Below are 71,822 nucleotides of genomic sequence, written 5' to 3'. Positions count from 1 at the left end.
TGATAAAATATCTCAAACGACCCATCTTCATGCTGTCCGGTTAAGGATTTTTTTGCCACGTCAATTTCGATGAGGGGAGTTTACAGTGCTTGATTTTCCCTAAAGAAAGCAGGACACAAGAGAAGGCCAAATAATGTTTGGAATTTCGTCATTTGAGCGACTATTCCCCCAGAGTGTTTATCCCACATTCCTCATGCGTTGTGGAATTTATTTCCTCCGTGGTTTCCAAAAGAGCTTCACAGTTGTCCACGACTGATTGTATTGTACCTGTGCGGCCCGTCCACCTTGTAGGACAGAGTGGACGCAAACTTGGAGATGCAGGGGATATTTCGCTTTGCACCTTCTGGAACAAAGCGTTTCGTTTTGGTGAAAAGCGAATGAGTTGGTATATTTCCTGAATTAGACTAAGAGAGTCCCTAACAATACTACACTGTTTAGCAGCGTTTTGCAGACAAAGGTACAAGCAATGGCCGAAGCAGTGTACATGGAGAGCAAACAGTTCTTCCTTCCTGACTTGTGTAGCCACACCATGAAGGCTTCCTATCATATTTGATGCGCCGTCATAACCCTGACCTCTACATTGGTTAAGTGACTAAGAGGACTGAAGGAGGACATCTTTAATGGATTTGGTCAAAGTATCTGAATCTGTTTTGTCAACATTCACCATTCCTATGAGGTCTTTTTTCAATTTTTCCAATTTTTCAGTGCAGGAATTCTTGCGATTAGCGACTTGGAACGCCCTTTACGGACTACGAGTGGTATACGAATGTCGGATATGACGCTTATATTCTAATCTCAGTAAAAGAAGTTGTTCAAGATTGGATTCCATATCGTGGTGTCCGCGGATAGCGCTTCCCTGCCTCAGCAGCATTCGCAAACTTGACAGCTGTTTCAGAAACATTTCTCTGTTAAGAGCTTGAGATTTAGATAATTGGTCCAGAAGTTGTGCCTGGATCGGTCTATTTTCATGGGATTTTAATTTATACACTACTTCCCGATGTCCTTCATTCTGTCCATGTTGCTGAAATCTCTGTCTAGCTTTTTCCAATTCTGGAATCCATCCTTTGTAAATGCACTCTCCAAATTTCTACTCACCGTCAGTTCCTTGTTTCGGTGGCATTTTCGGCAATGAAAACAAAACACACTCTTCTTGGTCAGACAGAGTGAAAGCCATTGGAAGTCGTTGTACCAGTCTTAGTTAAATTTTCTGCGCTCAGTTTTGTTCCCAACCCTTTGTCTCGTCGCCTGCTGGTTGATGTGGGGAATCTTTACTTAAGCAACAGTCCGCAGTGCAATGAGGCGTGTCACTTGTACTTGTCCCACTGGAAGTAGAAAGATATTTGGTTGCTTATTGTCACTTTTGGGGATGCCTCCATAAATTTATGCACGCATAAGAAAATGTATTTATCCTATACCTATTGGCTACCCATTAACAGCTGTAATTGTACACAAGTAATGCCACATATATATGGGGAATGCAGGTTTTCTCGGTTTGGGGTTCATGAATTAAAACGCATTTAACTCGCTACATTATATCAAGCGTTTTCCCATTTACTTAACTGCATGTGTAAAACACTGTAATGTACCTATTTTTCTTTTTTTTATTAATGTATTTATGGACTTAACGCTGGAATAAAATTATTTTATTGTATCTTGCTCACCTTTTCACGATAGACTGGTCCTCTGTAATGCCTTAAACACCTTCGCAGGAGCGGCTTGTTTCATTGCTAGAGGATTCCGCCAGAAAAACTGCTTTGCTTGCATTAGTAGATATTGGACTCTCTCTACCAGTCTCTACCATGTATTTCAACATCCCCTGAAATAAAAAGTAACATATCTCAGAGACATAGGTCAAGATGTCGCTATGCAAAAAAGGGAGTGTGCTAACGCATGTGCTCATAGTTTCATTTGTATCAGAGTGAGTCAGTGCGTGCTTAGGGTTTAACGCCGTACTTAACAATTTTTCATACATATGACGACGAGGGAGTCTTTAGGTGTAAGCATATGTAATGTGCCTCCTTGTTGCAGGACGGATTTCGACCGCTCTTTTATCTGGTGTTGCTTCACCGAAACGACGTACCGTAGGCAAGTAAGCCTCCCCACCCTAGCCTTTATACTGATACGAGTCGACTAGTCGTTGCGCTATCTTCTTAATGCAGAGCGCCAAAGGAAGCTGCAACTCTCTCCTTTAAAGTCTTAGGTGAGACCCAACCCAGGATTGACCCTTGATCTCCCGCCCCCGAAGACGACGCTTTAAATGAGCTATACCGGGCCGGTCATTTGTGTCAGATACACGTACTGTGATTTTGTAAGCAATTAGGCCTACTTGGCTTCTTGAAAAGATGAGTGCTATTCAGTTGTTGTCGTTTCATGCTTGTCCGCTTGTTACCATACCAAACACGTACAATAGGCAGCGGTAACATAGATGGCGCGGTGATCTGGCTAGTCAGATAAATCCGCCTGGCGGAATATTCTTCGGTTAATCACTTCCAAAAGACCACTGGGTTAATTAGTCAGTGCATTTGACCTTCGAATGATTCGTGCACATAATATGAATGTAAAGTACGGACTTTTTTCGGCAAATATATGACATTTTCTGTCTCTAAATTTTATGTTTGAACTGCAAAGACATAAAAGATCAGAGTTTGGCTGCAATTTGGCGTCAAATATTGACTGAAAGGCCGATTGGCCTAGGCTATATGGGGCCTACATTAGATGGAAATCTTTATCGGCTAATTTGGTGACACAGGAAAAGATAAATCACATCAAAACTCCTTTTCTAAAATTTGATATAAAATATCACAACAATGTCTTGGTAAATTAAAAGTTTGAATTCTGAGAGCACTATATATCAAGTGGCCCTAGGCCTTAGCCGTAATATAGCGTACATATGTTAAAGTACGACCATCTTTTAATTTGTCGTAGCTTCTCTATATATAGGCCATTCTCTTTTCGTACATATGTCTTATCCTAGGAAACCATAGACTTATACAGTAGGCCTAGATGTGGTGTCATATAATGGGTATATCATGATTAGCTTTTGCGTCTGGGAAATAGGGCCTGTACGGCCGTGCTGGAGCAAATTTCATGCTGTGTTTGTCACTGCCCAAAGCATTTCATAACATTTGGCTTGACTTCATCAACGGCAAACCTAAGTAGGGGCGAGGGGTTGGGCGGGGGGAGATATCCGCCCCCCCACCATGTCGGACCCGGTGGTGGTGGTGGGCGTGGGGTGGGGTGGTGGTGTGGGGGCTGGGGGGGGGGGGACTGCCCCCTCTGCCCCCCTCCCCCGGTTCCGACACCCATGTAAATGCTATATTTCACTCTATTATTCACAGAATAATAACATAATAGACATGCATTATATATGCAGGAAGAGCGTCATTATATGGAAGCAAACCCACCAATCACATGAAAACAATGTGGAAGCTAACACCACCCCAACAACACACAAAACCAAATACATCAATCAGCGACTGTGTCGAACATTAGGCCGACACTTCTATCAATCCCATTTGCATGGTGTCTTATTGGAATCGTACCATATAAGGACTCCTTAGTACTCCCAGACAACCTTTAGCTTTGGACCGCTTAGGCTTGTTTAGGCTCATCACTGGTGTCCTTGCGCGGAACTACTTTATCAGCATACATCCATTAAATTGTTTCAGATGTGGGTTGGAAGCATGCTGTGGATACTTTAGATTCACAGAGCGCATGAGTATATGAAGTGTTATTTAGAAGCAAAGGCTGAGAGAGCTTTTCTGTGTTTTCTGACGTCACTTCCTGAAATCTCTCCGCCTTCATTGGATTTAAAGGAGACAACAGATAGTCCTGATGGTACATCTTATTTGGATCTATATCTGTACAAAGATGAACAAGGTCTCCTTTCACGCCGCCTTTACGACAAAAGGGATAATTTCAATTTTGATATTGTAAATTATGCTTATTTAGATAGCAATATACCAAAGGGTCCTGCATATGGCGTATACATATCTCGCCTTGTAGCATTTGTCAGATATTGCGTTAATTGTGATGACTTTAATCTGCGTCACAAGTTGCTAGTTCAAAAACTAGTTTGTCAAGGATATTCCATCAAACGCCTTCATTCTAAGTTTCTCAAATTTTACAATGAGTATAACACTCTCGTTGGGAGGTATGGACAGAGCGTTCAGAATCTTGGCCATCTGCATTGTGATCAACCATAGCGATGTTATCCCTATGTACATATCTATCACACACATGGTATTTAACAACATAGATGGCGCTGGTTGCCCATCCGTCTATCTTGTATGTCATGTGTAACATCATAGATGGCGCCTCTTGTAGCATGACCCAGGAGCCTCTCACCAATGCGATCGCTGTGAGTTCAACTCCAGCTCATGCTGGCTTCCTCTCCGGCCGTAAGTGGGAAGGTCTGCCAGCAACCTGCGGATAGTCGTGGGTTTCCCCCGGGGTGTGCCCAGTTTCCACCCACCATAATGCTGGCCGCCGTCGTATAAATAAATATTCTTGAGTACGGCGTAAAACACCAATCAAATAAATAAATAAATCTTGTAACATGAGATCTTTGCATATTAACAGGAAAGACGTAATCGTCCGTTACTTTTGAATCACAATCTGATCGGTTAGGGTCTGTAACGCTCGTCATTTTCAAACTGTATCTAATACCGCTTAACCTGGGGCTAGGGGCCGTAAAGGTAGCCATGCTCATTACATCAGCATGATGCCTTTATGAACAGTTGCAATTAAAGCTCGACTGAGATACTTGCTTAATTGTTATTTGACGTGGAACTCATTCACGGACTACGAATTTGAACTTTGATATGGAATTCATGCCTGGAATATTCATTGTCTGCCCGGCATCATTGAAAACTTATGACCGCTTCTCTCTCGTGTGTTACCGGCTTTATTTCTCATTTGTATAATTTCTTACGTACCTTTGTCTTTGGGAGTTAATGTTAAACGTTGTTTTGGAAATGGATCTTGCGATTATCGACTTGGAACGCCTTTTACGGACTACGAATGGTATATGAATGTCGGACTTGACGCTTATATTCATCACCGTGTCTCAAGTGACCCCGGCGTTGTTCGAGATTTCTGCACAAAATTTGTTAGTGGAGGCAGTGATGAAAACCGAACATTATGGAGCGGAGCATGCGCTGTAAGGAGTCTGGAATCAGACGCCCTCCTGTACAGGCTATACGGACACAGACCCCCATTACAACTTCCGTTTTTCAGTAGGGACGATTGTAGTTCTGTGTATTTTAGGGTGTAAAGTCTTTTTTTGCTGCCAGCCTGCCGTTTTTGGTGTACAGGTGCATGCTTGGTATTAAAATGATGGAAATTGTCTAAGCTTTGGGCAGGTATGAGTTTTAATGGTGAAAGTTTGAAATTCTGGGCGAGAGGACACAAGGAGACCTGCGAGTGACGTCCCCTTGGCGTTGCTAGGCACCCCTCCCAACTGCCGGCATGGAAAGGTCCAGATTTTGACGGTCAACCTATGTCAAGATTTTTACAGCTTCTTTCTCACAGGCTGGGCCAGGTATGCACCAAAGCTTATTGGCCTCGGAATGTTTGGGACTGAGCTACAGCGCTAAACGTTAACATTGTCGCTTATGGAAAACTAATGGGGGTCTGTGGCCATACCAATCTCTGGAACCGGACTTCTAGACACCTGCGCACATATGTACACCTATTTGTACATGAACTCACCGCAGTTTCAAGCTACATGTATATCAAAACTGGAAAATGTCATCAAGATAAGTCTTGTCAATTTGCCCTAGTTAGGGGTTTTATTCTAACATTAGTAATGCTTCCCTTACCCCTCTCGGCCAAATCACCTTACCTAGCCGCTATATACAGCACACCTTAATACTTCTCCCAGAATTCAACTACAAACGTCTATAAAAATGGAACTTCTTTTTGTCTTGGCGCTCAGTGCCTTAGTGTCTTCGGCATGATACTTCAGTGGCGGCTGCACTTTGGCGGCAAAGATTCGAGCTGCTACAAGAAGACACAGTGTATGTACATACATCTAATGGCCCCTCGACGGCATATGACTGCAAAAGTGTTAATATGACGTAAAACTCAGGCGTGAAAAATCACAAACATACGCACATACATACATATACATATACACACGCATAATTAAATATTTTAGGGGCCTCCGTGGCCCAGTTGGTTAGCCCGCTAGCGCAGCGTAAATGACCCAGGAGCCTCTCACCAATGCGGTCGCTGTGAGTTCAAGTCTAGCTCAGGCTGGCTTCCTCTCCGGCCATACGTGGGAAAGTCTGCCAGCAACCTGTGGATGGTCGGGGTTTTCCATGGGCTCTGCCCGGTTTCCACCCACCATAATGCTGGCCGCCGTCGTATAAGTGAAATATTCTTGAGTACGGCGTAAAACACCAATCAAATAAATAAATAAATTAAATATTTTATCCATTTTTATATCCTGACATGTGAATCATGTACCACTTATATAGCATTCTTTTTTTTTTCTTAATCTTCACAAATATGCCCATGCTTGTATATAAGTGAAATATTTTATACAAAGAAACACAATATCTAAACATGGCTTCATCACCACGCGTATACACGCGTAATATATGTGTATATTATATCACAATCGCATGTCGTAGAATCATGTTTAATGATGTGATCTACTCTACATATAGCCTACACATACCCATGTTTATTTCATTCAGTGTTTTCAAAAGACACACATCTTTGCTTTTGGTCTGTCCTTCTGTCATGTACATCCACGATTCCGCCCATATGGTTGACGGCGAGACATCAGACTACCTGAGACCACTTGTGCGTTAAGTTATTACCTGTCTAATCTATGAGGGCGGCAATCCAACCAGTATACTCCGGGAACAGGCAGTAGGGTGGGTTGGGTTTTGGTGGCGTGGGGTGGGATGAGGGAGCAGGTCCCTATCTACTTGCGGGTTACATGGGTAAGTAACGCGCTTTTGTCACTTGCTAAGTAAAGCGCTTTTGTCACTACTGACAGCGTATACAATACACTGACGGTATGGTCCGGCATTCAAAGTAGTCTGAAAGGTTTATACGTTGCGTGGTATGAAAACTGATAGAGAAAAAGAGGCTAAAACTGGCTTACTCGCAAACAGGCCCATTAAAGTTTGCCTGTGAAACAGGAATACAGTTTACCTGATTTTCTACCATGCAGTTTTCACAGAACACCAGATTCCTGCATGGAAATCGGAAAAATTTAGAAATAAGACTGATCCAACTCTAATTCTAAAGTTATTTGACTCACACAATTTTACTTGTAGAATACCAACTGTAATAAAGTTATTTTACTCACACAATTTACATGTAGAATAACAACGGTAATAAAGTTATTTAACTCACACATTTTACATGTAGAATAACAACTGTAATAAAGTTATTTGATTCACACAATTTACTTGTAGAATAACAACTGTAATAGAGTTATATGACACACAATTTACTTGTAGAATAACAACTGTGATAGAGTTATATGACACACAATTTACTTGTAAGATAACAACTGTAAATATTATTAATCTGGGGTAAGATTCATTTTATTTATTTATTTATTTGATTATCTGATTCGTATATGTATGTATGTATCATGCTCTAACAGAGCTTGTATATTTAACAGCAGTGTTTTTATTTATTTGTTTATTTACTTGATTGGTGTTTTACGCCGTACTCAAGACTATTTCAATTATACGATGGCGGCCAGCATTATGGTAGAGGAAACCCGGCACAGCCCGGGGGAATGCCACGACCATCCGCAGGTTGATGACAGACCTTCCCACTTACGGCCGGAGACAGCTGTGTATGCTCATCTCATTTAGTCTGCATGTTGATTTAAACAAGCAAAGCAAACAGGTCACGAAGAGCTGATTATCACACGCTGGTTGAGAGCTACATAATGAAGACGATTAGTGTAATACCTTAAACCTATACTGAATTGATACAATCTGGCGGAACATATTGTATTTATGTACCTCAAGAACAAATCACATAGACTTTGTGAAACGTTTTGTCACATAAACGAAGTCCCTGATGTATACGTTTGTACACACAGGTACGAATGGTCGGCAGATTTGGTCATTCAACGATTTAAACAGAAATTTAGCCCGTTTAGCTATCCAAAGACTCGGGGAAAATAGGCATTTTCAACGAATATTTGGAACATTTATCTGATAGTCTGGAATGTATTCCTTTAGCGATTGTATGTAGAATGTATGCTTTCTTGCCTTATGTCAATGTGATAAGTTTAGTATAGAAAATGGATTACACTGGTGTTGTTCTTGCTGTATTGGTGTGTTAACTCATACTGTATTAAGCCTTTTACATTTTGTGGATACAAAACACAAAATGAATAGGCTAATATAAACAATAACTAATAATAACTTCAGACTGTAGCATCTGATTCACAGCCCTGTCATATTTTCCAATTCAGATAGATAGCCGCTGCAAAGAAATGATCGCCATTTTCCCTTAAGTCGTGCGTTTACTCCCGGTGGAAAATCTCCAGTACGTATGACAATGTAGACTTTGTATACAATAGAGAGTGGCTAACATTTTAACATTCCAGTCGCGGGGACGTTGTAACGTTCTGCATAACACTGGCAGAGGTCGCATATGGTCATTTGATCGTAACGATCGAGGTGCCGAGAAGGTCAATATACGCACGTCCATTTATTGTCAGTGATTTGTCGTTGGCTGGGCGTCTTGACCGGGGCAGTGTATGGACGTGCTTTTGTTGTCAGCGTTTTGTGGTCGACTTAATGTCTTCACAGTGGCAGTATATGGACGTCCATTTGTTGTCAGGGTTTTGTCATCGGCTAGGCGTCTTGAAGGGGCAGAATACGAACGTCAATTTGTGGTCAATGTTTTGTGGTCGGTTGGATGTCTTGATAGGGACAATATACGGACGTCGGTTTGTGTTTAGTGTTTTGTCGTCGGCTAGACGGCTTGACAAGGGCAGCATATGCACGTCCTTTTTTGGTCAGTGTTTTGTGGTCGACTGGATGTCTTGGCAGGGGCAGTGTATGCACGTCCTATTTTTGACAGTTTTTTGTCGTCGGTTGGACGCCTTGACCTGGGCAGTGTATGGAAGTTCTTCTGTGGCAGTGTTTTGTGGTCGGCTGGATGTCTTGACCGGGGCAGTGTATGGACGTTCTTCTGTGGTCGGTGTTTTGCGATCGAATTAACGTCTTGGCAGAGGCAATATATGGACGTCCTTCTGTGGTCAGTGGTTTGTAGTCGGCTTGATATCACGACATGGCAGTGAATGGACGTCCTTTTGTGATCAGAGATTTGTCTTTGGCTGGACGTCCTGACAGGGGCATTATGCGTTCGTCCACTTGTTGTCATGGTCTTGTCGTTGGTTGGACACCTTGACCGGGGCAGTGTATGGACATCCTTTTATGGTCAATGTTTTGTCGTCGGCTGTACGACTTGACAAGGGCAGTGTACGGACGTTCATTTGTGGTTAGTGTTTTATCGTCTCCGGATGTCTTGACAGGGGCAGTATATGGACGTCCCTTTATGGTTAGTGTTTTGTTGTCGGCTGGACGTCTTGTCCGAGACAGTGTATGGACGTGGTTTTATGTTTCAGTGCTTTGTCGTCGGCTGGACGTTTTGACAGGGGCAGTCTGTGGGCGTCTTTTTGTGACCAGTGTTCTGTCGTCGGCTGGACGTCTTGACCGGGGCAGTGTGTGGACGTCCTTCTGTTGTCAGTGTTCTGTTGTCGGCCGGATATCTTGACAGGGGCTGTGTATGGACGTCCTTTAGTGGTCAGGATTTTGTCGTTGGCTGGACGTCTTGACATGGGCTGTGTATGGACGTCCTTTTGTGGTCAGTGTTGTGTGGTCGGCTGGACGTCATGACCGAGACAGGGTGTGAACGTCCTGTTATGGTCAGTCTTTTGTCCTCGGTTAGACCTTCTGTGATCACTGTTTTGCCGTCGGCTGGACGTCTTGACTGGGCCAGTTTATGGACGTCCTTTGTGATCAATGAAACGCGAAATGAATCAGACGTACAAGACCTCAAAATCTATAAGATGTATGTGCAACAAACCCTGAGTGAACACAAAACACATTTGACATACATGTACAAGAAACCCAAGGAGAATACAAGATGAATATTATTGTTTGCTGTTTTACTGTTAATTAATATTGTAACAAAGAAATAAAGTCACATGGTGATTTGTGTTTAAGTGATCATGTAATATCTCTAACAACCTAAGGGCGTTACGTGCTCAGTTACTCAGTTTCCTCCAGTCCAGGCTTCAGCCAATCAATATAATTTTGTACTCAAGTGTTATGAGCTAATCACAAAAAGTCTGAAAAAGTAAATATGATGTATCAATCACTGACAAGTGTGTCCTTCAGAAACTATATATTCCTTCTTAAAATACCTTTTTGATATTGAGGTTTACATTTAGACTTAGATTGACTTACTGTTGTTCACCCTTATAATTACCTTTTAATTTTCTAAAAATCATAAAAACTCCCTTCAAATGATGATAAATTATTGCGGTGTTTTATTACACAGTATCCCTTTCTTCAACAAACAGTTGCTTCAAGTTACGTAAGTTTGTAGGCCGAGGGGTTTAATTATTAAATCATTCACATGCAGTTACTTTATAACATTTTCCAACTTACTTATCTTCTACAAACGACATACACTCTTTAGCAATCCATTAAAGGTAGTGACAATTTTTCAGAGTGAGTTACCTTCCGAACCTTGGCATTAATTGGGTAGTTAAAATCACCAGCCTGCACATTCCCCAAATATCTTTATGTGTCTGAACATTGTGTGTTATTAAACGATTCTGATAGTTGATGAGATTTATTAGTGAGCCTTTGTGATTTGTGAGCCCTGTAGCATATTGGCCCTGAGGCATGGGGCTCTTTGTGAGCCCTGCAGCATATTGGCCCTGAGGCATGGGGCTCTTTGTGAGCCCTGGAGCATATTGGCCCTGAGGCATGGGGCTCTTTGTGAGCCCTAGGGCATATTTTCGTGCCAAAACCATGTTAGCTTACAGATTTCTTAAACATGGGGATAAGTAGACTAATTAGAGCCTTGCGAACACACAAGGGATTGTCTGTGCCATATTCTATAATCTTACGAAAGCCTGGTGGCAAGCTTCATTCCGTCTCGCACAAGAAATTGGCCATGTCAATACGCAGTCGTTTCTCGCTGACTGTCTTTGTAGAGCGTAAAAGTCAAACAGTGATCGACGAACTGGAATAGAATTGTAGACATAATTCTGAAAGAGAATCTTTCAAAAATAATTCAGAAACAAACCACACTTTCCCTTAAAGCGGTCTTCCGTGGGAGCTGATGGTTGATTGGTCCTACGAGACCTTCACGCCGAACACTGCGCTTTGGCCCTGACATCTTTACAGTCTGTCGAGTAGGTTATTTCTTACTGTTTAGATCTGGCATGTCCGAGTAGAAGCCATAAAACCATCTCCTCGAGGATGGCGTGGAAGTCTTGTTTCTCTTTCTGATGGCTACTCGCAGAAGGGGTTCACCGTAGTTGGCCTTCTGTGGTGGGTGAGAAACACGGGGCTATGAATTCTTGTATGTCTTTGTGATGTCGTCTTCCAGTTCTCATTCTTCTACTTTTTCTGATGTACCCACAACTAATTGTGCCTCACTATCAGCCTACATCTTCACTTGGTGCTAAGACAAGGATAAATGAAGCTCTGTTGGAGCTTTGGCCTGCTTTCATGATTCTCACGACAAAAAAAAACAGAGAAAAGCGGCGTCTAAAGTCGTTGCTTTAAACAAAAGTACTGAAGGTTGTGCTGAACGTAAAAGACAGATTACAAATCTCAGATCTGGAGATGGTTTGACTGTTTTTCGTTAACACTAAAAAAATGAAACTATTTCAACAGCAGCGGAAAGAACAACTCATAAGATGTTGACATCTAAAAATCCAAATGTATATCCTAACACGACAATGACTGTCGTGAAGCCATACAGGACGGTAAATGCTGTACACAGTTTTAATCATTGTCCTACTAATGATAATTTAGAACAGGTACGTCTTATTAGACCTAAAATCTTGCCGATTATTTAAGGTCAAGAGACGTTGTTTCAGACGTGACGTTAAACGGTCTGGAATATGGTCATCACATCGAATACACAATGACAATATTAAAGTCTATCGATATTAAGCGATCTGGTTTGATTTACTAACATTATATCGATCTTTGGTGAGGGCTAAACTGGAGGCCACCGTCTGTTTCTTGGTATGTTCTTGTCGTGAACATTACCACTGTAGGCAATTGGCAGCGAAATCGAACGTTTAGCATTGAACACGGACGACATAGGCCTCGTGCCACAGGGTCGAATCTCATCAGATTTCCCCTCCAGGGTGAGTTGACTTACAGCATAAATGAAACTTCTGTTATGTTCATATCACGAAATTGTGTAAAATTTATATGAGAGATATTTATTGATGAGTGCCGTACATGCTGTTATTGAAATCGAAAGTGACTGTGTTCTCGTCAAATCTGTAATTTGGTTTTCTCCGTATTATGCACCAGTCTACTTAAATAACGTTTTAAGGTGTGTGTAATTGGAATCTGTAAACATCTGATCATGGTATATCATGGTATTTTGCTAAGTTAGGTAAAAATGACATAAGTTCTATAAACATGTGTTTCGCCTTCCACCTTCCTTAATTAATACCTCCGCCGGCACTCGGTAATACACTACTGTTCAGCTAGTGTTAGCAGGCGGCTACATGCATGTTTTAAGATTGGAGAACATAAAGTTGTCCGTCATTTCATGTCAACGATAATTTTGTTAATTCTTAATGCTGTTAGAATTGATCAAACTTCAAATGTCATGATTTTTACGAGCCATTTTAATGTGTTTTGATATACATACATCTACTAGGCGCGATATATTTGTCATGCTTTAACTCTTAATATCTTGATGCATGGCTTCTAACTGTGTAACATAAATACTTATCGAGCTATCCTTTCGCTAATTTTGTAGCTTTTACCTCAACATCTCGCGCTCATCATGTGACTTCACAGCTTCATTCCAGCAATAAATCATATCATCATTCACAAGGCACGAGACGCGGCTTAACTAAACTCATCGCTTCCCAGCACATAAGAAGTTGGGCAGTACATGCACGATGGGTCTATCAGTTACGACTCCACAAGGAAATCATGAGTTAAAATATTGGATCCTGCCCATCACAAGAGTTTGAAGCTCAGCCTTGGTGCTTTTAGGACCTCACGGTGGAGAGTTAATGAGCCTTCTTTATACGTAAGTATTTGGTTGGTGTTTAACGCCGCACTCAAGAACGTTTCACTTATACTGGTGCGGCCCTGTATCATGGTGGGAGGAAAAAGGACAAGGCCAGAGAGAAACCCATTACCATCCGCATACCATACGCACGAGCATATTCTGGAGGCCAACAAGCTATATGGGATCACATCTTTTTGCCAGAGTCTCCTGTCTGGCTTCTTACACAACCTATATTAAAATTTGAACCACGTATTCACAAGAAAGCAGATAGGGGGACCAGGAATTAGACAGAAAGGAAACAAAGTACACCCAAGAAGATACAACTCATGTAACATGTGGGCCCGAAATCAGAAAGAAACGAAACTGTCCACACCTAAGGAAATACAAATCAGGTAACCTAACATCTGAATCAGGTGTCAGACAGGGGCCTCCGTGGCTCAGTCGGTTAGCGCGCTAGCGCAGCGTAATGACCCAGGAGTCTCTCACCAATGCGGTCGCTGTGAGTTCAAGTCCAGCTCATGCTGGCTTCCTCTCCGACCGTAAGTGGGAAGGTCTGACAGCAACCTGCGGATGGTCGTGGGTTTCCCCCGGTTCCCACCCACCATAATGCTGGCCGCCGTCGTATAAGTGAAATATTCTTGAGTACGGCGTAAAACACCAATCAAAAAAAAAAAAAAAAAAAAAAAAAAAAAAGGTGTCAGACAGAGAGGAAACGTACCACATCAGAGAAGACGGATACATGTACCATGTAATGTGTGAACGGGGTGTCAGCCAGAGAGGAAACCCAGCACACGTTGAAAGATACACATGTGAAGACCCGGTATTACATGTAGATAGAGGAAAACCAGCTCTCCTGAAAAGTTACACATCAGGTAATGTGTGGACTCGGTATTAGAAAGAGAGGAAAACCAGCCCTCCTGAGAAGTTAAACATCAGGTAATATACGGACAAGGTATCAGACAAAGACGAAATCGACCAAACCTGAGAAGACACCTATCAGGTAATGTGTGGATCCGGCATTAGAGAGATGAAAACCAGCTTTCCCGAGAAGATACACATCAGGTACTGTGAGGGCTCGGTATTGGAAAGAGAGGAAACCCAGCACTTCTGATAACATACCCATGAGATTACATGAATATGTTGAATATGAAAATATGAAGTTTGTATACATACAAAATTCTGTAACAATACTACATACGGTTCATGATTTTGAGTGTGTATTACTATATTTCACTGATACTAACTCAACCACTCAAACGAGAATTACAAAAATAAACAATCATTCATTTTTATTTAGCATATTTCCATCAGAAGTTGGAACACAAAGGACAGAAAATGGCAAAATATCACTGAATCTTACATGTGGATGAGTAAAAATACAACTGACATCAAAATAACAGCAAGCAGATGCAATGGCGCAATGCGCTAATAGATGACTTCATAATCTTGACCGCAGGTTGCCATAGATACAGTACTAGTGATGACGCCGCTTGTTAAAGTAAATCAGACACAATATAATTAAAGGCGTACAGCATAGAGAGTAAACCAGAGCTGGCAAATGGTCACACGTAACCGGCGAAATACAGTCTCTTATCAATTTACCTCAATTAGGGTTTTGTTCTAGCTGTTCTTGTAAATGCATAAATAGTAGCAATTTACAAACCCCCAAGCATCATGGCTTAAGGAGAATTAGGTAAAAAAATGAGGGGTTTGTTAATTGAAATATATATGAGGTCACTGGTCTAGACTCAAAGCCAGACGTTAGCACTTGCAAAGTTCAGAAACCAAAGATGATTTTCCAGCTGATTTTAGATGGACACAATGTTGTTTGTTTTAACATATACATGAACGGGGACTTTGAACCAAAAACACCCTGACAAAGTTACACATGGCAACATATCAAGTGTTTGGATGAGCTACAGATCAAGTTGGAGATGAATGGTGGTCTTTGATGTTAAACTTAAAATGGAACTATCTACCCATTCTGTAGAGCACACATAGTGATACGTGCCATTACAAGCTGGCTGTGAGTGTCTTACAAGCAGATAATATCAGGGTGTATATTATACATGTCAATTTACTCTAAGCACGAGTAGGTCTACAGATCTGGATGAAGTTAATTAAACAAAAGAACGGGACAGCTCATGTTAAAGTTATTAATACATGTATGCAATAAAGAAAACTCAACGCTCAGTACATATAAACAAAACTGATCCGGCTTTTAAAAGAAAAATTGTGGATAAGATTGTTTACAAAATCTGAAAAACAAAACACAAAGAAAAAACGTCTTAACAACAATACATACATTAATTAACGCTCAATATAAGTACACCAAAAATTGATGAAAGAAAAATTATTTTCAGGATTGTTTACATCATAATTTGAAAAAAAGGAAAACCAAAGAAAAACGGTGTAACAACTATACACATATCAGTTCACCGGACTAAGCACATCCGAGCCAAACACAAACTACATTCTAAACGAAGTCCTTACACAACTGACACACGGCATGCATGTAATCAATGTACATGTATTTAGAAAAACGTATAACACACCTAAAACAAATCATTTGCACTGGGCCAAATTATCACAATGTCATCATATACAATCACCAGACACGGTGTAATACTTACAGGATAGGGATCCACCTGAGAAGTGAATACAATGTCCAATAATGCATATTATCTAACATCCCAGCACTTACATGGAAATCTTGTTTAAATAAAGAAGTCTATTTTTATGATATACTTGCTTAGCACCCTTCTTCACATAGCTTACAAACTAAAACAGGTGTTTCGTTTTTAAACACATTTCTGTTATACTTTTAGAACACATTTTGGTCTGTATTCATGAAGGAAATATGTCTAGTAACTCATGTACATCCACCTTGCCAATAGCATATACCTGAGCTATATTTCCAGCTATACCTCAGACATCATATTTTTATGTAATCTTTGCAGGGTATACCTGAGGTGTGCCATATCTATAGGTTTACTTGAGGTACTCATTTGCATAATTGGCAGTACCTCAGATACACCCTCAATACACCTGACATACATCCCCAAGTACATGTATACCTCAGAAACACCATCAGATATGCTACACCTCAAGGGTACACCTTAGATGTACCTCATGTATACCTCCAGCACACCTTATAGGTTATAAATGCGCCATTCGGGCAATTGGGTCCAACCTTTGCTTCCGAAACTGAAGTGTGAACAAGCACTGATAAAACTGGATAAAACTGCCACTAAGACACACTATAAATTTCTGCACTGCTATTTTGCATCTAGTTAAATTACATCAGAATTTTAGTTGTTTTGGATAGAACTAAAAACCTTCTGCACACCCCATGAAGGTTACGAAGGTAAGAAGATGTTATGTCTTCACTTCCAGTAACCACAGCTCAAACAAATGGCGATAATGATACGTTGATTTTCGATATGTTGTAGAGAAAAGTCCAAACTGCATGTAGGCTTACAGGTATGGCATGGTACCACACGAAAATTTAGTAGGGGATGTATTTTTGAGGTTAAATTTAACAAATTTACTACATACACAGTAAGGACAAAAAACAAAAAAAAACAAAACAATTTTTGCCTGATCACCGTTAATTGTGATAAGGTCAAGTTGTGAGTGCCTTAACTGGACTACTTTTTGTGTATTTACCATGGGTTATCCCCAACCATTAAAACCCCAACTCCGCCTACTCTTCCCACTCCCTTGCTTTTTATGCAAAATTTCCCCCTCACACTTATAAGGCTTGTATTTCCAAATTTCATTTACACAGGCGAGTGTAAGATTGCATTTATTTGACCAGAACTGTTTTAGGATGTGTACAGATAGACCTAGCAAGTCATTTTTATCACATATTCTGAAACACCTATATACATGTATGACACTTAGTACAGCAATGCACAATTATGTATTGCAATTTTGTTATATGCAAAGTGACTTTACAACATTACATATGCTAATGCTGTGTTTCAAAATACGTCTGAAAGTTGATCTGCTTCTTATCTTTGATGAAATTTGATTAAATATGCTGTCTGTTAAGCAATAATAATAAAAATTTGTTCAGTTTTTTAAATTCATTTCCAAATGCACAAGTGGGGAAAGGGTTTTAGCATCTAAGAACAAGTGTTGCATTTTAAGGAAATACAGGGTAAATGTTCATTTCTGCAGATTTTCTTTTTGACATAAAGAAATTTAAACCCCGTTCTTCACAAAACATTCTATCCCAGACACTTACGTGTAGAGTATCAAACCAGGTGGGCTACTATACACAGCTCTGAAATCTGACTTTTGCTATTAGCCATGTAAAATTTTGGTTTCAGTGCCAAATTTATATAAACAAATTACTTACAAAATCTGTAAAGACTTCGTCCTAATTATAGGTTACACATGCGCAATTCGGGAAATTGGGTCCAAGATTTGCCTCCGAACTGAAGTCGGAGGACTGATTGGATAAAACTGACACCGAGGCATGTAAGTTGTACACTATAAATTTCTGCTGTGCTATTTTACATCTAACATGTCTAAATAACAGACATGATTGTGGTGAACCAAGAAAATAGCTGAAATTTACTATCATAGCCCAAAAAGGCCGGGGTCCAGGGGCCGCCTAGGCCCCGGAAGCTAGAAAAATCTGCGGAAAACAGGTAAATTAATCGAAACTGAACAAAGAAAAAGCGGAATTCCGCTAAAAAGCGGAAAAAAATCATGTCTGAAATAAAATATATCAGAATTTTATTCGTTCTAGATAGAACTGAAAATCTTTCCCCTAGTGTTATTACTCACCTCTGTAGCGGATACCAAGGTAAGAAAATGTTATGACTTCACTCTCAGCCACTTCAGCTAAAAAAAAATGGTAGCCGAGAATGTTGTAGACAAAAGTGCAAGCTGCATGTGGAGGTATGGCAAGGTACCACGCGAAAGTAAGGGTATATATATTTTCCACGTTGAAGATTTACTACATAGTTATTAAGGAAAGTCAATTATCCTGTCTAACCTAAAAGGGTAAGTGATATATCTCTCATTTAGTACTTTTTTAGGAACTAAAGTTACGTAACACAACAAGAATTACTACATGTACTATGTTAACTATATTATGTATTGTCATGTATAAACTGTGAACTGTTTTGCTCAGTGACACTCCTGATTATGCTGATTTACAAGTCTCCATTACTAAAAATAAAACTACCCAGTCATTATCTACATGTATTTTATCTGGAAGAAAACTGACATTGATGTTCAGGACAAGTCAGACAGACTGTGTATAACTACAGCAAGTTGTAAGCTTGTAACAGATCACTGACCACTTTGCAGAAGAAGCTATACATACTGAATTAGCCCCACTGCTGACATTAACTAAAACATCAATACACAAATTTGTCAGTTTGTTTAAATGCTAATTAAAGTCTATTTCAACAAATTATAATATGATGGAAAAGATGTAATGAATAATGACCCGAGGGTCAGGAAGTGTTTATCATATCATAGAGAACTGGAGGCAGAGTTGCAGAGTCACCCGTTACCAGACGAGCAGACAGAGACACAGATCCAGATTCAGACCAGACTTCAAACTCAACCCATGGCACGAGAGGCTCTGTGACGATAACATCACTGACAGTGCACATTACCTGGTTGTTGTCACAGTCCAGGACTGTCAGTGTGTGGTTATCACAGTCCAGGTACACACCCAGGTGATGAGGTCGTGTGTAACGTCTGTCCTGTCGATAGCCAGGTTTGACCTCACCACCACAGAGACTATCACACCTGACCTTATCACCACTGTACTGCATCCCAATGTACCAGCAGTTACGGCCACGGTCTGTCTCCTCACTCACATCACGCCTCACCTGTGTCACTCCTACACAACAGTCACAGTAACAGCCATGTGAACAGGTGATCTGCACCTCCCAGTAGTACCTGCCCGTCTGGTAACGCCCGTCTGACACAGCTCTCCTCCACCACCACCTCCCCACGGACAAGACCTCAGCCTTTACCACAGAGCCGCTCTCAATGATTCGCAGGTCACTGTCGTCTGTCTCTGTGAATCTCAGCGTCGGCTCTGCAAAAACATAACAGAAGCATCATAAACAACAGCAAACCATAAACACACGCTGTGAGACTGAGGTGTAAATACCTGTACACATACCGTGGTTTTATCTTCTCAACACAATCTCTAGGAATAAACTGACATATACTGCTGACACGAATGTAATTTATACACAGGTTTCAGTCAATTTCAGCTGGTTTGAAAAAGAGGTGATCTCCGACATGATCTGGATCTATCACCAAATGACGGGTACGATATTGACTAAGTGCTGGGTTAAAATACAGATTTTTAGCTCTAAATTGTTTGAATATTATCACCTACAACAAGAACAATACCTTCCTCTATCCGGCATTTGGTTTTAGTTGTCAGTTATGGCACATCTGAACACACAATTCACTATGAAGCTGTAGTAGGCCTGTTGCCATTTGTGGAGTAACAAGCTACCGGTACCGAAGCCGTATGTCTAGTAAGGGAGGTAACTCGCCACACATAACTCACCAAGTGACTTTCTTTGCCGCAGTACTCCAAAGACTACTTAATCCATCAGAATTATTAGTAGTAAAGAACTATTAGATTCAATTTTCTTCAGCAGATTTTTTCAAATGAGAGTTAAATATTTAAATATTAAAAACAAACTTATATCAAGTGAGGAAATACATGAAGATCAACGATTATTAATATATAGGCCTGCATACATCGAATCTCTACCTTTAAATAACAATGAAACAAAAACAGATATGAGGGTTTTTTACCCTTTGAAATATGTGTTTGACTACATTTGAATCTAGCAAATCATTGTGAGTTTTTACTTGGATAACTGTTTCATTAATAATTAAGAGAGTTGACATATATCATGTTATCACTTATGGGTTAAATATCACAGGTCTAGACGCTGAGAGATAGGCTACAGTGTGTTATCTGTTCTGTCCTAACAGTATACCTGCTGATTTGTACACATGAGGTATATATCACCCAGACACTCAGGAGTACAATATGTTATCTGTTCTGTCCAAACAGTACACCTCCTGATTTGTACACATGGGGTAAACATCACTCAGACACTCAGGGGTACAATATGTTATCTGTTCTGTCCAAACAGTACACCTACTGATTTGTACACATGGGGTAAATATCACTCAGACACTCAGGGGTACAATATGTTATCTGGTCTGTCCTGACAGTACACCTACTGATTGGTACACATGAGGTAAATATCACCCAGACACTCAGGGGTACAATATGTTATCTGTTCTGTCCTAACAGTACACCTACTGATTTGTACACGAGGTAAATATCACCCAGACACTCAGGGGTACAATATCTTATCTGTTCTGTCCAAACAGTACACCTACTGATTTGTACACATGGGGTAAATATCACCCAGACACTCAGGGGTACAATATGTTATCTGGTCTGTCCTGACAGTACACCTACTGATTTGTTCACACGGGGTACATATCTCTCAGACCCTCAGGGGTACAATATGTTACCTGTTCTGTGCCAACAGTACACCTACTGATTTGTACACATGAGGTAAATATCACCCAGACACTCAGTGGTACAATATGTTATCTGGTCTGTCCTAACAGTACACCTACCGATTTGTACACATGGGGTAAATATCACTCAGACACTCAGGGGTACAATATGTTATCTGTTCTGTCCTGACAGTACACCTGCTGATTTCTACTCATTAGGTAAATATCACCCAGACACTGATGGGAACACTTTCATCTGTCCTATTCTAACAGCAGACACCTGCTGATATGTACAAATGGGTAAATATCACACCTGGCATTGAGGGGTACACTGCCATCTGTCCTGCTCTGGCAGTAAACTTGTTGATTTCTACCTATGAGGTAAACATCACACAGACATCTAACAGGACTCCTGCTGATTTTTATACATGGTATAAATACCACCCAGACACTAGGCAATACACCTGATGATTTGTACACATAGAATAAACTGAGGGGTACGCTCCCACCTGCCCTGTTCTAACTTCATGTACATCTGCTGATATATAACCCTGCAGTGTACTTTCCTTTGTTTTTTGGGAAAAACATACTGTTGTATACACTACATTTTTATTTATTTATTAGCAAACCATGCTGTATATAGCTTACATTGACTTTAAATTTCTTAGGATTGCCTACTGAATTCCTCTTGACTTCTCAGCCCACTGTACACTTTACAATAATCATACACAATTTTATGTCTGATATTAGTTTCTGTCCTGTGTACACACCTTCCTGTACACCTCACCTTAGTTTGTGTCCTCTCTACACACCTTCCTGTATACCTCAAACACCCTACTGTATACGTCACATTAGTCTGTGTCTTCTGTACACACCCTAATGTACACCTCTCATTAGTTTGTGTCCTCTATACACACCCTACGGTACACCTCACATTAGTTTCTGTCTTTTCTGCGCTCCCTACTGTCTACAGTGTCTTCTGTACACACCCTACTGTATACCTCACATTAGATTGTGTCCTCTGTACACACCCTACTGTATACCTCACATTAGTCTCTGTCTTCTGAGCACACCCTACTGTATACCTCACATTAGTCTCTGTCTTCTGAGCACACCCTACTGTATACCTCACATTAATTCGTGTCTTCTGTGCACACCCTACTGTATACCTCACATCAGTTTCCGTCCTCTGTACACACCCTACTGTATACTTCACATTGGTTTGTGTCCTCTGTACACAACTTACTGTATACCTCACATTAGTCTCTGTCTTCTGAGCACACCCTACTGTATACCTCACATTAGTCTGTGTCTTCTGAACACACCCTACTGTATACCTCACATTAGTCTGTGTCTTCTGAGCACATCCTACTGTATACCTAACATTAGTCTTGGTCTTCTGAGCACACCCTACTGTATACCTCACATTAGTCTGTGTCTTCTGGGCACACCCTACTGTATACCACACATTAGTCTGTCTCCTCTGTATACACCTTATTTTACACCTCACATTAGCTTGTGTCCTCTGTACACACCCTACTGTATACCTCACATTAGTTTGTTTCTTTTTGGGCACACTCTACTATATACCTCACATTAGTTCGTGTCCTCTGTACACACACTTCTGTACACCTCACATTAGTTTGTTTCTTCTGTACACACCCTACTGTACACCTCACATTAGTTTGTGTATTTTGTGCACAACCTACTGTATACCTCACATCAGTTTCCGTCCTCTGTACACACCCTACTGTATACCTCACATTGGTTTGTGTCCTCTGTACACAACTTACTGTATACCTCACATTAGTCTGTCTCCTCTGTACACACCTTACTTTACACCTCACATTAGCTTGTGTCCTCTGTACACACCCTACTGTATACCTCACATTAGTTTGTTTCTTTTTGGGCACACTCTACTATATACCTCACATTAGTTCGTGTCCTCTGTACACACACTTCTGTACACCTCACATTAGTTTGTTTCTTCTGTACACACCCTACTGTACACTTCACATTAGTTTGTGTATTTTGTGCACAACCTACTGTATACCTCACATCAGTTTCCGTCCTCTGTACACACCCTACTGTATACCTCACATTGGTTTGTGTCTTCTGTGCCCACCCTACTGTATAACTAACATTAGTTTGTTTCTTCTGTGCACACCCTACTGTATACCTCACATTAGTCTGTGTCTTCTGAGCACACCCTACTGTACACCTCACATTAGTCTGTGTCCTCTGTATACACCTTACTGTATACCTCACATTGGTTTGTGTCCTCTGTACACAACTTACTGTATACCTCACATTAGTCTGTCTACTCTGTACACACCTTACTTTACACCTCACATTAGCTTGTGTCCTCTGTACACACCCTACTGTATACCTCACATTAGTTTGTTTCTTTTTGGGCACACTCTACTATATACCTCACATTAGTTCGTGTCCTCTGTTCACACATTTCTGTACACCTCACATTAGTTTGTTTCTTCTGTACACACTCTACTGTACACCTCACATTAGTTTGTGTATTTTGTGCACAACCTACTGTATACCTCACATCAGTTTCCGTCCTCTGTACACACCCTACTGTATACCTCACATTGGTTTGTGTCCTCTGTACACAACTTACTGTATACCTCACATTAGTCTCGATCTTTCTGTGCACACCCTACTGTACACCTCACATAAGTTTATATCCTATGTGCACACCCTACTGTATACCTAACATTAGTCTGTGTCTTCTGTGCCCACCCTACTGTATACCTCACATTAGTCTCTGTCTTCTGAGCACACCCTACTGTATACCTCACATTAGTCTGCGTCTTCTGGGCACACCCAAATGTTTGCTTTACATTGTTTTTGTCTTCTGAGCACATCCTAAGGTAATTCCCACATTGTTTTTAGTGCACCTTATATTAGTTTTTCTCTGTTTTGCCAACCCTTTGACATGGCTAACATTAGTTTGTAGCTTTTGTTCACACCCTAATGCATACCTCACATTAGTTTGTATCTGTTGTAGACACTCCACTATACACCTTGCATTACTTTGTGTTTTGCATTACTTTGTGTTTTTTGCATTACTTTGTGTTTTTTGCCCACACTCTACAGTAAACCTGACACCAGTTTGTGTTTTGTTCACGCCCTTGCGAACACCTCATAGTATTTGTGCTTTTTGTAAACTCTTCCCATTTTCGTTTCTCTTGGAATACTGTTCATTTTCTGGGCACACCCAGCTGTATTACAGCTCGTATTGTTTTGTTTCCTTCTTAACACAGTCTTCTGCATGTTTTCTAAACACAACTGTGTGCCTTCATTTTATGTTTGTGTTTTTGATGCACACACTAGTGTAAACCCCACAGTCGTTTATGCTCTCTGAGCACACCCAAATGTACACCATTTAAACATATAAGAACCTACTTTTAACACGTAGGGGTGACATTTGTTCACCGACTGCTGCTTCTAAGTCCTGACTATCTTGCACTGACTCCTTTACAGTCACGTGTCTGGGGACAACATGGTCCTGTTGTACAGAATCTAGAAGCTTCTGTCTGCTGACTTCATGTTTCTCCAGATCTGCTCTTATCTCATTCAATCGATCATCAATTCTGTGAGAAGGGGGGAGAAAAGAAAGAGACAAAGTCGTGTAATAATCCTATGTACCACGCAGTTATGAGAATGCCATAATATACAGTGTACTATTCCTAGCAGGTTAAATCTGATTTGTCCGAACATACGTATGTTTGAACACTAGATATATTTTACGCTTGAGTCATGTTCTGGAGGCCTACAGTGCTGGTGCTCAGCGTTACAGAAACACATCTGCTGACAATAGTCACATGCACATGTGTAACAAACCTTGATAGGTATAACATATTCATACATACATTTTGGTGAAGTCTGTGGAACCCTGTCAACAAACAGAATTGAAAACCCATATAAAATCAAGTAAAGATGATAACCGAAACTAAGATTCTGTACCTACCCTGTTTCTTCTAAAATTTGGGACACCTGGTCTGCCCATTGTAGCCAATTAACATGTAATTATAGCAGGAATATTGAGTTTCTTTTTTGTCACATGGTTGGACCATCTAATGAACAATCTATTCATATCTTCTTTCTTTCAAACACTAGTAATATCTGTCCCAAATTTTAGAAAAATTAGGGTATACATTGTACTTTCACCACAATATGTAACAAGAACACAGTTGTAACTGAAATGGTTTACCTCCCCTATAGTACACAGGGGCCCTTGGCTTTTCCCTCAAAAAATTAGACCACTCCCTAGTCAATCACATAGTCAAAATCAGCTCTAAATTCCGGTGTAATAAATTCTTTGGGGCTTGTTGCTGTGTAATTTTTCCCCAAAGATTTCGAGATCACCCAATCTTAGTTGAAAATGATTTGTTCCACAGATTAAAAGTAAAACAGTAACCAACTTAAAGATAGTGGTTGCATAAATCTTAGCATGTGGTAAGGTTTCTGAATCCTACGCTACTGTCATCGAAGCAATCTTTAGTCAATGTCACGAGTATTGTGGCAGAAAGTTTCATTATAGTGGAAGGCACTAGAGTTATCTCCCCTTCCCCTAACAGCTGTGGGAAGAAGGTAAACAATCGTATTAACCGTGGACTATAAATAAGAAGACCAGGGTAGAAATCTTCTAAAGAGAGGGATATAAACCAGTGATGTCAGGAAAATGAAGAAATGGCTAAATTCTTGTCTTCCTGTTAGGAGTCCCTTTCTACGACTGTTATATGGTTATTTTACGGCGCGTTTATGAAAATGTTAGGCTAAAGTAGACTACTGGTGCATACAAAAGGACGATGTTTACAATCCGAAACAAACAAATACCACAAACACAGTAAACGCTATCAAATTCTGTGTGTTACAAGCTTGTGAAAGTAGCCATTGTGTTTATCACCTATGGGCCTGGACTTTCTGTTCCAGGTAAATCAACTTTGGACCGAAAAACCCAAAACAGCAAACAGCTGTTATCATCCAAATGATTGAAAATTGGGACAACATAATGAGCCACAACATGATGGTTTGTTTGGTTGGTGTTTTACGTCGTGCTCAAAAATATTTCTCTTTTTAGACCGTGCTTAGCCCTTTGGTTGGAGGAAACCGGCCAGTGCCTGGGGACATCAACAGAGATATAGTTGTCGATATCTGGTTTGTACATTGGCTAATTTATTGTTTCAAACACAGATAATGCCTTTATTACTGTTTGTATTCACATGTCGTTTTCGAAAAACATCAAACAATACACTCTTTTTTAACATTACATAGACAAGATCCTGGAGTTGTTTATTGGTCTAATCGCTGAGCGGTTATGTTTATGGGTAGAAAAACGGAGAGCAACCGGAGAGAACCACTGAACAAAGTAAAGCAGTTAAACTCTGGAACTAAACCTTCAGTAGATCTGGCAGCATGAGATGGATTTGAACACCTGATCACTGTTCATAAGGGGCATTGTATGAGGCCGGTCACAGGTTCAATAATGTGACAATGGTAAATGAGACACCTCTGTGTACTTACACTACATACGCCTACATATCACATCTGTTTACAAATGAGCGGTCAAAATAAAGATATTTACAGCCCATAGAGGTAAGAAAACTTTGCATGTTCTCTGAAGCTGACAAATTATTGGCAGTTTGTTCTGTGTGGTTACTTGAGGTATTTAACTGGAGTTGAGGCAGCTGAACCAATGTTAGAGATTGTGTACATTTGACTTACCTGTAAAAACTCGACGTCCATTGACGTCAACAAATCTTTGGAAGCCTGTACCATACTCTCCATTTCCTGAGCCTGTATTTGGAAATGTTTGAGTATGGCGCTACACTCCACTCTCCACTGTGAATAGCGCGTTTTCATAGCCTCTAATGAGTGCAGCCGCCAGGCTTGTAAAGCTTCCAAGGCTGCGCAATAAGCCTTTTCTACCTCCTGAGTGTGAAGATCCTGGTTTTCCTGCCAAACAGAAAAATCGTTTATTACCTCATCCACAGATTTTGAGTTATGTGTTCAAGATATTACATATGCATTTATAACAGGGTAAAATATACACGCTACACAACTGTATCTACAATGTACCTCCGGGCTGGCGGGGATTCCCCTTTAGTCCAGTGATGTGCAAGTATATGTCGACTCAAAACGGACAGGTAGGTGGTTCAACCCCCAAAAGGGTCGTGCCATCACAACTGATTCTCCGAGCAAGGTGAGATGGTGAAGCCTTAGATGCTTCGGATAGCACCTCAGATACCTGAGGCTGGTTCAAACTAAAACACTGTCGCCAAATCAGATCAAATGGTGTACTTACATGTCTATATACTATAGATATTATCATAACAGCGTATGATCGGTGATGATGTATCAACTGGAGTTGTCTGAGGTGGGCATATTGCGCGTGTGTCACAGAGAAGAAAGTCATATTAATGGTAGGACAGTCTGATTAGATAAACCAGAAATACATGTAGGTAAATAGACTTGTCCTTCATGCAAACGAATCCCGGCATCAGCCCGTGCATAACACTATTTAAATTCTTATAAAAAGTCGTATAATATGTGACAGAATAGAGCTTTATTGAAGATGATTGACAGGTGTATGTGACCTGGATTTGTGAATGATAGCGATATTCTACATAGTCAAAATGAGTTACCAGGGTATGCAGTACAACACAGACTGAACAGGTGTCATGGAAAATACCCACCTGTATCTTATTGTGCAGCCTCATAACTCCTGACAGTGATTCTTTAGTTTCTTGTAGAACTTTCTCCAGTTCACTAGTCTTGGTTAAAACATCTGGCTGCAATGCATTCAAAAACCAGGCTTTCAAACGACTCACTACGGTACAAGAAAAAATGTGGCCTTTTTCACTATAGATCATAAACGTTGGGTCAATATATAGTTCAAAAACTATTAATTTTAATTAGCGACTTATATACTAGCATGGTATACAATTTAGATACTAATTTAAGTTATTCGCCTTGAACAGTCCTTGCCTCTTTCCGACATCACTGAAATCTGTTTCCTACTTCGCATTATTCCAAAGTAATTATGTACTTATACAGTTTCTTATTTTTTTTTTTGTGGTTCGTATTAATCGTTGTTTACGGAATTGGTCTTGCTATTATTGACTCAGAACATCCATTTTGGTTGATGACTGATATACGAATTTCTTTTCGCCTTACCTTGTCATTCTCAGCTGCAGATTTTATATCTTGCACAGCGTGTTTCGGATGGTCAACCACACACCCCAGACAGATCACCATCCGGCACGTTACACAGTACAAGCAGAATGGCTGACCATGTCTAGAACATGTGGCTTGTTGAGTAGATTGGTGGTCTCTGCTGACTTGACCCTGTGAGGTGTCCTGGGAGAGGTACTCCACGGAGGAAATCAGTCGGTGACGTTTCAGAGGCCCCCGCATTGGATGGTAATTTGCAAGACATTCCTGACAGTAGAGCACACCACAGTTGGTACAAAACTTGACAGCTTTAGCGTGATTTTCCACCTCACACATAGAACAATATGGGGTGTCATCCTCAACCTTTACAACAGACGAGAACCTCTCCACAATTTTTGCCAGATGAAAGTTGGGTGGCAGACCAGCCACACCTTCTCTCCCTAGACTGGTCGGTGCCCGACACACAGGGCATGAGATCAGTTGATGAACGTCCTCATTCCCCGTGCTGCCAGAGGTCTCATCTGCCCGTACAGGTTTAGACTTGTCAGCATACAAACCAATGCATTCCCTACAAAAGCTGTGCTGACAGGGTAGCGTTACTGGTTTCCGGAACGTTTCCATACATATAGAGCATGTGGAAACATCATCACGATTCTGCTTGCTTTCGGCCATTATTCTCTTGTCTTTTTCTCCTGAAATGAAAATGGCAAATCGCTCAGATTAGCACTGTGAGTGTGTTCCTATACAAAAATATTAAGGTCTTCCAACATCATATTGGGTACCGGTACAATACTTTTTCTCGCTATTCTCCAATTCTCATTTAAGAAGCATTAGAGTACCTATACATGTACGAGGAGAGTATGCGCACCTCGTTTCCTGAGAATAAATCCATTCCGCTCAGTTAGAAATATAGCGATTCTTCCTTTTATTGCGCACGAGAGATTGGCAAAGGTCTGCTCAAGCCAATTTGGGCAGACATGTTTGATAGTGATGTTCGATAGATATATAGCTCCCATCCATAATCAGCAGATTTGTGTGTAAAAAGAGATTGTCGCGATTTAAAAGTCGATTTATATACAGCCAGTACGAAAACACCTTCAGCAGCAGTGTCGGGACTTGACTCAGTATGGTCATTTGGCCAAGATTGTGGACTGCAGTGGTTATGAAGGTAACTTGAGCCTATGTACTGTATGATAACCGGACCAAACCTCTGGATTATCTCGATCTGCTGAATTTTTGACACATGATAAATACCACATTACTTACAATGACGAGTAAGGGTGTTTTATCATGTTATTGTCAAGAACCACAGAAGTTCAGACCACAACAGAGCTGTCCTACGATCAACACAGATCAAATAAAATGTTTAAACCCTTAATATTGACTTCGCTCCAACGTAGAAGCGCGAAATACATGTCCGATTAGATACAGTGTTATGACGGAGAAAGTTTAGAGACAACTAAAAACCTTGGATTGGAGATATGTAACCCCACTTAGACAGTAGAAGTTGGTCAGTGTCTGCACACGCAGACAGATCGAGCTAATGTATAAGTAGACCTATATGCAGTATGCGGCTGTCCTGACTGACTCAGCTGTGTCAAGTTACACACCCCATTATTGGTGATCAGTGGGGCGAGGTTGTAATAGCTTGCTGAGTGGGAAGTTACTAATACACGTAGCCTTTCAGTTCTGTATCACTGAAAATCCTATGTACAATTCAGTACATTATTTTAAGATTCGATTCACTTATACACTGTAACACATTCCTTAGGTTTCAGCCCACCTCGAAGTCAGGAGACCTGATATCAAACCCGAGTCGGATCATACAAAAAATTGTATCTGTTTCTGCGTCGCTTGGAATATAAGAACATGTATATCCTAACTATGAAGTTTTGACTATTACACTTGAATATTTGGAGCAGAGAGGAGAACAGTGTAAGTAAACAAACAGCTATCCATACATGTCGGTTGTTCTGGCTATTTACACCTATGTGGGCCCAACGCCAGACAACAGGTCACCGGCAACCAACGGCCTTCAGGAAAAACCCTACGTAACGCCTTTCAAGACCAAAGCTTCAAAACACATTAATGACGTACTATCGCCCTGCCTAGTCGGTGACAAGATCGACATAATTAAACAGTATGAACCTAAACCCAAATCAGTAGTTTTTTTCTTAAGAAGAAATTATTCTGACTTTGTATTGACGGTATCAGAGGTTCACACACAGGCTGAGAGTAGAGTCCGTATGGTACCACCCCAAATCCTACGTCTACTTTGTGTCCATTTAAAGGCGACCAGACCAACTAAATACTAAGAGTCGGTACACGATCAAGTAAAGACAACTCCCTCATCTGATAGAAACATCAGGACATAAAAATAGACGTAATCCGTCTTACAGCACTTACCTGTCGACACAATTCCCACCGTGCTTCACAAATTGATAAAACTGCACAGAGTGAAACAGAAAATACTTAGATCTTAGAAATACACGTCACCTGAGCATCTGGCTACTGAGTCATTGCGCCGTGCTGACGTGCTAATATTTTCGGCTACAGATTCCCGAGCAAGTGATATAGGCTATCATATAACAGACGGACTGACGTACATTGATTAGGAGAACGCTTATACCCTTAGAAGACAATTTTTTTACTATCACAATTTTTATATTTGGACCAGACAGGCGAACGTTGTCAGTAAATAAACAGCGATCCACATAGGCATAATATTCCCACATTGTGTGCCATAGACGGCACGTCACTGCCAGTGATCGACCTTCAGCATAACTGCCTAATACCTTTCAATGTTAAAGCTTCAGAGCCTCTCATTATTAAGGTCTCATCAACCTGTACATATCGTGACAAGATCGACACAGGTAAACAATATGAACCTGAATCCAGTCGTTTTTCGCCAGAAGGAAATATACTGACTGTGTATCGGCAATGTTAGACGTTCACACACAGGCCGAGGTTAGAGTCTCTACAAAGACACGCCTCCCTAGTGGTATGTCTCCCTTGTGTCGATATGAGGGCAACGCAGGCTACGCAGTGTTTGACAGTCGGTAACACGACCAAGTAAAAACAACTCCGTAAATGGACAGAAACATTTCCACCCAAAATACACGTACCCCTTCTTACAGAACTTACCTGTCGACACAAAGACCGCCGTTCTTCACCATGTAATAAAACTTCGCAGTTCTGAGAGATGCACGTGATTTGTGAAGGGGAGGTAAATCCCTCAGTATGTTTGTACACATTTATACTCTGTGACATCTCAACGACGGTTTCCACAGCTCGCCATTATACTTAGGCCTATATGTGAATTTCACAATTCAGCAAACAGTTTCCCATAAAATTATTTCAGCAAATGGGCTTAAATCATTTGTATTATTTATTACGTTTATTTCCAAACAGAACACATTGAAAGTCTAGTTGAAAAATGTCGGAGGGGTTTCTGAAAACAATATAATGAGATTAGGCTATAACTACAACACTTTGACATCGAATTCAAACGGCATTACCCCCGTGGGATCTCCTGGGTGAAAAGAATAAAAGCACAGTGTGACTAACCTAGAACTCTCCCATGTGGCCCCGATAAATGTTATAGACCCAGATCTCCTCGGTTTGTGTGAGAGGCCAATGATGAGTGCCTGTTTGGCCTCAGTTTGGACCCTTGATCGAAAATACGGTGATTCCGGTGACTGTGGGCAAGTTGGTGTTGCGGGATTCGCAATCCCAACACCCCACTTCGGCTCTTACTTAAGTTAGAAACCGGTTAGAAACTATTTGCGTATACACACATTCCATGCCTTCGACATTATGAGTAATTGAGTTTATTTCCTTACTCGACTGGTGTTTACGCCAAACTCAAGAATGTGCGCATAATTTCAAAAATGCTATCTTTAGACATGACTGTCATTTACAGTGTACGGTTTGAGCTACCTCTGATAGGATAGCTCACAAATTACCGATCATAACAATTTGCCTCTAGTGATATTTATTTATTTGTTTGATTGGTGTTTTACCCCGTACTCAAGAATATTTCACTTATACGACGGCGGCCAGCATTATGGTGGGAGGAAACCTGGCAACGCCCTGGGAAAACCCACGAAAATCCGCATGTTGCTGTCAGACCTACTCACGTACGGCCTAGGAGGAAGCCAGCAAGAATTGGACTTGAACTCACATCGACCGCATTGGCGGGCGGCTCCTCAGTCATTGCGCCATGCTGACGTGATAATACCCTCGGCCACAGATACCCCTACGAGCCAGTGATATAGGCTCTCATATAACAGACAGACTGAGGTATATGGATTAGGAGAGCACTAATACCCTTATAACATGATTTTTTTTTACTATCACAATTTTTATATTTGGACCAGAGAGGCGAAAGTTGTAAGTAAATAAACAGCGATCCTGTACATACCTAATCCGACTAGTTGCTGTACATGACAAAAGTTTGGGCAATGACCAATGTAGACAAAAAACTGGTTTGCGTCCGATGCGCAGGAGAAGGCCATGAGGGCTGACTGTACGTAGACAATGAAATGTTTAAATTACGACAATGCCCACATGGCGTCTTCTAGGGACTGTTCTTTCTTTATAAAACAGAAACATGTCATTACCTTAAAAGCTAAAAACAAAATAACTTTTCAAGAAGCACGTTGCCTCATCTCTTCATCGAGAAACAAAAGCTAATTTAAAGCGCATAACCCCACTGGGGTCTCTGGGTGAACAGAATAAAAGTACATCCTTCAAGGCAACCTTGTCGTTATAGGTGACTAACCTAGAGCTCTCCCATGTGGCCCCGATAAATATTATAGACCCAGATCTGCTCGTTTTGTGTGAGAGGCCATAAAGGAATACCTTTTTGCCCTGAGTTGTGACCCCTAATTGAAGAGACCAGTATTACCAGTGACTGAGGGCAGGTGGTGTACATTTGCGTCTTAGCGTTGTACAACAGACAGCCTTACGGGGACCTATATACATTGTAGGTAAGGCTGAAGAAAATATGTGCAAATCCGTATATAATTTTAATTCTATTACTAAATAAATAATTCTATTCAATTCTATTACTTTTAGCACTATTTGCGTATACCCACATTCCTCAGCTTTGACGTTATGAGCAATATATTTTATTTATTTATTTATTTGATTGGTCGTTATTTACAGAGTACGGTTTGAGCTGCATCTGATCGGGTGGCTCATAAATCAACGGTGATAACAAATTAGGTCTAGTAATATTTATTTATTTTTTTATATTTGGACCATGACAGTCAAACGTTGTAAAAGGTAAATAAACAGCGATCCATAGAGGCATGGTATTCGACCTTTGTGTGCCATAGGCGGCGCGTCGCCGCCAGTAATCGACCTTCAGCATAGCGGCATAATGCTTTTCAATGTTAAATCTTCAGAACCTCACATTAATAACGTCTCATCACCCTGTACAGATCGTGACTGGATCGACACAGTTAAACAGTATGAACCTAAATCCAGTCGTTTTCCGTCAGAAGGAAATATTCTGACTGTGTATCGGACACGTTCACACGCAGGCCGAGGTTAGAGCTGTACAAAGATTAGCCCCCCCACCCCAGTGGGCGTTTTTGCTTTTTCTGACATTTCCTGCCTCATCACTGTGGTCCATGTGACCTTGGATTTGCACACCATTCCTGAACGAAACTTACTTATGATGACAGCGAACATAGAGAGCGGCGCATGCGTTATTATGTATACTGAGTGCCAGTTGAACAAAGTAATAGATTGGCAAATTTTTTGTTTTTGCGCCTATTGATTTAAAATTCTGCTGTAAAACACACTCCAAAGCATGGTCGGAATCTGAGTTTGATTGATATTTATTCAGGGGTCTCGAGAAATCAGGACAAAAAACTCAATTACAAATCAGCATACAGACTGAAGATCAACCATGATCATCCATGATCCAGCAAAATGGCGATTATAGACAGTGCTCAAACGTCAGGTCAATTATAAAAGGACAGACAATTTAATGAACGTATCTACCATCTCAAAAATATATAAAAACCTAAAATATAAATAAAAATATAGGATGGCAAGAAAACAAACTTGGTACTGGTACTTGGTAATGTTGTCTTAGTTGATGGCAGACTACCATGGCTAATTTCTCCATAGGCTTTGCGGAATATGGAATGTCTGAGAATGCAGCGTTGTGTAAAGGTAATAAGCAATGGTTGGATTTCCATTTCGTGGATTTAACTCAAAAGATGTCAGAACAAAGCTGTGATCGACGTCTCCAGGAATCAACGTTACGCTTGAACGGTTAAAATTCTGGTATATCGTTTTCGTACAAGCTCATTTTAAACAATCTGGCAATCTGTATGAATTACTGCTTAATCCCAATAAAGCCAATCTGGTTTCCAAAGGGTGTCCCATCCCGTCTGTAGGAGAAAAACTTGTCCAGGGGACATTTTGTGCAGAGAGTATTAGGCATGTCGATATTGGATGCTGGGACTCCTCTCTGCAGTTGAAGCTTATTCCTCCAGGCGACGTCCACAAAGAGCTTAGGATAATCAGGCTTGTGTACAGTGCAGCTGGAGTCAAATTCTTCGAGTTGTTGGGCCTTACCTACACCGAATTCGTAGCAGCACGTACCGATGGAAGGGCCGATAGCTACCAACACATCTTTCGGATTCGTGCAGAATTTGCTCTTCATGGCATTCACAGTTGCCATGGCAATGCCTTCTGACATCACAGTTCCACGCCAGCCAGCATGCACCGCGCCGCAGCATTTGTTGACCGGGTCTGCGAAAAGCACGAGCGTGCAGTCAGCCGACGGCGCAGCAACAACAACGCCTGACATGATGGAATGACGGCGTCGTTTCCCTCTTATTTCTTTTCTCCGACCGCCCAAACCTGGATGCCGTGGGTAGCTGCTGCTACGCGGAGGTTGCCGCCGTCAAAGCCCGCAACTTTCGCCAGGAGTCGGATGTTTTCCTTGACCAGAGCTTACGGATCCGGTTCTTTCGTGGCGTATGTTAGATTTAGAAATATCGTTCCTGGGTAAGAGCTCAAACCGCCGAACACCTCCGCCGGAATATTCGGTGACCGGAGAAAGCCGATTTGACCAATGGTCGCAAGGCTTCGAAAGAAATGCCTAACCTGGTTTCCGATCGAACTGACAGAATCTGCATTGATCTTCACCGTCCGCTTTGGCACGGTGGTGTGGATTTGATCTATGTTGTAACACGGGTGAAGTAGACTTCTGGACTCTCTTCCACCACTCGGCACAATCGCGATCCGTCACAATGCGAAGACGCTTCACTTGACAAATCATCTAGTCGCGCCTTCGCCATCAAGACCGCCTTGACATACACGTGGCTGACACTCTCTGTCGGGATTCCAGAAAGAAGTGCCGGCAAGTCCAAACCGGTGTTGGCGTCATGGAGTAGAGCAGCTAAAAGCTTGGCTCCTTGAATTGCCGTGCCCACCTTGGGTAACGAATTCTGAAGGTCCTCTTTGGAAGGCGCGCACCCGAACAAGTCCAGAAAGACAACATGCTCTTTTCACTCATCCTCCTCAGAAGCTGGAATATAAGACTTACTTATTTATTAATTCATTCCATTACTGCTTAACCCCATACTAAAGAATTTTTTACATTGTTATGTGAACAACTGCCGTCAGTTTATAAATTTAGCTTGCCACTGTTTACATATGCTGAGTTCAGGGCCTGCTGTCTGCCTCTATCTTAGAATGATCCAGAGTACGCTCAGTTCGGGGCCTGTTTGTTTACAACAAGTGTTCAAGAATTTTCTTTTTCTAGACAATTCCACCAGTCTATATAAGACCTATGAAAGCAGGTCAAAGGAGAGAAAGGAGAATTATTGAGAGTTTTGGATGCTTTCGCTGTGTATTACTTTAGTAGGCCTTTTGTGCTGAATTTTGGTGTCTTTATAGCCTCTGGCTTTGTTATGTCATATCTCCACCCAGCACTTGTTCAGTCTGAACTTGTATATTTAATTTGTGCTCTTGTGTACACAGCGCTGTACACATTTTTTTTGAGCATTGTGGAGTATATGCGTCCGTTTGGACTTGACACCGTTGTACATGTAAGTACTTTAGTATTTGTATAGATACTGCTATCCTTTCTTGTTAAACTTAAGTACTTTAGTATTTGTAAAACTCTTGTTATCTGTTCTTGTTAAACCTAATAAATTGTAAAATCTGCTGGTTTTTGGTTACTTTTTTGTGCGGCTAAACTGTCGTGTATTTCGAACAAGCCATCTCTTTATAGTACAGACAGTTTGGGTCGTAACATACATATACGGCGCCTGTCAGCTTTATGGGTGGAGGAGTGGGCCGTGCAACGTTACCATTTGCACGCGATTTACTCGGTCCTCGTGCCGAGGGGCAAGAGGACTAGGAGGTCCACGTTCGCGTGCGATTTGCTCCGCGGGCCGCGAGGCGAGATGTCCTCAACCGCCTTCCATATGCTGCTGTTGTTTTACTTTGCAAGCTGTAGCGTTTTGTGTATAATAAGCCTTCAATTATATTACCTTGATCTGCATAGTAATGAATATTGGCATTCGGTAAGCCATTACGATTCAGTTGTATTCTAGGTAGTTCTGATGTTTATTTACGTGTGTCTGTGTCCCGTTGTATCTTAGGTAAGTCAGATCACCCTGGCATGTTTGCTTACGTGTGTCTGTGTCCCGTTGTATCCTACGTTAATCGGAAGTCGCTGGTACGTTTGTTTACTTGTGTCTGTGTCCCGTTGTATCTTACGTAAATTGGACAGCCCTGGTATGTTTGCTTACGTGTGTCTGTGTCTCGTTGTATCCTACGTTCATCGGAAATCGCTGGTACGTTTGTTTACTTGTGTCTGTGTCCCGTTGTATCTTACATAAATCCTACGTGAATCGGACAACCTTGGTATGTTTGCTTACGTGTATCAGTGTCCCCTTGTATCCTACGTGAATCGGACCACCCTGGTATGTTTGTTTACGTGCACAGTGTTCCCTTGTGTCCTACGTGCATCGGACCACCTTGGTACGTTTTTTTACGTGTATCAGTGATCCCTTGTGTCCTACGTGAATCGGACCACCTTGGTATGTTTGTTTACGTGTATCAGTGTTCCCTTGTGTCCTACGTGAATCGGACCATCCTGGTTTACTCGTATCTGTGCCCCGTTGTATCCTACGTGAATCGGACCACCCTGGTATGTTTGTTTACATGTATCAGTGTCCCCTTGTATCCTACGTGAATCGGACCAACCTGGTATGTTTCTTTACATGTATCATTGGTACGTTTGTTTACGTGTATCAGTGTTCCCTTGTGTCCTACGTGAATCGGACCATCCTGGTATGTTTGTTTACTCGTATCTGTGCCCCGTTGTATCCTACGTGAATCGGACCACCCTGGTATGTTTGTTTACGTGTATGAGTGTCCCCTTGTATCCTACGTGAATCGGACCACCCTGGTATGTTTGTTTACGTGTACCAGTGTCCCCTTGTATCCTACGTGAATCGGACCATCCTGGTATGTTTGTTTACGTGTATCAGTGTTCCCTTGTGTCCTACGTGAATCGGACCATCTTGGTATGTTTGTTTACATGTATCAGTGTCGCCTTGTATCCTACGTGAATCGGACCACCCTGGCATGTTTGTTTACGAGTATCTGATTAAATGTTGTCTAGCGCTGGTTTGTTACCAAGGCGGTCATATGTGAGTGTACATGATCACTGAGAGCCGGGGGAAATCCACCGCCCTTCATCGCAAATTTCCTGAGTTATTCCTTCGGACAAACCTCGTTGTGAGAGATCAGGGCTGGAGTACAACGCTTTAAGCCAGCCTTCTTGATCACACTCACATTGCATTTTCAAGCATACCTTCCCGTTTATCATCGCCACGATACGGCAGAAAAATTCCATCATTCCATTTTATGAAGCCATATTTCTTCACAAATAATGAACTGTGGTGTATCAAACACTGCATATGTTCATATTATAACTCATATCTTAACGATATCATAACGAGTTACTTTTATGGAAACGTAAAAGGTAAAGTTATTGCAGTACATTGATTACCGATCAATAACAATCAATCAACATGGTAGGAATGAGTGATTTTACGCTAAAAAATTAATCTGTTAAAGACAGAAAGTATGCTGTCTGAGTGATGCTAGATTTATTTATTTATTTGATTGGTGTTTTACGCCGTACTCAAGACTCTTTCACTTATACGAGGGCAACCGGCAGTATGGTGGGAGGAAACCGGACAGAACCCGGAGGAGACCCACGGCCATGACAGGTAGCTGGCAAATCTTCCCACGTACGGCCGGAGAGGAGAGTGATGCTAGAATGTATTCTGTTATATTATAGTATTTGTTGGTTATTTTAGTAAGCCATGATGAGTTTTAGGTGTTGAACACTGACAACGACATATAACTTCATAAGAAACTATTGAATTATAAATATGTTACTGTAGCTCTCCTAGTTTAAAGATGAGACAGAATGGCAGGTTTTATTTGATTTATTTATTTGATTGGTGCTTTACGCCGCACTCAAGAATATGTCGCTTATAGGCCGGCGACCAGCATTATGCGTTAGCTCGCGTTGAGCATAAACATATATGCAGTAAATAGCAGCTGCATGTGGTGAATAACTATACCATAAAAGGCGGCGCAAAACAGACGTTTTTATTGACCAATAAACAATTGCTTTCTTTCTGTGATGTTTAGCCAAGTGTCCCTGGTAGAACATCTATACCCTCTGTAAGAACGACTGTTGCAAATCCACATTGACGTGTGATGTATAGGCCTATCAGTTGTACACAAAGTGTACATGCCAGTGGGGATATGTTGCACAACGTACACAAGTTGTGTACTGCTAGTACACAAAATTATGTGGATGTATATGTTTGTGACAAAAGATGGTGTGTATTGTATACACAGAAGGTATTAATCAGGGCTTACCCGCCCAATTTCGCTAGGTTTGAACTTTGATATTGAATTCATGCCTGGAATATTCATTGTCTGCCCGGCATCATTGAAAACTGATGACAGCTTCTCTCTTGTGTGTTACCGGCTTTATTTCTTATTTATATAATTTCTTTCATACCTTTGTCTTTGGGAGTTAGTGTTAAACGTTGTTGTGGAAATGGATCTTGCGATTATCGACTTGGAACGCCCTTTACGGACTACGAATAGTATAGGAATGTCGGACTTGACGCATAAATATTTACTCTATAACTTCGTCTATAAAACAGGAGAGCTGCAGTATTGTGTCTGGCACAAATACGCAAACAATGGACCTTTGTCATTCTTCTACATTACGTCGTATTAGTGAATCATGTCTAACTGTGTACAGGTGAAATTTTCACTGTATTCATGTTTACGCAGAACACAGGCCTAATGAAAAGCTTCCTGTCACAGGCTCATGACCCACACACATAGGCCTTTGTACATGCTGGTTACATTAGGTAACGCCCTTGCGCTCACCAGTAAAACTCATTTATTAAATAGGGTACTAAAGAGGCTAAAGAAGAACAAGATGTTATACTTACTATACAACATTACTGGCCTATTATTGGCTCTATACATGCGAGAACAGCGTGGTACAAGTCCAGAAGTCGACGTCTCTTTCTTTCTGTTTCGGCCTCTGAGAAATCTGTGGCGTGGACAAACCGTGTACACCTATTCACACATATATAGGCCTACACCCGAGTTTACCGACTGCACATTTCTAATGGGAAATATTAACTCGCTAAACCCAAGCGGTGTAAGCTTTTGTTTTGTTCTGTAATACATCATAGTTTCTGTATAGTTGTACACATAAACCAATTTTTCACACGCAGTGCATAGCAATAGCAGAAAATGACACAGCCTGGAATCAGTTTGTCTATGTGTTAAATGTGTAGCGATGTTGAACGCATATGTTAGTTTTTTAATTCTGCAAACGCTGACGTATTCCAAAAACAAACAAACAAATAAACTAATTTGTTGATGAAATACACCATTGTGAGCACAACGATCGGTGGTGTGTTACATTTATTTCTTTTTATTTGGTTGAATACCCGAATAGTGATTTTAACCCATGGGCAGATCAATTTTTTTAAAAGACGAAACAGAAGGGCAGGAGAGTCTTAAAGTTTATGTTGTTTTCTTCATCACACGGTAGCTGACATGACGTCTGTCTTGTTGAAAAGGTATTTTCGTAACGAACAGCCGAATATGTGAGTCTCTCTGGCTTCTCTGGCCGAGTGGTTAGTGTTCTAGCGCAGAACAATGGCCCAAGAGCCTCTTACCAATGCGGTCGGTGTGAGTTCAAGTCCATTTCATACTGACTCCGGCCGTACGTGGGAAGGTCTGCCAGCAACCTGCAGATGGTCATTGGCTTCTCCCGAGCTCTGCCTGGTTTCCTCCCACCAACATGCTGGCTGCCTTCGCATGAGTGAAATAGTCTTGAGTACGACATAAAACACCGGTCAAATAAATGGATAAATAAAATATCAACAAAGAATGGTAGCACCGGAAATATTACAATTCCCACCAGTTAGGTTTAAACGCTGTTGGTCGATTTTGCAGGAAACAACTTAACTGACTGTAAGTAAACGACCGCACCTCACGGAATACCTGACGAGAGGCGCAACCAAGCCTGGGGAAGATAGATCAAGTGGTAGCAATTAAAAGAAATGACCACATCTAAATAGAGTGCACATCATGTGGTGCTTATCGTGCTTATTCCAAATATAGATATGATTTGTTTACGGTGAATGAAATATGGCGCATCGCCGGCCGCATTTAACAGAAGCACAAAACAATCTTGTATTGTGTGAGGTATGCCAAAACTAACTATTAAATTGGATGTACGACTTTTATCCAACCGATACCGTCTGCTAATAAATGTTCGAGGTTAATCATTGTCGACGGGAGGAAGGGTACTTCCACAAAGTACCTACATTAAACGTGGATGTTACGTGTTATAAGGTGGAGATGTAGATATATGTAAGTATAACTTGTTTTACGGTCATATGACGACGAGGTGTCATTAAGTGTGTGTATGTGTACTGTGTCTTCTTGTGGCAGGGCCTGGAAGACACAAAGACAATACACTCCACACAGTCGCATACTGACACCGGGGCAATCAATCCTGTTTCTTAGCTCTAACCTGTCAGTGCTGAGCGCCATGCGAGGCAGCAACAAGTACAATTTTTTTATATGATCCGACCCAGGTTTTATCCCAGGTCTCCTGACAAGGCGATGATGCCCTCATGTGCCCCTGGTTATCAGAATCAGTGATGCGCCAAGAGCTAAATCACCCCAACCCTTCTCCCTAGAGCTTTTTGCTTTAGTTTATGTTTTCCTTCAAGTTTTGTTTTCTCGCTTATGCTCTCCATGTTGCAGTTTACCTTGAATAGGACGTGCCGCGTTACACCCGTACACTGATAAAGTGAAAAAAAAAACACACATTGAGAGTTGTCGCCCTTAGTCTGCCTGCGCTCGCTGGCGTAATGTTCTTGTGCTTGCCGGTAGAGTCCGGTGAACAATACTAACCTTTCATTAATCTGGATCCGAATGAATTACAAAAAAATAAAAATGACCATATTCAACAGGCTACACGTACAACACTATATCATGTATGCTACAGCCACCACTAACGGTAAAAGTCACAATTTAATTTTCAGCCTCTTTCAGTGGCCCTTCTGAAGTATAGAATTATTGGCCATTCCTGGCCTGGTGTCAGTATAATGTGGCCAAGTGAGGTGTAAATACTGCATTAATAGTACACAATGTTCTCTGTTTACACAGTAAATGCTTTATTTACAGTGTACCGTGTTTGCTGACGTTTATACGCTGTATAATTTCCATACAGAACATAGTGTTTAGTGTTATTTACATGGTGAATACGTAGTGCATAATACACATGGTTTGCTGATTACATGGTAACTACTTAGTACACATTACACAGTGTGTCTTGATGTTTACAAGATGAATAAGTTGTACACAGAGCAAACTGCTATCTTATGTTTACATTGTAAACATTTTAAATAGAATAAACAGTGTTTCTCTATGTTTTCAAAGTGAACACTTTGTATACAGAGGGCTACGCATTATATCCAGTAGTTTTTTTCGCGCCTCTTTTGGATCTTATGGGCAAAATCTTCTAATTCGTCGTTCGTTCCCCTGACGCCTACAAATCTGGTAGATACCTGAGGAGATCTTTCGAGGACCAGACCCTAAAAGAGATGAATACAGTATGTATTTATTCTTTTATTTATTTATTTAATTATTTATTTCATTTTTGCCTTACGTCGTCGAGGATTTTGTTGGAAGACCTTCCCATGCACGACCAGAGAAAAAGCCAGCTTGAGCTGGACTTGAACCCATACGGTTGCCCTGGTGAGATGCTTCTGTGTCGTTGTGCTACACTGACACGCTAACCCCGCTAGCTCGGCCGTAATGTACATTATACAATGTATTGTGAGTGTAACGATAGATAAGCACAACGTCTCAACAGTGCTATTCCTACGGGAAAGCAATGAAAGCAGGTATAAGCACAACGTCTCAACAGTGCTATTCCTACGGGAAAGCAATGAAAGCAGGTATTTATGGAGAAATAGTAAATTTTACATTGCCATGTCGAGATGCTATCCTCACTACTTAGCCAGATGATGAAAGTAGGCATGGATGAAGAAATAACGAACCTAATATTACCTTGCAACGATGGTAATCCTACCACCAGGCATTGAAAGCAGACATGGATGAAGAAATAACGAACCTAATATTACCTTGCAACGATGGTAATCATACCACCAGGCATTGAAAGCAGACATGGATGAAGAAATAACGAATCTAAGATTGCCTTGCAACTATGCTAATCCTACCCCCAGGCATTCAAAACAGGCAAGTTTGAAGAAATAACAAATTGTAGTCATGTTATTCAAAACATTATGAATATTAATAAATAAATTATCATTGCTTAACCCTTGCTTAAATCATGGCGAAACATCCATCAGTGAAAACAAACATGGTTGGAAAATTAGAAAAGAAGAAGTCTCACATATCGTGGTGGCGACATGATTCTACTTAGAGTCCGTAAAACAAATATGAAGGAAATGTAGAAGCTTTCCCTTAAACCACGATCTAGAACAGATATGAATGAAGACAGAACAAATTTAACAGCGCATCACAGAACGCTTTCTCTCAGTCACCAGGCACTGGAGAAGACGTGGATGAGTTCTTGATAAGGTTTCCCATTTAACGCGACTCATATAAATGAAGAAATAACAAAGGTGACAGAGCCTCACAGCAACGCCTCACCCCCCCCCCCCCCCCCCACCCCCCCTACAAAACAGGATGAGCCTTCGGATGAAGAAATCAGACAGTGTCGCGGACGATATCTGTCCCACCGAGTCTTTAAAACAGATAGGCCTATGGACGAAGAAAGCTGACAGAGTGCCGTCACATTCCCAAAAGCACAATAACAGATGTGGATGAAGAAAGCTGACGGAGGTTTGCGGCTATGCTTTCTATACCTCCACGCCCAAGAACAATTGTGGATGAAGAAATCTGAGGCGGCCATGCTTGCTATACCACAAGGCACAAAAACAGATATAGGCAGAGAAATCTGATTCGAATCCGACATTCAAAGTCTACGTTCAAATCCGACATTCAAACTCTACGTTGAAACCATTCGAGCTTAACTTTCACACTCGCCATTTCGACCTGGCACTAGGATCCGACATTCAAATCAGACATTTTAACCTCAGATTTTAACATCTCATTGGTGGAGAACAAGTGTCTTTCGATGAACTTCGTGTAACACTACACAACAGCTTATTGACACCAATTGAAGCCAGTGAATCTAACCTTTGCATAAATGAAATCAATTTTTTGTGAAAAAAAAAAGGTATGATAAAAGAAGAAATGAATGACAACCTAAAATCTTACCCGGAACTGATTCTTCATTAAATGCATCACTTCCTCCGTTCGCCCTTGGATTCAGTTGGCATTTTACGATCGCTCCACGTGCAATTATGACATCTGCTATCAAAATTAAGCAGAGCCTTGCTTTTCGTGCAGACTTCGAAGTTTATATGCTTTACCACCATACCATCAGTTTATTTCCTGAAATATCTGACAATTTCAAAAAATTTGGACTTTTACACCTACAGCTGGATGTAGTTGAAACAAAATAGACAGGCTGTATATCTGAGGGTGGGTGCTTTTATAACGTTCGCAGAAGCCGGTATTTGTGACCTAATTCCATCCATCCGTGAAATTTCCGTGTACAGTAAACTAGTCCTGGGAAAAAAATCAGTTATTTCTGTTTACTAAATTAAATTTATTTATTTATTTCTAAAACAATATGTATGGTTTCTTGATGCTCACGCCCTGAAAACACACATGGAGAGAGCAATTACAAATTTAACAAAGCATGCTGGCTATATGATTTCTTCATGAGCACATCCACACACACGCGCGCGCACACACAAAAGTCTGCCAGCAACTTGTGGATGGTCGTGGGTTTCCCCCTGGGGTCTGCCCGGTTTCCTCCCACCATGATGCTGGCCGCCGTCATACAAGTGAAATATTCTTAAGTATGGTGTAAAACACCAATCAAATAAATAAATAAATAAATAAATAAATACGTACATACATACATGCACCCATGCATACACGCACGCACGCATACATACATACGTTCTCTTCATCTTCGTCTGTACTTTTAGTGTGTACAGTTCCGGTAATACTCAGTGAATGTGGCTTCCTGGCAGACGTATGTGGAGCGCTAGCTCCAGATCACCACCGATCCATAGGCATATGCAGCTGGCATACAAATATCTTACGGTTTAACCCTTTTCCTTCCCTATCCTTCAGAATGCGCGAAAGCGGCTTTGCCATAAACCGCCCGCTCCATTAATCAATGAAAGTAACTTTTTTTATTTTTCCTACATATATTTTTAGTAAATAAAAAAGCATTGCTTATTTTTACGATTACTTCCATTGTAATGCAGCAATTCGCTAGTAAACACCGTTTACAATTTGGAACCAACCTTTTGCAAGAGAGCCTAGGACGTAAGACCTCAACCCAGCCATACCCCGCTTGTCACCCTTTTCCATCCACATCCCCATGTATCCATACATAGGCCCATCCACATATCTATCCACCCAGGCTCCCATTCAGTAGTTCGTCCATCCGTTTATACATACATAGATCCTGTCATATTTCTATCCACTCGTCTTTCTTTCAGCGTGGGCCATCCATTCATCTGTCCATCCATGAATAGATCCAGTCACATTTCTATCCTCTCACCCTTGCATTCACCTGTCTATCCGTTGCACACGGTCTATACAGTGCACAAGAAAATATACAGGTTTATCCACTCATACTTCCATTCAGCAATCCAATCATTTTTGGATTCCCCCATCCATCTCCATCCTTTGAACCAGGCATAAAACCGTCCATTCTGTATATATCCGCCCACCCCTTTAAGCGTCCGTCAGTCCGCCTATGCATGTGTCCATTCATTCATCCTTCATCCATCCGTCCGCCATTCCTTCCGTCCGTCCGTCCTCATGGCTCACATACAGGAGGGAACAGCATGGTTTTTCCGTGGTTCAATCTTTTGACCCAGATAACATTTCCGTCGAACTCCCTCTAACCGTGTATACATTTTTCCTGAAAATAATAATAATAAAAAAACAACAACAAAGGTGCAGGTGACTGCAAAAACCATTAATCCATAGAAACAGTTACTCTAACGACAGCTAATTTATTAAGTCATGTTTTGAGCAATTAATCTTTGTGCAGATTTAAGAAACACCACGCCATCGTTTCCCAACCCCATTGGGTATATTGATATTCCAGAAAGATGTAGAGAGATAAAACTCGTCGTTAACCATGCGATACTGATTTGGCCCGGGTCAAAAACACACACAAATACACAAAAAAACACACAGAAATATATGTCTGTAAATCCCTGTCCGCGTGGAAAAAGTTAAGTGTGTAATTTATTAGACGCTTGGGGACTGAGTTGTTTGTCTTCGTTCTGCTAAACGTGTCAGTTACATAGGAAAAAAAAACATGGGGACGCAAAACATTTGCTGTTGTGCGAATAGGCTGTAACATACATTCCTAAGGGAAGTAGAAATACATTAAACATATAATCCCCAGTTGTAAACGCACGCATTTCTCTGGTAATTTGCTCTTACTTCTGCCTTAAATTGATAGAGGCCGTGTGATTTTATTTGTTTCGTTCATTTATTTATTTAAATAAACACTTTGGTGGCATGGAGTCGTCCTGCCATAAGAAGACGCAATATATGTACAAACATCTAATGAGTCTCCGTCGTCATATGACTGGAAAATTGTTAACTACGACGTTAAACCTCAAGTATTCATTCATTCATTTTTGAGTACGATCAAATCAAATCAAATCAAATCACACCGATCAAAAAAAAATAAAATAAAATAAAATGAATTTATTTGGTTTTTCGTCGCTGTATTCAGGAAATTGTCAATCATACAGTTGAAGACAGAAAACTACAGTGTCCGAAGTAAACCACGAACGTCTGGCAAGATACTGACGAACTTTAACTCGTGCGACCTGCAGGTATGTACCACAGTGTTAATTGCAGTTAATGTAGGATACATTATTTTTTGTAATATAGGATTTATAAAACATGACTATGAAACGATGATTGTGAAAACTATAGCTATTTGAGCTAATAATACAAAAAAATAAATGAAAATTTAATTTTTTTTTGAGCTTTACGTCCTGTTTGCTATATTGTCATTGCAATAACCGTTCGTTCATATTTTCCGCCAGTGTTCGGGAATATCTGAAAGTGACGTCAGGTGACGTCGTTAACAGCGAATCTCCTGGGCCACTAGAAACAGTATCAAGCTTGATCTTGTGGGTAGACATAGGACCTAAAGTTCTCCTTGTAACCATATGCGGTGAACTAAAAAGAGGCCGTATTTCACCAGATGAATGTGACCAATAGCCAGCTATCACACTGTTGTCGATTCTATCGTTTTGCTCTTTATACTGTAGTCTTTTTTTAGTAATGCTGTCGTATAATGGGCTTTAATTGCCATAAACATTACTGTATACATTTTTCCTCAATCTGCTGAAGTCATAGTGCTGGGGGGCGTGTAACTTGCTACTATTTAAGCATTTACATGAACAGTTTCAATAAAACTCTGACTGAAGTAAATTGACAAGATGCCGTGTTTCACCAGTTGTATGTGACAATTTTCCAGCTATCACACTGTTGTCGCTTTTGTGGCCTTACTGTCTATGCTGTAGGTCTTAATTATATTGGACATAAAGTTTTTCTTGCAACGAAATGAGGTAAATTGACAAGAGGTCGTGTTTCACCAGTTACATGTGACCATTTGCCAGCTATCACACTACTGTCGCTTCTCCGATTTTGCCCCATGCTGTGTTTTTTTTATATTGCAGTGCTGCCATAGTGCATGGAGATTAGGTTTAAGGTTCTTCTCGTCCCTAAATGAGCTAAATTTTCAAGAGGCCGTCTTTCGTGTGTGACTATTTGCCCACTATCACACTCTTGTGGGTTTTGCTCTATGTTATAGCGTTTTTATATTGCAGTGGTATCATAGTGGGGCTTATAGTTATAACCATTTATTTCATTCATTCTGACATAACCGGACAACAACGAGTAAAAAATGTCACCAGTGTCAGTTGATGTTACCGTCTCAAGGCAGACAAACGCCGATTTTATAGCTTTTCGAGGTTAAAACCTTGTCGTGGTCCACCAGTTGACCCATTGTAATACATCATGTTGGTGGCCTAGCGGCATAGAAAGAATTGGCTGATAAACTATCCAATCAATTCTCGTTGTAGACCTGCCTTGAGACGTGTACGCAGTCATTAGCGAAGCGAGAAATGGCAGGGTCAAACTAGCGAGACGGTGGCACTGACAAAGTAGCTTAGCAGAAACCACCATCCATCATAACGGGACTGCCCTCAGACGAGTTAGCTCCCTTCGTTATACTCTTTTTTTTTTATAACGTGAGTACTCTTGGAAAGGGGATAAAAGTCATTTTTGTCAAGCTGGCGTTAAAAGAGACCAATCCATGTTTTCTTAATTATAGCAAGTTTTTTTTGCATTAAAATAGCACATTTTATTTCCACTGTTTGAGGTATATTGTTAGATGTTCTTGACCGACTGATCTCTTGTAGCATATGCGTAATGGGCAGAAGACAGAAAAGGGGAGGTAGTTCATCTCTTGAATAGATTGTAAAATATAATTAAGACGTACAGCATAGAGAGAAAAAATCAGAGCACAGACGACAGTATTATATAAGTGGCAAATGATCACACGTAACCGGTGAAATACGACCTCTTGTCAATTTACCTCAGTTAGGGTTTATTCTAACGCATCATGTGAATATATATATAAAGTAGCCAATTACACGTCCCCGAGCACCATGGCTTAAGCAGAATTAGATTTTTAAAAATGCAGTGATGTTGACTGCATTTTACTGGACATAACTGGTCTAAAATTACTCAGAATGTGGTGTTGTCATCGCATTTAATATACAATAATGATAAAGAACCTCTTCTTCGATGTATGCATATGCGAAACATCGATATGTTCCTTTTATGAAACTGGTTGAAGAAATCCACGAAATTTTGTCTACATGAAAAGTTTATATACATGTTATTTCTGCTAAAAACAACCTTCTCCTTTTAGTTATGTGCCTTTTTATAACACGCACAATTAGTGAAAACCTTAAAGAAGAACTCCAGAAGAGTTAGTTATAATTTGCTGAAAGTTACTAAATAAGGATTCCTTTGATATCATAACTTTAGGCGACAATAACATTGAAATTTTTACAAAGAATTCTTTTCGGGTTAACTTCATCACGTGCATTTGAACATTTCATGTCTAGCACTAAGATATCTAGTCAATATATATTATATACGCCTCTGCCAGATTGCCGTTTCCTTATGCCTACTACATACATATGTATAATTTTGTCTCCGGGCTATAACTCTGCCTTACAGTTTCAATTTTTGGTGGATACATACATACACGGATGACGATGTGTCGCGCCTCACATTTGTCCATTACCGCAGTTGCCACGGTTACCAGATTGCCATTTCCCTATTACACTATATAAATAGATATGATTTCGTGTCCGGGCTATAACTCCAACAGTTTTCCACATAGATTTCTAATTTTTGGTGGATACATAGATACACAGATGAAGGTGTGTCGCGTTTCACAATTGTCCATTTTCGCGGTTGTCATGGTTACCAGATTGCCATTTTCCTATGTATCCTATGTAAATAGATATGATTTGGTATCCGGTCTATAACTCCAAAAGCTTTCCACATAAAGACATTTAAATAGATATGTTTCGTGAGGTCTAACTCCAACGTCTGCGTTGAGTTTTAATTTTTGGTGGATACATCAATACACAGATTACGATGCGTTATGACTCACATTTGTCCATTTCTGCTGTTATCATGACGATTTCGTGTCCGGGCTACAACCCCAATTATTTTCGGCATGAATTTTGGATTTGAGTTGGACACCTTTGCCTACTTGCGATAAAAATTCCACTCAGGGGTTATACTCACCACAATGCTGCTGATATTCTTCTATACATTTCAAACAAATACAATTGTTATGGCGTATAATGTGTTCACCTGAACTTTTGTTCATTCATATAGCGACGATTAGGTTTGTGTATATATATTGTGTGTTTTTCGTGTCAGGGCGAATCCATGCCGCCTAAGTACTGCCGCCATTGAAGTATCATGCCAAAGACACCGGACATAACACCCCACCCAATCACATTATACTGCCAGAATGTCCTGTTTCCTCCCTCTAACCTCTCAGTGCTAAGCGCCAAGCAATTCACCAACAAGTACCATTCGTAAAATGGTACTCAACCCCGGGACATTTAGTCAATAATTTATGGCTATTTGTATTGAGTGCATTATAAATTTTGTGTGGGCTCGAAAAATTATACTTATTTTAAAACATGAAATTGGAAAGGCAGTCAGTGGAGTTTTGTTTCCAAAATCAAATTGAAAATGTCAGTAAGTCGTACTGAAGATTACTCCACCACATGTAAAGAGGCTGGTGAATTGGAATGAATGAATGGATTTGAGGAACGAAGGTACAATTTGAACGATTGAGCCGCGCGGATTTGTCTGTGTAAGCCAGACCGTGGAAATAGATGAAGCGAGGTAATATACAAGATAAGCACTTAGAACGTCTCGCCTAACATGGACGAGAGTAGCTAAAACACAACTCTGGAGAGGCTACTTATACAGATCGAGGTTTCTCGAGGGGGACATTTAGTCAACGAATTATGGCCATTTGTATTGACGTGTTGATGTTATAAATTTACTCTCATACCCGATAACGCTTTTCAATCTTCCTTACCGGAGTTCTCCTTTAATCGTTAACAGGCAGTATCCCCACGCACGGCTTCTAAACTATCAAGTGCTCTCGTCCTTTAATGACATTCCTTGCAACTTAAGTGATAAAGTAACCGATTAATGTTCTTCCACTGACAACAGTTTAATTGACAAATAACCCCGTGGCCTCTTATGCTGGATTGAGTTTAGAGAAACGACCACGTTATAACTACCCTATCACGGTATGCTGAATAACAGCGATTATTTCCTGGCTCAGTTTCTCTACAAATTGTTCAAGGATTCAACCCTTTTGTGCCTGGATGCCAAAAGACAAAAGAAACGCCTTTATTCTTGAAGTAACGGTAGCTCTCCAGCCAGCAAACGTCCAGCTTAAGGTATATCTTCTGGGAGACTAGTTTCACTTAGCTGATTGTCTGTTTTCTTTACTCTCATGGAACTTTAGACTGGAAGCAACAGCGTATGAAGTGAGGACAAATCCGTTATCAGCTAACCGCAGGCAACTTTTGCTCCTTGTCAAATCAATGGTAAGTGTAAAACGTTGTTACGTAGCCATAGGTTTGGTTAACGGCGTGTTGGGTATCACATTTATCTGTTGTGTCCAGACAAGAGAATTACCTTTACGAGGACACTTTGTAAAGGACAAACCTTGGAGCCCAGCTTGTCTCAGTTTTTGTGTCTTTACGGCAGAATTGGTATACTCAACTTTGACCTATAGGGTCTACAAATGCACACATTTTGACCGACAGGAGGCGTAAAAGGCAAATCTGTTTTTTTTATTAGTTTGACTGGCATATTCTTAGTTACGGAGTCTCGTGGCCAGAAAACATTGGTTTGTTTGAAAACTGAACTGTTCTTGTATAGGAACAGAAGTGAAATCGTGTTTAAAAGATTTATTTTACTTAAGTTTAACGTCCTGCTCAAGATTATTTCACTTGTTCAAGAGCGGCCAACATTGTATGGTAGATGGAAAGTGGACTAAGCCTGGGGAAACCCACGACCATCCACAGGTTTCCGGAAGGCTTTCCCTTGTACTTTTCATTCCAGACAGTAGTGTGTCTTCAGATATACTTACAAAGGCTTATAACAGGAATTAGCATTTTATTGGATGGCTCGGCTGCATGCATTGAGTGGAAATTAGCATTGTTAAAGTACGGGTCTATAGATATCCCTCTATCTGGTCTGCCTAAGGGTATATTGTGCCGCGCTACTATAATTTTGTATTAATGTATAACACTGGAGATTGTCGATGAACTTGGCTGTTATATTCCCAGTCTCTGACACCCCGAGGTTCAACCCTGTCCTAAGGCCTGTATATCAAAGGTGAGATACCCCCTGAAGAGGGTCAGTGGTGATGAAATTACAATGGTCAATGGGCACTGTAATGCACTCATCGAAGAGATTTATCTGTACAAGGACATGGTGAGGTGTATAGGTCCAGTCGGCAATTCTCGGTTGTCATCGGATAATAGGCGGAACACCCCGAAGTCTGGTAACCGGTAGAGATTGGATACAGGCTCTAGATTTGTCAAGGGAACTGTATTGGAAGGTTATAGGAAAGGGCTACTAACCAAAACGATGTAGCTTTTAGAAAAATGACGGTGCTTTAAATCTACTTTTCAGCCGTGTGTCTGGTGATAAAGACATCATTTTTCCTGAGGAAATACGTTGTAAACAAATACATCATTCAGTGAGCTGAATGTTGTGATCGGGAAACCAAAATCCTTTTCATCACAGCAGATTTTTTTGGACTGCCGTAATTCTTCAAACTTTTCCCATGTTTTTCCGGTGTTGCATTCTGAGGGCGTTATTAATACTGTTTGGGCTCGTAAAATTATACTTATTTTAAAACATAAAATTGGAAAGGCCGTCATTGGAGTTTTGTTTCCAAAATCAAATTGAAAAGGTCAGTAAGTCGTACTGAACATTTCTGAACAAGAGGCTGGTGAATTGGAATGAATGAATGGATTTGAGGAATGAGGGTACAATTTGAACGATTGAGCCGCATGGATTTGTGTGTGTAAGCCAGACCGTGGAAATAGATGAAGCGAGGTAATATACAAGATAAGCACTTAGAACGTCTCGCCTAACATGGACGTGGGAAGCTAAAACACCACTCTGCAGAGGCTACTTATACAGATCGAGGTTTCTCGAGGGGGACATTTAGTCAACGAATTATGGCCATTTGTATTGACGTGTTGATGTTATAAATTTACTCTCATACCCGATAACGCTTTTCAATCTTCCTTACCGGAGTTCTCCTTTAATCGTTAACAGGCAGTATCTCCACGCACGGCTTCTAAACTATCAAGTGCTCTCGTCCTTTAATGACATTCCTTGCAACTTAAGTGATAAAGTAACCGATTAATGTTCTTCCACTGACAAGAGTTTAATTGACAAATAACCCCGTGGCCTCTTATGCTGGATTTTGTTCAGACAAACGACCACCTGATAACTACCCTTTCGAGGTATGTTGAATAACAGCGATTATTCCCTGGCTCAGTTTCTCTACGAATTGTTCAAGGATTCAACCCTTTTGTGCCTGGATGCCAAAAGACAAAAGAAACGCCTTTATTCTTGAAGTAACGGTAGCTCTCCAGCCAGCAAACATCCAGCTTAAGGTATATCTTGTGGGAGACTAGTTTCACTTAGCTGATTGTCTGTTTTCTTTACTCTCATGGAACTTTAGATTGGAAGCAACAGCGTATGAAGTGAAGACAAAACCGTTATCAGCTAACCGCAGGCAACTTTTGCTCCTTGTCAAATCAATGGTAAGTGTAAAACGTTGTTACGCAGCCATAGGTTTGGTTAACGGCGTGTTGGGTATCACATTTATCTGTTGTGTCCAGACAAGAGAATTACCTTTACGAGGACACTTTGTAAAGGACAAACCTTGGAGCCCAGCATGTCTCAGTTTTTGTGTCTTTACAGCAGAATTGGTATACTCAACTTTGACCTATAGGGTCTACAAATGCACACATTGTGACCGACAGGAGGCGTAAAAGGCAAATCTGTTTTTTTTATTAGTTTGACTGGCATATTCTTAGTTACGGAGTCTCGTGGCCAAAGAACATTGGTTTGATTGAAAACTGAACTATTCTTGTATAGGAACAGAAGTGAAATCGTGTTTAAAAGATTTATTTTACTTAAGTTTAACGTCCTGCTCAAGATTATTTCACTTGTTCAAGAGCGGCCAACATTGTATGGTAGATGGAAAGTGGACTAAGCCTGGGGAAACCCACGACCATCCACAGGTTTCCGGAAGGCTTTCCCTTGTACTTTTCATTCCAGACAGTAGTGTGTCTTCAGATATACTTACAAAGGCTTATAACAGGAATTAGCATTTTATTGGATGGCTCGGCTGCATGCATTGAGTGGAAATTAGCATTGTTAAAGTACGGGTCTATAGATATCCCTCTATCTGGTCTGCCTAAGGGTATATTGTGCCGCGCTACTATAATTTTGTATTAATGTATAACACTGGAGATTGTCGATGAACTTGGCTGTTATATTCCCAGTCTCTGACACCCCGAGGTTCAACCCTGTCCTAAGGCCTGTATATCAAAGGTGAGATACCCCCTGAAGAGGGTCAGTGGTGATGAAATTACAATGGTCAATGGGCACTGTAATGCACTCATCGAAGAGATTTATCTGTACAAGGACATGGTGAGGTGTATAGGTCCAGTCGGCAATTCTCGGTTGTCATCGGATAATAGGCGGAACACCCCGAAGTCTGGTAACCGGTAGAGATTGGATACAGGCTCTAGATTTGTCAAGGGAACTGTATTGGAAGGTTATAGGAAAGGGCTACTAACCAAAACGTTGTAGCTTTTAGAAAAATGACGGCGCTTTAAATCTACTTTTCAGCCGTGTGTCTGGTGATAAAGACATCATTTTTCCTGAGGAAATACGTTGTAAAGAAATACATCAGGCAGAGAGCTGAATGTTGGGATCAGGAAACCAAAAAGCTTTTTATCACAGCAGATTTTTTTGGACTGCCGTAATTCTTCAAACTTTTCCCATGTTTTCACGGTGTTGCATTCTGAGGGCATTATTAATTCTGTGTGGGCTCGAAAAATTATACTTATTTTAAAACATGAAATTGGAAAGGCAGTCAGTGGAGTTTTGTTTCCAAAATCAAATTGAAAATGTCAGTAAGTCGTACTGAAGATTTCTCCACCACATGTAAAGAGGCTGGTGAATTGGAATGAATGAATGGATTTAAGGAACAACGGTACAATTTGAACGATTGAGCCGCACGGATTTGTCTGTGTAAGCCAGACCGTGGAAATAGATGAAGCGAGGTAATATACAAGATAAGCACTTAGAACGTCTCGCCAAACATGGACGAGGGTAGCTAAAACACCATTCTGCAGAGGCTACTTATACAGATCGAGGTTTCTCGAGGGGGACATTTAGTCAACGAGTTATGGCCATTTGTATTGACGTGTTGATGTTATAAATTTACTCTCATACCCGATAACGCTTTTCAATCTTTCTTTACCGGAGCTCTCCTTTAATCGTTAACAGGCAGTATCCCCACGCACGGCTTCTAAACTATCAAGTGCTCTCGTCCTTTAATGACAATCCTTGCAACTTAAGTGATAAAGTAACCGATTAATGTTCTTCCACTGACAAGAGTTTAATTGACAAATAACCCCGTGGCCTCTTATGTTGGATTGAGTTTAGAGAAACGTTATAACTACCCTATCGCGGTATGCTGAATAACAGCGATTATTCCCTGGCTGAGTTTCTCTACAAATTGTTCAAGGATTCAACCCCTATGTGCCTGGATGCCAAAAGACAAAAGAAACGCCTTTATTCTTGAAGTAACGGTAGTTTTCCAGCCAGCAATCATCCAGCTTAAGGTATATCTTCTGGGAGACTAGTTTCACTTAGCTGATTGTCTGTTTTCTTTACTCTCATGGAACTTTAGACTGGAAGCAACAGCGTATGAAGTGAGGACAAAACCGTTATCAGCTAACTGCAGGCAACTTTTGCTCCTTGTCAAATCAATGGTAAGTGTAAAACGTTGTTACGCAGCCATAGGTTTGGTTAACGGCGTGTTGGGTATCACATTTATCTGTTGTGTCCAGACAAGAGAATTACCTTTACGAGAACACTTTGTAAAGGACAAACCTTGGAGCCCAGCTTGTCTCAGTTTTTGTGTCTTTATGGCAGAATTGGTATACTCAACTTTGACCTATAGGGTCTACAAATGCACACATTGTGACGGACAGGAGGCGTAAAAGGGAAGTCTGTTTTTTTATTAGTTTGACTGGCATATTCTTAGTTACGGAGTCTCGTGGCCAGAGAACATTGGTTTGTTTGAAAATTGAACTGTTCTTTTATAGGAACAGAAGTGAAATCGTGTTTAAAAGATTTATTTTACTTAAGTTTAACGTCCTGCTCAAGATTATTTCACTTGTGCAAGAGCAGCCAACATTGTATGGTAGATGGAAAGTGGACTAAGCCTGGGGAAACCCACGACCATCCACAGGTTTCCGGAAGACTTTCCCTTGTACTTTTCATTCCAGACAGTAGTGTGTCTTCAGATATACTTACAAAGGCTTATAACAGGAATTAGCATTTTATTGGCTTGCTCGGCTGCATGCATTGAGTGGAAAATAACATTGTTAAAGTACGGGTGTATAGAGCTCCCTGTGTCTAGTCTGCCTAAGGGTATATTGTGCCGCGCTACTATAATTTTGTATTAATGTATAACACTGGAGATTGTAGATGAACTTGGCTGTTATATTCCCAGTCTCTGACATACTGAGGTTCAACCCTGTCCAAAGGCCTGTATATCAAAGGTGAGATACCCCCTGAAGAGGGTCAGTGGTGATGAATTACAATGGTCAATGGCCACTGTAACACACTCATCGAAGAGATTTATCTGTACAAGGACATGGTGAGGTGTATAGGTCCAGTCGGCAATTCTCGGTTGTCATCGGATAATAGGCAGAACACCCCGAAGTCTGGTAACCGGTAGAGATTGGATACAGGCTCTAGATTTGTCAAGGGAACTGTATTGGAAGGTTATAGGAAAGGGCTACTAACCAAGCGATGTAGCTTTTAGAAAAATGACGGTGCTTTAAATCTACTTTTGAGCGGTGTGTCTGGTGATAAAGACATCATTTTTCCTGAGGAAATACGTTGTAAAGAAATACATCAGGCAGTGAGCTGAATGTTGGGATCGGGGAACCAAAATGCTTTTTATCACAGCAGATTTTTTTAACTGCCGTGATTCTTCAAACTTTTCCCATGTTTTTCCGGTGTTGCATTCTGAGGGCATTATTAATACTGTGTGGGCTCGTACAATTATACTTATTTTAAAACATAAAATTGGAAAGGCAGCCAGTGGAGTTTTGATTCCAAAATCAAACTGAAAAGGTCAGTAAGTCGTACTGAAGATTTCTCCACCACATGTAAAGAGGCTGATGAATTGGAATGAATGAATGGATTTGAGGAACGAAGGTACAATTTGAACGATTGAGCCGCACGGATTTGTCTGTGTAAGCCAGACCTTGGAAATAGATGAAGCGAGGTAATATACAAGATAAGCACTTAGAACGTCTCGCCAAACATGGACGAGAGTAGCTAAAACACCATTCTGCAGAGGCTACTTATACAGATCGAGGTTTCTCGAGGGGACATTTAGTCAACGAGTTATGGCCATTTGTATTGACGTGTTGATGTTATAAGTTTACTCTCATACCCGATAACGCTTTTCAATCTTCCTTTATCGGAGCTCTCCTTTAATCGTTAACAGGCAGTATCCCCACGCACGGCTTCTAAACTATCAAGTACTCTCGTCCTTTAATGACATTCCTTGCAACTTAAGTGATAAAGTAACCGATTAATGTTCTTCCACTGACAAGAGTTTAATTGACAAATAACCCCGTGGCCTCTTATGCTGGATTTTGTTCAGACAAACGACCACCTGATAACTACCCTTTCGAGGTATGTTGAATAACAGCGATTATTTCCTGGCTCAGTTTCTCTACGAATTGTTCAAGGATTCACCCCCTATGTGCCTGGATGCCAAAAGACAAAACAACGCCTTTATTCTTGAAGTAACGGTAGTTCTCCAGCCAGCAAACATCCAGCTTAAGGCATTTCTTGTGGGAGACTAGTTTCACTTAGCTGATTGTCTATTTTGTTTACTCTCATGGAACTTTAGACTGGAAGCAACAGCGTATGAAGTGAAGACAAAACCGTTATCAGCTAACCGCAGGCAACTTTTGCTCCTTGTCAAATCAATGGTAAGTGTAAAACGTTGTTACGCAGCCATAGGTTTGGTTAACGGCGTGTTGGGTATCACATTTATCTGTTGTGTCCAGACAAGAGAATTACTTTTACAAGAACGCTTTGTAAAGGACAAACCTTGGAGCCCAGCTTGTCTCAGTTTTTGTGTCTTTATGGCAGAATTGGTATACTCAACTTTGACCTATAAGGTCTACAAATGCACACATTGTGACCGACAGGAGGCGTAAAAGGCAAATCTATTTTTTTATTTGTTTGACTGGCATATTCTTAGTTACGGAGTCTCGTGGCCAGAGAACATTGGTTTGTTTGAAAATTGAACAGAAGTGAAATCGTGTTTAAAAGATTTATTTTACTTAAGTTTAACGCCGTGCTCAAGATTATTTCACTTGTACGAGAGCGGCCAGCATTGTATGGTAGATGGAAAGTGGACTAAGCCTGAGGAAACCCACGACCATCCACAGGTTTCCGGAAGACCTTCCCTTGTACTTTTCACTACAGACAGTAGTGTGTCTTCAGATATACTTACAAAGGCTTATAACAGGAATTAGCATTTTATTGGCTTGCTCGGCTGCATGCATTGAGTGGAAAATAACATTGTTAAAGTACGGGTTTATAGATATCCCTCTATCTGGTCTGCCTAAGGGTATATTGTGCCGCGCTACTATAATTTTGTATTAATGTATAACACTGGAGATTGTCGATGAACTTGGCTGTTATATTCCCAGTCTCTGACACACTGAGGTTCAACCCTGTCCTAAGGCCTGTATATCAAAGGTGAGATACCCCCTGAAGAGGGTCAGTGGTGATGAATTACAATGGTCAATGGGCACTGTAATGAACTCATCGAAGAGATTTATCTGTACAAGGACATGGTGAGGTGTATAGGTCCAGTCGGCAATTCTCGGTTGTCATCGGATAATAGGCGGAACACCCCGAAGTCTGGTAACCGGTAGAGATTGGATACAGGCTCTAGATTTGTCAAGGGAACTGTATTGGAAGGTTATAGGAAAGGGCTACTAACCAAAACAATGTAGCTTTTAGAAAAATGACGGTGCTTTAAATTTACTTTTGAGCGGTGTGTCTGGTGATAAAGACATCATTTTTCCTGAGGAAATACGTTTTAAAGAAATACATCAGGCAGTGAGCTGAATGTTGGGATCGGGGAACCAAAATGCTTTTTATCACAGCAGATTTTTTTAACTGCCGTGATTCTTCAAACTTTTCCCATGTTTTTCCGGTGTTGCATTCTGAGGGCATTATTAATACTGTGTGGGCTCGTAAAATTATACTTATTTTAAAACATAAAATTGAAAAGGCAGTCAGTGGAGTTTTGTTTCCAAAATCAAATTGAAAAGGTTAGTAAGTCGTACTGAACATTACTCCACCACATGTAAAGAGGCTGATGAATTGGAATGAATGAATGGATTTGAGGAATTAGGGTAGAGTTTGAACGATTGAGCCGCATGGATTTGTCTGTGTAAGCCAGACCTTGGAAACAGATGAAGCGAGGTAATATACAAGATAAGCACTTAGAACGTCTCGCCGAACATGAACGAGGGTAGCTAAAACACCACTCTGGAGAGGCCATTTATACAAATAGGGGGTTCTTTTACAGTGATCGATCTCAAAAACCTTTCCTAGATGCGAGTTGGAAGAAAATGGTATTAGCTAAGAGAAGACGATGCTTGCCAGACGTAACATTTATTTGACCGATAGAGTGTCAGCTAGGTCTAAATTCACGCAAAACTCTCACTTTTTACCAATTACTTCACACAGACTTGGACATTAGCGTGATCAGTTCCATCAATCAATCAACGTACAGCATGATCTTATCTGTGGGACAGTTCGGCAAGTTAAATACCAGGAATTTGCACGTTTTGTTTACGGCAACTGAAGCTGTTTTTGACTTAATGATGGCTCGGGTCAAGTCAAACGAAAGACTTCAAAATGGTGTTTGTTAATTCCTGCCGGGCTTGTTAATTACTGTCGCTCAGCACCGAGAGGTTAAAACAAGGGAACAGGACTGGTTGGCCCGGTGTCAGTGTAACTCGGTGTGGTGATACTTCAGCGGCGGCAGCACTTTGGCGTATGAACTCGCCCTGCCAAAAGAAAACACAGTCTAAGTGCACACACCCAATGCCTCCTCGTCGTCATAAGTGAAAAATGAGTAAGCACGACGTAAAACCCCAAGCATACCGACATACTTAAGGATGGCGTACGTGCTACAATACATGGATACATTCCTTGAGCAACAAGTCATAAACAATTGACATAGTAACGTTACATTTCGCAGACATTTCAATATGGCACTTAACTACCTTCCTTTATAACGGTTGTTTATTTATTGATTTGATTTTTGTTTAGCACCATAATGAATTTTGTTTTTGATTTCTACAACGGCGGTTAATTTTGTGGGTGGAGTAAACCGGAAGTATTTTTGCCCTTGTCGGCTAGTTGCTGAAAAACTTTGTCACGTGTAACGCACAAAGATTCTCATGAACTGACTGGCGGAAAAGTTTTCTTTAGCAAACCTCAGACTACAAAACATTCTTGCATATTCGCTCTTCTGTTTTTAAGTCTCTCTCTCTAGATATGTATATATCAGTTTCTAATTGTACATCAAACTTGTGATTTTTGGTTTTAAACTTTGATAAAAGTTTACATATTTATCATCAAACTTTTGAAAACTAGAATTAAACTTAAAACTTAAACTTAAGCAACTTGTAAATATATCCCCTTGAATGGAGAGGGCATTTCAGCCTGTACGTTAACTTTGGACAAACAGGGCTTGTTGACGTTATTTAAACAAGGTAGGCCTCTCACCAATGTTGTTGCTGTGAGTTCAAGTCCAGCTCAGGCTGGCTTCCTCTCCGGGTGTACGTGGGAAGGTCTGCCAGCAGTTGGTTTTCCTCGGGCTCTGCCCGGTTTCCTCACATGCTTGTCATTTCTCTCTTCTCCCATGCATCTTGCTTGTCATTTTTATCTAATGGTTCCACAAGTCGAAAGAAACATTAGTAGCCCTCATCTAACATGGCCCATCTGTGTCAATGATCGCAAGGCCAGTTCCCAAAACGACGTTTAACACAAACTATCAAAAAACTAAGAAAGTATATAAAGTACGAAAATAGGACAGAATCATACAAAGAGATGCAGTCAAGAATTTTTAATAATGTTGGAAAACGTAAGGTATGCTCTAGGCGAATGAATTTAATCAAAATTTAAACGGTGAACCCTGCTAGTACATCTGTCGTCAATAATCAAAATATGTACCTCAGATGATTGCCCGTGTGCTATATAGCATTGGTAAACACGGTCTTTTCAGTTGACAAGGGGCACTATTTAGACACAGAACGAATAAAGTAGTGTTGATGGACAATGGCGCAGACTTCAACACCCAAGGTGTCAAGACTCAATACTGGCCAATGTATGAAGTATAAAATTATTATAAAATAATGGATACATATGGATTGCATTCCTGGTTTCATTAATCATTTTTTGAGTTCCATGTATTTTAACTCTAATTTCTGGACCTGGAACATTTTGGGCATCACACTGGATGTGTGATTGGGCCTTGAAGTTTAATGCCAGGTGTGTTTTGGTGTTTTTTTATACTGTATTCCTGCATAAACCAGGATTCTACAGGTGGACTAAGTATCCCGGGATCCCTTCGTTCATTTATTGGATTTCTATATTAAATGCGATCACAACAGAACATTTAGAGCTATTCTAGATGAAATTATATGTAATAAAGTCAATACATTTTTTTTACCTAATTCTGCTTAAGCCATAGTGCTAATGTTTAAGCATTTACATGAACAGTTAGAATAAATCCCATCACTGGTTATGTGTGACCATTTGCCAGCTATCACGCTGTCGTCGCTTCTCTGGTTTTGCTCTTTATGCTGTATGTCTTTAGTTATATTCTATTCCACCTCATGTCCCGCAGATCTGGTCATGCTCTACGTTGATTGGTCCAATTTATAAAAAAAATTTATCGTTGTCTGTGTACAACAATTTGTCGGGCAGACATTTGGGTATATGGTGTGCTTATTAAATCGATTTATCTGAAATTACATCAGTCGGAACAAAATACACAATTTGTAGTTAGTGTTTTCTTTGGTGACATCGACTGGATTTTAGCGTGATTTATAGTTAGGAACAGGTTGTTACATTGATCGTTGAAACATGGAGTTATATGGCACATGTGAGTAGAAAGTGGTGTGTAAGCCGTCCTAGTCCGTGTTCGACCAGACGCGCTGGGTTCTAAGTGCTTATTTTATATATTACCTTGCTTCACCTTGTATTTAAGTCCCTCCTAAACAGACAGGTCTTCCGTGAATGGGCGTATTACCTGGAACCTTGCCAGTTTTCATCAATCAAGTCTTCGCGAAGGGAAGGGTAACATTACAACCATTGCCGTATTCACAAGAAGGCAAAAATGGGTAGCTATTCCACCCTCCCATGCGAGAGTGTCCCCAGTATATAATAATATAATAATCCAAAAATTAGTTTTATGTTATCAAAATAAGAAAAGACGGTACGATACGTAGAGTTTTGCTGTCATGTACATATAGTTACTTTAGACATACAACTCGTTTAATTTGTCTGTCTTGGCGGAATACCAAGGCGCTTAAGCCATGGTACTAGGGGGCTTGTACTTTGCTCCTATTTAAGCTTGTCAATGAAAAGCTTTTAAGCTAAACTCCTTTGTAGTAACAATACTGAACACATGGTGAGACTCTTGCTGCTTTGCAATTTTTGAACGATCACGTTCTTTGGTGGGCATTTTAAATTTGATATAAAACCTTAAAAATCTTCTTCTCCAAAAGCGCATCAGGCTGCAGTTAAATACACAGTTGCTACATGAGTAAGGATACTTAAATCATGAAACATTTTGGTTTCCGTATGCAAATTTGGCTTCCATAGCCATTTTTATATCTTATATACCAGTATCTATTGCACATATTGCACACTCCATTTACTAAACCTGGGTCCTTCATTACAAATGAGCAGGGCCCGGCCTCTCAAAACTGGTTTCAGATTTAATATCAGATTGAACTTTAAGCCATGTCTTCAAATTTGCACTTAGCCAAAAGAAAAAGGAGAAGAAGAATAAGAAGAAGAAAAAGAAAACAAAAAACAAACTATGTTCCAGCATATTAAATATGAACTAAATCTGCTGTTGTTATACTTTGACTTATGAGAACTGCATTGATTGCTGAGTTTGGCTAAAATTTGAAATGTAAAATATGACTTAATACCAGCAGTATCTAACACACCTTCGAATAACTGGGCCCTGAAAAACATGGGTTAAAATCTGGAAGAATCTATTGTTTGTGTCGGCTACTAAAACTATCAGCAGCAGATCAAAGGTACCGGCATAGCGCCGACATAAGAAGGCCATGTATCCCTTCTTTTTACGGGTTATTAGCAGTAAACCCAATGCACTATCTACCTTTCAGTCTCAGGTTCAGATCCAGTTTATCTCTTTTCCTTCTTAACATCCATTTACACCGGATTTTCGAAAATAGAAATACGCTAAAGCGTAGAACCCCGGCAATACTGTGGTCTAACAGCTTTAATTTGATTCATAATTATTATTATTATTATTTGACGTCGGTCAGTGACGTCAGCAAAGTTACTCCGCACAAATTCATTTCGATGATCTCAGTACTTCGACTTTAATAAGGTCATCCTCAGGAGAATGTCTTCGGAATTGCTTTTCTTATTTATTGTGCTAAGTTGTTCAATAGATCGACCAGCTTAGGTCAGTGACGTCAGCAAAACACAACACAGACTGAACGTGTGAATGAAGACAGAACAAGGAGCTTAAGGGCATTTGTTTAAAAGCAATCATCTGAAAACATTTCATACGCGTCCTTGAATTTTTTCCCCTTTTTTCAAATGGATATCTGGCTCACAATCGGTTGAAATCAGTCTCATTCACCCCACCAGTTTCAGACTGGACAAACTCCAATTTTCTGACTATACCCCTTAAATACGGGCAAATCTTGGATATACCAGACCCGATGCCTCGGCTGTATTTAACAAAAATGTATCAGACTGGAATGACAAAGGCTGAGACGAACTCTAATTTTATGGCTCTATAGGCCTTGAATGAGGATATATCTTGGATACTCCACATCCCATGTACTATGGCTATCTGTTTAACAAAAAGCATATGGTTGACCGCGCGGTGTTTGTAAGTCGGTGTTTGTAGTGAGTTGGACCGGAAACACCGTATAAAGTGTCTCAAAGACATACAAAAGGAAGGAATGGGGGGATCCTTGTTCAGGGACTGTGAAGATTATTTCCGGATTTAAAAGACTCGTATCTTGCTTGGATTCGGTGATTAGTTAGTCTAGACTTTGAAGTGCTTCAGGTACGAGAATCAAAGCCTAAATCCCCGGTGTCCTCCCACCATAATGCTGGCCGCCGTGGTTTAAGTGATATATTCTTGAGTAAAGAGTGAAACACCAATCAAAGAAATAAATAAATAAAAAAAACTCACTATTGTATAGAAATTTTTCAGAAGTTTTAATTTAAAGGCCTAGACCACTGTAAAATGAGGTATGCATCAGATGAAAGGCCATTAAAAACTGTCCTGGAAAATAGCTGGATTTATTTTTTTACAATTTTTTTAACCTAGTAAAAATTCATTTTTATTTAAATAAGAAAATATATTTAAAATTTTTATTTATTCAAAATATTTTATTCTATGGTTGTCAGTGGAACCAGTGACGTTACATATGGTGTTTGCTACTTAACACACATTAGAGTGCTACGTTTCGTCATTCATAAGGCATATACATGTACATATTGTTACGACCCAAACTTTGTTATAAAGAGATGGCTTGTTCGAAATACACGACAGTTTAGCCGCACAAAAAAAGTAACCAAAACCAGCAGATTTTATTTTACAACAATTTATTAGCTTAACAAGAACAGATAATAAGACTTATACAAATAGCAGTATCTATACAAATACTAAAGTACTTACGGTGTCAAGTCCAAACAGACGCATATATTCCACAATATATATACCACACAGGCATAAATGCTCAGAGGCAAATTCACAAGAGGGAAAATCCACAGTATAACTGAGTGTATGACGAAATATACACAAAATTCCACAGACAGGGTCCGTGTACTAATAAGCACTGTGTGTACAAGAGCACAAATTAAACATACAAGTTCAGACTGAACAAGTGCTCGGTGGAGATAGGATCTAACAAAGCCAGAGGCTATAGAGACACCAAAATTCAGCACAAATGGCCTACTAAAGTAATACACAGCAAAAGCATCCAAGCTCTCAATAATTCTCCTTTCTCCGTTCTCTGTTCTCTCTGTTTGACCTGCTTTCATAGGTCTTATATAGCCTGGCGGAATTGTCTAGAATAAGAAAATTCCTGAACACTTGATGTAAACAAACAGGCCCCGAACTGAGCATATTCTGGAATATTCTAAGGCAGAGGCAGACAGCAGGCGCTGAACTCAGCGTATGTAAACAGTGGCAAGCTAAATTTAGAAACTGACGGCAGTCGTGCACATAACAATATAGATCCATGAATGCATTCGCTTATTTCATCTCGAAACGAATTATTTCAGGCAAAAAGTATGGATGTGACGTAACGAATACCTTCAGGGTCACAACAGTCCACCGTAGAATCCGATCTTTTAAAACAAATTTTACTCGGTTAAAACAAAATACCAAAAAAAAAAATATAAATTCAACTATTTTCCTGGACAGTTTTAAGTGGTCTTTCATCTTGATGTATACTTTATTTTAGAGTGGTCTTTGCCTTTAACGTTTTTTCTGAGGTTTTTGTATGTATAAGAAAACATACAAGCGACATGCAGACTTCATTATACCCCGCTGTCTAGTAAAAACTCTGCATATACATATTAAATAGGGACAACCTTTTAGAGAACATTGAGGGCATCACGCACCATATAGGCTGGTACGTTTTCCTCCCCGAGCAATACGACATTCTGTTTTTTGTACGCAAATGAAAAAAAAATGGTTTGAACTGGCTTTTCTTTTGTTAATGTACTAACTTCTGAACAGGAATGGACTTAAAATCAGAAACAAAGATTTTGTTTTCGGTTTTATTAAAATCAACGAGGAAGGTAGTCGGTGAAAATGTCTGCCTGAAGATTGAAACATCTATATCAACGTTTATGCTTGTCGTTGATTGGTCTATAATTTATGACCCGTGCGGAGTGAGTGAGAAAACACAGCAGCATGAAATTGGCAGATTTTTCACTTTATTTCCGTTAGAATATAGACCTTGACAGTGTCATATGTCTTGTGTTTCATGAGTAACCAGATACCAATGAATCTTGTTTCTAACCACATCAAATCTCAAAAATGCAAGTTTGTTTCAATAAATTTTTTACACAACTGACGGCTTCCACTCAACATCAGTAACCCACAGGACGATTTATCTTCTTTCTCCGAGGCTAAGCAGTGATAGTTCAACGTCAATGACAACCTTAGTTTCACTGTTTATTCTTTTCTGAAAGATGTGGTGCGCTTTTTATTTGTCTCAGACAAAAACTAAAAATCTTTTTTTCTTGTCCAGGAATCACGTTTAGATCAAATTACAAAAGGGAATACCTTCTCATCCACGATTGCCTGTATGTTAAATACAATTCGCTATTTTTGGTCTCCAAGCCGTGTTTTCCCAATATTTATTTCCTTAAAATAGATTATGAAAAATTTACAGTATACTTGGAGAACTTTTCAAAATGATGATGAATGATCCTGCGCAGACAGTTTATTGTTCCTGTTGTTAACTGTTCGTAAATTTTCCGCTCATTATAGGTATTCTGTTTCATCTGACCTTCAATTAGGGAGTTATTGCTGTCTTCTTCTTGTTGCTTCTTGGAAATAAAATCGAATGATAAATCAGAATGCTTTTCGCTGGCAAAACTGGCCAAACCACGATACATTTGGTAAGCATATAGATATGGTATATTTAAAGACGTACAGCATAGAGAGTAAGACCAGAGCATCGACGACAGTGTGATAGCTGGCAAATGGTCACACGTAACCTGTGAAATACGGTCTCTGCGTGCCTCACATGCGCGAACCTCTTAACCGGTACCAGATTTGCAGACAGAGAAGGGGTGGACGACTCGCTTGTTGCCGTCTGTACAGGCTAACGTTCGCTGAAGAACACTTGTCTCGCTCCAGTGAGGCGTGTGAATATGTACGGGAAGTAAGCAACTAAGAGTTTGGTTCTTTACTCTGGACTCTCCGTTTCCTCCCATTCATAAAGCTCCCTTTCTTTTTGGGACCTCAAAAATGGCACTAAACTATACTTTTCCTTAAGTTCTTTCACGGTCTAGTTGTGACCTCAATGGTGATAGATATCGAAACAACTCAATACAGGGGTTGCCAAGCTAGTCCCGGATTTCCAGCAAGTTCGACGATGACGTCATTTCCGAATATTGACGGAAAATATGCATAAGGGTTATCAGGAGATATAAAATATGGGATTTTTTTTCATTTCATTTTTTTCTGCATCCTTTAAAGGAGGAGTCTCACAAGTTGCTCGAAATGATCTTATCTAATGTCCTATCAAAATGGAGTAGTTAAGAATGGTTATTTTCCTCTGCTGACTTAATTTACAGGTCTCATTGCAAATCATTGCGAAGCCGCATGTCGCTACAATAAGTGCTAGCCTGCCATCAGAGGAGTTTATGGAACTGTCCATTTACGGAGTAGTATGGGAACGTCTGGCAACGGATGATTACTTGGTAATGTTATCGATGACAGATAACTGTAATTCCTCTAGAGTATATGTGAATTGCATTAGATTATCTGTAATTTGAAACGAGACTAAGAATCATGGCACCGATATTTTTGCCTGGAGATAGAACATTCAGCTAATCATACATAACTGACCATCCTACACACTCGAATAACCATAAAAAGCTGGCATGGAATTAACTATGAGTATAGTAGTACATCGAAAGCTACAAATATGTAACGGTCTCATTTCTCAAAAAAAAAAAGCAATTTCCCATACTGATTTATTTATTTCATTGTTTTTCCTTCCCATAATGCACCTCTTTTTTGCCACAAATGTGATTTGCTACTATTTTAGCCTTTACATGAAAAGTTAAAATAAGGGGCCCCCGTCGCTCAGTTGGTAAGCGCGCTAACGCAACGTAATGTCCCAGAAGCCTCTCACTAATGCGGTCGCTGTGAGTTCAAGTCCAGCTCCTCTCCGGCCATTAGTGGCAAGGTCCCAAGCAACCCGCGGATGGTCGGGTGTTTCCCTCGGGTTCTGCCCGGTTTCCTCCCACCATAATACTGGCTGCCGTCGAATTAGTGAAACATTCTTGAGTACGGCGTAAAACACCAATCGGATAAATAAATAGAAAAAAGTTAGAATACTGTAGTGCTGAGTTGACATCTTTAAAGGGATACAGAATTGACGCCGACTGACTGACAGTGATGATAGGGTTACTTGGGTTAAACTGCAACCTTTGTCATGCCTATAGTCTACTCCTTTAAGTGCCGCCTATATTCAGCTGTCTGTAAAACCAGCCCTATGACCTCAGGGTACAATGCAGTCACGGAACTGTTACTGTGACGTGAAATATTGATAGCATAGTAGCAGACCGGCCCGAAAATCAGTATGTTTATATTTGTTATTTGATCTATTTGTTTGGTGTTTTACACCGTCCTTATTTCACTTATACGACGTCGGCCAGCATTATGACGTCGTGAGTCCGCGGAAAACCCACCACCATCCGCGTGTTGCTGACAGACCTTAACACGTTCACCGGAGATGAAGCCAGCATGACCTGAAGCTGCAATGTATTTATGGTACATATTTATTGTGCTGTCTCACTGAAACAGTATGCCAATAGCAACAGACATGGCATCCGATCTGAAAGGGGTCTCTGTGGCTCAGTTGGTTAGCGCGCAAGCGCAGAGCTCATGCTGGCTTCCTCTCCGGCCGTAAATGGGAAGGTTTTCCAGCAACCTGCGGATGGTCGTGGGTTTCCCCCGGGTTGTGCCCGGTTTCCTCCCACCATAATGTTGGCCGACGTCGTATAGAAGTGAAATATTCTTGAGTAGGGCGTAAAACACCAATCAAATAAAATAAATAAATATCCGATCTGAATGTACAGGTTCAACTGCAATCAAAGTTATGTCATATTTAGTATAGTCATTGTCTTCCCTGACTTTGAAGAAATCGAAGCGTCTGTCATTTGTCAAATGAAGTCGGCTGTCGAGCTTTTGTTCATGAAAATCATTTGGTACCCTAGTCTGAGAGAGACACCACACAACGGGCTGCTAATATACGTTTTAATTCAGATCGAGTTAGTTGGAATGACACTACATTCACCGTCGTTTAATCTGTAACGATTTATCAAATTGCCAAAAGGATAATGTTTTGGACTTTGTTTAGACAGCTTATCTATGTCAGTGTTCTTTTAGTCAGACCAATTCACATTCATCGTTGTCCGAAACCCTGACCTTCATTAATGGGTGTGAAGTGCAGTAGCAAAGGTTGTCAGACACAGAGTATTAACGTTAAAGCTTTTTCATTTAATCCTATTTTATATAGCTTGACGGTTCACATAATAGAGTATTATTTGTTTTGAGTACAAGAGACTGTTAAGTTCTGCGAATACCACGTATATTTAACAGTTTGTAGTTTTCTGATTGCTCCCCTTGAAAATCTTGGTAACAAGTGGATTCTGGAATTTACTACACTAAAAAAATGAATCTCTTAATTTTGACAGAAAATCTGTTGTCTGAATAATGCTACAATGCATTCTGAGAACAGGTGTAAACAACATGTACCACCAATTTGCGTGTCAGTGATACGGTACAGTTTACTAACAAAATAACTGTTCTTTGACGGAGAGCATGTGTCGGTTCGTTTTTTTATATTTGTTCCCCAGGAGGAATGGATCAGAATCGGTGCGGTCAATCATTTCCAGGATGTATGCCAGGCCTGATATATTCATGTGTCACCTCCTTTGAGATTTAAATCTGAACTGCAATCTAGCAGATGACCCTCAGCAATTCATCTTGTAAAGACAGACCGTTAGACGGGATTGCTTGACAAACGAGAGAATCTATCCGTCGGAGCTGATCCCTTTTGAAACATTTAGGCCACCATTAGAGAGGTGACGAATGGGTTCCTCAAGATATACGATCGATCACGCGAAGCGAGCGACAGCTATGACAAATTAGTTGTGTATGAGAAAACAACACTTCCAGTGAGTTAGCACCCTTGTCACACTCTTTTGTAATCAGGGTACAATTTGCCGTAGGTATGGTCACTTCGATTGGCAGGATGACAAAGCCGTTGAAGACGTTCTCTGTGGTCTCTCTGTTATTCATGACCACCACCCTTCGACTGACCTGTTGTGTTCTGAAGTACACAATTTAAATTCTCATAAAAACCGTCTTAATCATTTCCATTAAGAAATAAACCAGATTCGTACTTCATGTTTTGGAAAAAAATATTTTTTTAGACCTTCTATCATTATATTTAGATTATCAGCATTTGATTTATTTATTTGATTGGTATTTTACGCCATACTCAAGAATATTTCACTTATACGACAGCGGCCAGCATTATGGTGGGAGGAAACCGGGCAGAGCCCGGGGGAAACCCACGACCATCCGCAGGTTGCTGGAAAACCTTCCCAAGTACGGCCGGAGAGGAAGCCAGCATGAGCTGGACTTGAACTCACAGCGACCCTATTAGTGAGAGACTCCAGGGTCATTGCGCTGCGCTAGCGCGCTAACCGACTGAGCCACGGAGGCTCCATCAGCATTTGAGTTGAATGATATATTTGTGAGGCATTTACGGCACATGATATGAAATTCACTTTAAGTAATTTTGCTTTGGTTTAATTCATCACGTGTCATGTAGAGATTTTGTCTTTTCATTAATACTCGACTTATTCAAGCTGATAACTTAGCAAACGTAATGTTACGTTTGATTACATTTAGCCTTCGCTCCAATAAAAAGATATGACCGACCAGATACCGAATGAAATAAGCCTAACACAGATGCCGTGTCACAATAGGGTCGGAATATTTGAATTATAATTGTAACAAGTTGCAATAGGCCTATTTGCCAAAAACTTGACGAGCGTCTTGTCCATTCCATCGGTTTTTGTTAGCAGAAAAAACGATGACTTCATTAACACACTTCAGTCACAAAAAATTTTATTTACATATTTATATATTTATTTATTTGTTTATTTATTTATTTGATCAGTGCTTACACCTTAATCAAGAATGTTTCACGACGGTGGCCGCAGGTTGCTGGAAACCTTCCACGTACAACTGAAGGGTAAGCCGCTACGAGCTTGACTTGCACTCACGGCGGTTGCAATGGTGAGAGGCTGTAGGGCCCCCAAATATTGTTACAACCACACATTTTCAAAGTCATCAAGTCATGTTTTGTTTTGCTTCCCAATGGCCATAATAATGCATCCCATGTGGTGAGGAGGAAAATTGTGTTTATAGCAGCTCACACTTCTTTGAATTCACACCAAACATTAACTATATCACATTTTCGTTTGTTTTTATCGGTCCCATTTAATCTCCCAATCCGTGTACACATTTTCAACAGACAAGCATTTTTTTTCCCATTTTTATTTGCCTCCACAACATTGTATCTCCTGCATGTAGAAATTAGTATAATTTGTTTCCAATTCCAAACACGGTCTCAAGAGAGTATAGCTTCAAAAAAATAAGCGACGCGTAACGACATTGTTTAACGATTGTTTTTTTATTTCATGCAGTAAAATCTTAATTTTGTGCTGCATAGCACTCGAGAAGTCATGACAATATTCCAACAATCAACACTTCAGATGATTGGATTCAGATGCTTTATTTATTTCATTTTTTATTTCATTTGGTTTATTTCATTTCCGATTCAATGAGTAAGCATGAATATTTTTCCTATATAATGTCAGTCAGCTTTAGAGTTGGAGGTCAACACCCTCTTGTGACACGTACATGGCAAACATCCTAAAAAATTCTGTTTTGTGTTTTTGACATTGATTTTGTCTCGCTGATATCGTTTTACGCCAATTTACTGATTGTTTGGGATTTACATAAACATAGTTACAGTAAAACTTTAAACATG

At 40.4% G+C, this 71,822-nt stretch overlaps 2 protein-coding genes across 3 annotated transcripts; both read right to left on the bottom strand.

Annotated features, from left to right (window-relative positions):
• Positions 1 to 14,520: 14,520 nt before the first annotated feature.
• LOC135464980 (E3 ubiquitin-protein ligase TRIM34B-like) lies at positions 14,521 to 31,204 on the bottom strand. Of its 2 annotated transcripts, none has more exons than XM_064742571.1 (7): positions 31,159 to 31,204; positions 28,018 to 28,706; positions 27,537 to 27,632; positions 26,566 to 26,796; positions 24,711 to 24,733; positions 24,244 to 24,431; positions 14,521 to 19,354 (listed from the first exon to the last, which is right to left on the bottom strand). In XM_064742571.1, the coding sequence occupies exons 2-7, from the start codon at positions 28,684 to 28,686 to the stop codon at positions 18,759 to 18,761; spliced, it is 1,803 nt and encodes a 600-aa protein (XP_064598641.1). In that variant the 5' UTR covers positions 28,687 to 28,706; positions 31,159 to 31,204; the 3' UTR covers positions 14,521 to 18,758. The 2 variants fall into 2 exon arrangements, with proteins under 2 accessions (XP_064598641.1, XP_064598642.1); XM_064742572.1 differs by lacking the exon at positions 31,159 to 31,204 and adding an exon at positions 30,421 to 30,465.
• A 3,165-nt stretch (positions 31,205 to 34,369) lies between these two features.
• LOC135464894 (purine nucleoside phosphorylase LACC1-like) lies at positions 34,370 to 34,846 on the bottom strand. Its single transcript, XM_064742462.1, has one exon. It carries the CDS (start codon positions 34,844 to 34,846, stop codon positions 34,370 to 34,372), a length of 477 nt encoding a protein of 158 aa, XP_064598532.1.
• Positions 34,847 to 71,822: the final 36,976 nt, after the last annotated feature.

Source organism: Liolophura sinensis, chromosome 4 (assembly GCF_032854445.1).
Source record: "Liolophura sinensis isolate JHLJ2023 chromosome 4, CUHK_Ljap_v2, whole genome shotgun sequence".
Lineage (NCBI taxonomy): Eukaryota > Metazoa > Mollusca > Polyplacophora > Chitonida > Chitonidae > Liolophura > Liolophura sinensis.
Note: the sequence above shows the minus strand (reverse complement) of the source record. Positions and strands in the feature narration are given on the sequence as shown.

Bases quoted from the DNA above. Each gene is read 5' to 3' on its own strand.
- LOC135464980 (XM_064742571.1), bottom strand. From the start codon at position 28,686: ATGGCCGAAAGCAAGCAGAATCGTGATGATGTTTCCACATGCTCTATA. The intron at 27,633-28,017 runs GTAAGGCGAAAA...AATGCATTGCAG, and splicing joins CTGCAGCTGAGAATGACAAG to CCAGATGTTTTAACCAAGAC. The intron at 26,797-27,536 runs GTGGGTATTTTC...TCTGTTTGGCAG, and splicing joins GGCTGCACAATAAGATACAG to GAAAACCAGGATCTTCACAC.
- LOC135464894 (XM_064742462.1), bottom strand. From the start codon at position 34,846: ATGTCAGGCGTTGTTGTTGCTGCGCCGTCGGCTGACTGCACGCTCGTG.